A 70,293-nucleotide genomic window follows, 5' to 3' on the forward strand; every position below is an offset into this window, starting at 1 on the left:
TGTAGGGTATAGAGTGTAGGGTATAGAGTGTAGGGTATAGAGTATATAGTGTACGGTATAGAGTGTAGGGTATAGAGTGTAGAGTGTAGGGTATAGAGTGTAGGGTATAGAGTGTAGGGTATAGAGTGTAGGGTATAAAGTGTAGAGTGTAGGGTATAGAGTGTAGGGTATAGAGTGTAGGGTATAGAGTGTAGGGTATAGAGTGTAGAGTGTAGGGTGTAGAGTGTAGGGTATAGAGTGTAAGATATAGAGTGTAGGGTATAGAGTGTATGTTATAGAGTGTAGGGTATAGAGTGTAGAGTGTAGGGTATAGAGTGTAGGGTATAGAGTGTAGGGTATAAAGTGTAGAGTGTAGGGTATAGAGTGTAGGGTTTAGAGTGTATGTTATAGAGTGTAGGGTATAGAGTGTAGAGTGTAGGATATAGAGTGTAGAGTGTAGGGTATAAAGTGTAGGGTATATAGTGTAGGGTATAGAGTGTAGGGTATAGAGTGTAGGGTATAGAGTGTATGGTATAGAGTGTAGAGTGTAGGGTATAGAGTGTAGAAAGTAGGGTATAGTGTGTAGGGTATAGAGTGTAGAGTGTAGGGTATAGAGTGTAGGGTATAGAGTGTAGATTGTATGGTATAGAGTGTAGGGTATAGAGTGTATAGTGTAGGGTATAGAGTGTAGAGTGTAGGGTATAGAGTGTAGGGTATAGAGTGTTGGGATATAGAGTGTAGGGTATAGAGTGTAGGGTATAGAGTGTAGTGTATAGATTTTAGGGTATAGAGTGTAGGGTATAGAGTGTAGGGTATAGAGTATATAGTGTAGGGTATAGAGTGTAGGGTATAGAGCGTAGAGTTTAGGGTATAGAGTGTAGGGTATAGAGTGTAGGGTATAGAGTGTAGGGTATAAAGTGTAGAGGGTAGGGTATAGAGTGTAGGGTATAGAGTGTAGGGTGTAGAGTGGAGAGTGTAAGGTATAGAGTGTAAGGTATAGAGTGTAGGGTATAGAGTGTATGTTATAGAGTGTAGGGTATAGAGTGTAGGGTATAGAGTGTAGGGTATAGAGTGTAGGGTATAAAGTGTAGAGTGTAGGGTATAGAGTGTAGGGTATAGAGTGTAGAGTGTAGGATATAGAGTGTAGAGTGTAGGGTATAGAGTGTAGGGTATATAGTGTAGGGTATAGATTGTAGGGTATAGAGTGTAGGGTATAGAGTGTAGAGTGTAGGGTATAGAGTGTAGGGTATAGAGTGTAGAGTGTAGGGTATAGAGTGTATGGTATAGAGTGTAGGGTGTAGAGTGCATGGTATAGAGTGTAGGGTATAGAGTGTAGAGTGTAGGGTATAGAGTGTAGGGTGTAGAGTGTAGGGTATAGAGTGTAGGGTGTAGAGTGTAGGGTATAAAGTGTAGGGTATAGAGTGTAGGGTGTAGAGTGTAGGGTATAGAGTGTAGAGTGTAGGGTATAGAGTGTATGGTATGATGTGTAGGGTATAGAGTGTAGGGTGTACAGTGTAGGGTATAGAGTGTAGGGTATAGAGTGTAGGGTATAGAGTGTAGGGTATAGAGTGTAGAGTGTAGGTTATATAGTGTAGGGTATAGAGTATAGAGTGTAGGGTATAGAGTGTAGGGTATAGAGTGTAGAGTGTAGGGTATAGAGTGTAGAGTGTAGGGTATAGAGTGTAGGGTATAGAGTGTATGGTATAGAGTGTAGGGTATAGAGTGTAGAGTATAGAGTGTAGAGTGTAGGGATTAGAGTGTAGGGTATAGAGTGTATTGTATAGAGTGTAGAGTGTAGGGTATAGAGTGTAGGGTATAGAGTGTACGGTATAGAGTGTTGGGCTATAGAGTGTAGGGTATAGAGTATAGGGTATAGAGTGTAGGGTATAGAGTGTAGGGTATACAGTGTAGGGTATAAAGTGTAGAGTGTAGGGTATAGAGTGTAGGGTATAGAGTGTAGAGTGTAGGGTGTAGAGTTTAGGGTATAGAGTGTAGGGTATAGAGTGTAGGGTATAAAGTGTAGAGTGTAGGGTATAGAGTGTAGGGTATAGAGTGTAGAGTGTAGGATATAGAGTGTAGAGTGTAGGGTTTAGAGTGTATGGTATAGAGTGTAGGGTATAGAGTGTAGAGTGTAGGGTATAGAGTGTAGGATATAGCGTGTAGGGTATAGAGTGTATGGTATAGAGTGTACGGTATAGAGTGTACAGTGTAGGGTATAGAGTGTAGGGTATAGATTGTAGGGTATAGAGTGTATTGTATAGGGTATAGAGTGTATGGTGTAGAGTGTAGGGTATAGAGTGTATAGTGTAGGGTATAGAGTGTAGGGTATAGAGTGTATGGTATACAGTGTAGGGTATAGAGTGTATGGTATAGAGTGTAGGGTATAGAGTGTAGAGTGTAGGGTATAGAGTGTAGGGTATAGAGTGTAGAGTGTAGGGTATAGAGTTTAGGGTATAGAGTGTATGGTGTAGAGTGTAGGGTATAGAGTGTAGGGTATAGAGTGTAGGGTATAGAGTGTATGGTATAGAGTGTAGGGAATAGAGTGTGGAGTGTAGGGTATAGAGTATATGGTATAGAGTGTAGGGTATAGAGTGTAGGGTATAGAGTGTAGGGTATAGAGTGTAGGGTATAGAGTGTAGGGTATAGAGTGTATGGTATAGAGTGTAGGGAATAGAGTGTAGAGTGTAGGGTATAGAGTATATGGTATAGAGTGTAGGGAATAGAGTGTAGAGTGTAGGGTATAGAGTGTATGGTATAGAGTGTAGGGTATAGAGTGTAGAGGGTAGAGTGTAGGGTATAGAGTGTAGGGTATAGAGTGTAGGGTATAGAGTGTAGAGTGTAGGGTATAGAGTGTAGAAAGTAGGGTATAGTGTGTAGGGTATAGAGTGTAGAGTGTAGGGTATAGAGTGTATGGTATGATGTGTAGGGTATAGAGTGTAGGGTGTAGAGTGTAGTGTATAGAGTGTAGGGTATAGAGTGTAGGGTATAGATTGTAGGGTATAGAGTGTAGAGTGTAGGTTATATAGTGTAGGGTATATAGTATAGAGTGTAGGGTATAGAGTGTAGGGTATAGAGTGTAGAGTGTAGTGTATAGAGTGTAGAGTGTAGGGTATAGAGTGTAGGGTATAGAGTGTATGGTATAGAGTGTAGGGTATAGAGTGTAGGGTATAGAGTGTAGAGTGTAGGGATTAGAGTGTAGGGTATAGAGTGTATTGTATAGAGTGTAGAGTGTAGGGTATAGAGTGTAGGGTATAGAGTGTACGGTATAGAGTGTTGGGCTATAGAGTGTAGGGTATAGAGTATAGGGTATAGAGTGTAGGGTATAGAGTGTAGGGTATACAGTGTAGGGTATAAAGTGTAGAGTGTAGTGTATAGAGTGTAGGGTATAGAGTGTAGGGTATAGAGTGTAGGGTATAGAGTGTAGAGTGTAGGGTATAGAGTGTAGAGTTTAGGGTATATAGTGTAGGGTATAGAGTGTAGGGTTTAGAGTGTATGGTATAGAGTGTAGGGTATAGAGTGTAGAGTGTAGGGTATAGAGTGTAGGATATAGAGTGTAGGGTATAGAGTGTATGGTACAGAGTGTACGGTATAGAGTGTACAGTGTAGGGTATAGAGTGTAGGGTATAGATTGTAGGGTATAGAGTGTATTGTATAGGGTATAGAGTGTATGGTGTAGAGTGTAGAGTGTAGGGTATAGAGTGTAGAAAGTAGGGTATAGTGTGTAGGGTATAGAGTGTAGAGTGTAGGGTATAGAGTGTATGGTATGATGTGTAGGGTATAGAGTGTAGGGTGTAGAGTGTAGGGTATAGAGTGTAGGGTATAGAGTGTAGGGTATAGAGTGTAGGGTATAGAGTGTAGAGTGTAGGTTATATAGTGTAGGGTATAGAGTATAGAGTGTAGGGTATAGAGTGTAGGGTATAGAGTGTAGAGTGTAGGGTATAGAGTGTAGAGTGTAGGGTATAGAGTGTAGGGTATAGAGTGTATGGTATAGAGTGTAGGGTATAGAGTGTAGGGTATAGAGTGTAGAGTGTAGGGTATAGAGTGTAGAAAGTAGGGTATAGTGTGTAGGGTATAGAGTGTAGAGTGTAGGGTATAGAGTGTATGGTATGATGTGTAGGGTATAGAGTGTAGGGTGTAGAGTGTAGGGTATAGAGTGTAGGGTATAGAGTGTAGGGTATAGAGTGTAGGGTATAGAGTGTAGAGTGTAGGTTATATAGTGTAGGGTATAGAGTGTAGAGTGTAGGGTATAGAGTGTAGAGTGTAGGGTATAGAGTGTAGGGTATAGAGTGTTTGGTATAGAGTGTAGGGTATAGTGTGTAGGGTATAGAGTGTAGGGTATAGAGTGTATGGTATAGAGTGTAGAGTGTAGGGTATAGAGTGTAGAAAGTAGGGTATAGTGTGTAGGGTATAGAGTGTAGAGTGTAGGGTATAGAGTGTATGGTATGATGTGTAGGGTATAGAGTGTAGGGTGTAGAGTGTAGGGTATAGAGTGTAGGGTATAGAGTGTAGGGTATAGAGTATAGGGTATAGAGTGTAGAGTGTAGGTTATATAGTGTAGGGTATAGAGTGTAGGGTATAGAGTGTAGAGTGTAGGGTATAGAGTGTAGAGTGTAGGGTATAGAGTGTAGGGTATAGAGTGTATGGTATAGAGTGTAGGGTATAGAGTGTAGGGTATAGAGTGTAGAGTGTAGGGATTAGAGTGTAGGGTATAGAGTGTATTGTATAGAGTGTAGAGTGTAGGGTATAGAGTGTAGGGTATAGAGTGTACGGTATAGAGTGTTGGGCTATAGAGTGTAGGGTATATAGTATAGGGTATAGAGTGTAGGGTATAGAGTGTAGGGTATACAGTGTAGGGTATAAAGTGTAGAGTGTAGGGTATAGAGTGTAGGGTATAGAGTGTAGGGTATAGAGTGTAGGGTATAGAGTGTAGAGTGTAGGGTATAGAGTGTAGAGTTTAGGGTATATAGTGTAGGGTATAGAGTGTAGGGTTTAGAGTGTATGGTATAGAGTGTAGGGTATAGAGTGTAGAGTGTAGGGTATAGAGTGTAGGATATAGAGTGTAGGGTATAGAGTGTATGGTATAGAGTGTACGGTATAGAGTGAACAGTGTAGGGTATAGAGTGTAGGGTATAGATTGTAGGGTATAGAGTGTATTGTATAGGGTATAGAGTGTATGGTGTAGAGTGTAGGGTATAGAGTGTATAGTGTAGGGTATAGAGTGTAGGGTATAGAGTGTATGGTATAGAGTGTAGGGTATAGAGTGTATGGTATAGAGTGTAGGGTATAGAGTGTAGAGTGTAGGGTATAGAGTGTAGGGTATAGAGTGTAGAGTGTAGGGTATAGAGTTTAGGGTATAGAGTGTATGGTGTAGAGTGTAGGGTATAGAGTGTAGGGTATAGAGTGTAGGGTATAGAGTGTATGGTATAGAGTGTAGGGAATAGAGTGTAGAGTGTAGGGTATAGAGTATATGGTATAGAGTGTAGGGAATAGAGTGTAGAGTGTAGGGTATAGAGTATATGGTATAGAGTGTAGGGAATAGAGTGTAGGGTATAGAGTGTATGGTATAGAGTGTAGGGTATAGAGTGTAGAGGGTAGAGTGTAGGGTATAGAGTGTAGGGTATAGAGTGTAGGGTATAGAGTGTAGAGTGTAGGGTATAGAGTGTAGGGTATAGAGTGTAGGGTGTAGGGTATAGAGTGTATGGTATAATGTGTAGGGTATAGAGTGTAGAGTGTAGGGTATAAAGTGTAGGGTATAGAGTGTAGGGTGTAGAGTGTAGGGTATAGAGTGTAGAGTGTAGGGTATAGAGTGTATGGTATAATGTGTAGGGTATAGAGTGTAGAGTGTAGGGTATAGAGTGTAGGGTATAGAGTATAGAGTGTAGGGTATAGAGTGTAGGGTATAGAGTGTAGAGTGTAGGGTATAGAGTGTAGAGTGTAGGGTATAGAGTGTAGGGTATAGAGTGTATGGTATAGAGTGTAGGGTATAGAGTGTAGGGTATAGAGTGTAGAGTGTAGGGTATAGAGTGTAGGGTATAGAGTGTAGAGTGTAGGGTATAGAGTGTAGGGTATAGAGTGTACGGTATAGAGTGTTGGGCTATAGAGTGTAGGGTATAGAGTGTAGGGTATAGAGTGTAGGGTATACAGTGTAGGGTATAAAGTGTAGAGTGTAGGGTATAGAGTGTAGGGTATAGAGTGTAGGGTATAGAGTGTAGGGTTTAGAGTGTATGGTATAGAGTGTAGGGTATAGAGTGTAGAGTGTAGGGTATAGAGTGTAGGGTATAGAGTGTAGGGTATAGAGTGTATGGTATAGAGTGTACGGTATAGAGTGTAGAGTGTAGGGTATAAAGTGTAGGGTATAGATTGTAGGGTATAGAGTGTAGAATGTAGGGTATAGAGTGTAGGGTATAGAGTGTGTGATATAGAGTGTAGGGAATAGAGTGTATGGTATAGATTGCAGGGTATAGAGTGTCGGGTGTAGAGTGTAGGGTATAGAGTGTAGGGTATAGAGTGTATGGTATAGAGTGTATGGTATAGATTGTAGGGTATAGAGTGTAGGGTATAGAGTGTAGAGTGTAGGGTATAGAGTGTAGAGTGTAGGGTATAGAGTGTAGGGTATAGAGTGTATGGTATAGAGTAGGGTATAGAGTGTAGGGTATAGAGTGTAGAGTGTAGGGTATAGAGTGTAGAGTGTAGGGTATAGAGTGTAGGGTATAAAGAGTAGAGTGTAGGGTATAGAGTGTAGAGTATAGAGTGTTGGGTATAGAGTGTAGAGTGTAGGGTATAGAGTGTAGGGTATATAGTGTAGGGTATAGAGTGTATGGTATACAGTGTAGAGTGTAGGGATTAGAGTGCAGGGTATAGAGTGTAGGGTGTAGAGTGTAGGGTATAGAGTGTAGGGTATAGAGTGTATGGTATAGAGTGTAGGGTATAGAGTGTTGGGTATAGATTGTAGGGTATAGAATGTAGAGTGTAGTGTATAGAGTATAGGATATAGAGTGCATGGTGTAGAGTGTAGGGTATAGAGTGTATAGTGTAGGGTATAGAGTGCAGGGTATAGAGTGTATGGAATAGAGTGTATGGAATATAGTGTACGGTATAGAGTGTAGAGAGTAGGGTATAGAGTGTAGGGTATAGAGCGTAGGGTGTAGGGTATAGATTGTAGGGTATAGAGTGTAGGGTATAGAGTGTAGAGTGTAGGGTATAGAGTGCATGGTATAGAGTGTAGGGTGTAGAGTGTATGGTATAGAGTGTAGAGTGTAGGGTATAGAGTGTATGGTATAGAGTGTAGGGTGTAGAGTGTATAGTATAGAGTGTAGGGTACAGAGTGTAGAGTGTAGGGTATAGAGTGTAGGGTATAGAGTGTATGGTATAGAGTGTACGGTATAGAGTGTATGATATAGAGTGTATGGTATATAGTGTAGGGTATAGAGTGTTTGGTATAGAGTGTAAGGTATAGAGTGTAGAGAGTAGGGTATAGATTTTAGAGTGTAGAGTGTAGGGTATAGAGTGTAGGGTATAGAGTGTATGGAATAGAGTGTATAATATAGAGTGTAGGGTGTAGAGTGTAGGGTATAGAGTGTAGAGTGTGGGGTATAGAGTGTAGAGTGTAGGGTATAGAGTGTATGATATAGAGTGTAGGGTATAGAGTGTATGGTATAGATTGCAGGGTATAGAGTGTAGGGTGTAGAGTGTAGGGTATAGAGTGTAGGGTATAGAGTGTATGGTATAGAGTGTATGGTATAGATTGTAGGGTATAGAGTGTAGGGTATAGAGTGTAGAGTGTAGGGTATAGAGTGTAGAAAGTAGGGTATAGTGTGTAGGGTATGAAGTGTAGAGTGTAGGGTATAGAGTGTAGATTGTATGGTATAGAGTGTAGGGTATAGAGTGTAGAGTGTAGGGTGTAGAGTGTAGGGTATAGAGTGTTGGGATATAGAGTGTAGGGTATAGAGTGTAGGGTATAGATTGTAGGGTATAGAGTGTAGGGTATAGAGTATATAGTGTAGGGTATAGAGTGTAGGGTATAGAGTGTAGAGTGTAGGGTATAGAGTGTAGGGTATAGAGTGTAGGGTATAGCGTGTAGGGTATAAAGTGTAGAGTGTAGGGTATAGAGTGTAGGGTATAGAGTGTAGGGTATAGAGTGTAGAGTGTAGGGTGTAGAGTGTAGGGTATAGAGTGTAAGGTATAGAGTGTAGGGTATAGAGTGTATGTTATAGAGTGTAGGGTGTAGAGTGTAGGGTATAGAGTGTAGGGTATAGAGTGTAGGGTATAGAGTGTAGGGTATAAAGTGTAGAGTGTAGGGTATAGAGTGTAGGGTTTAGAGTGTATGTTATAGAGTGTAGGGTATAGAGTGTAGAGTGTAGGATATAGAGTGTAGAGTGTAGGGTATAAAGTGTAGGGTATATAGTGTAGGGTATAGAGTGTAGGGTATAGAGTGTAGGGTATAGAGTGTATGGTATAGAGTGTAGAGTGTAGGGTATAGAGTGTAGAAAGTAGGGTATAGTGTGTAGGGTATAGAGTGTAGAGTGTAGGGTATAGAGTGTAGGGTATAGAGTGTAGATTGTATGGTATAGAGTGGAGGGTATAGAGTGTATAGTGTAGGGTATAGAGTGTAGGGTATAGAGTGTAGGGTATAGAGTGTTGGGATATAGAGTGTAGGGTATAGAGTGTCGGGTATAGAGTGTAGGGTATAGATTGTAGGGTATAGAGTGTAGGGTATAGAGTATATAGTATAGGGTATAGAGTGTAGGGTATAGAGTGTAGGGTATAGAGTGTAGGGTATAGAGTGTAGGGTATAGAGTGTAGGGTATATAGTGTAGAGTGTAGGGTATAGAGTGTAGGGTATAGAGTGTAGAGTGTAGGGTGTAGAGTGGAGAGTGTAGGGTATAGAGTGTAAGGTATAGAGTGTAGGGTATAGAGTGTATGTTATAGAGTGTAGGGTGTAGAGTGTAGGGTATAGAGTGTAGAAAGTAGGGTATAGTGTGTAGGGTATAGAGTGTAGGGTATAGAGTGTATGGTATAGAGTGTAGAGTGTAGGGTATAGAGTGTAGAAAGTAGGGTATAGTGTGTAGGGTATAGAGTGTAGAGTGTAGGGTATAGAGTGTATGGTATGATGTGTAGGGTATAGAGTGTAGGGTGTATAGTGTAGGGTATAGAGTGTAGGGTATAGAATGTAGGGTATAGAGTGTAGAGTGTAGGTTATATAGTGTAGGGTATAGAGTATAGAGTGTAGGGTATAGAGTGTAGGGTATAGAGTGTAGAGTGTAGGGTATAGAGTGTAGAGTGTAGGGTATAGAGTGTAGGGTATAGAGTGTATGGTATAGAGTGTAGGGTATAGAGTGTAGGGTATAGAGTGTAGAGTGTAGGGTATAGAGTGTAGGGTATAGAGTGTACGGTATAGAGTGTTGGGCTATAGAGTGTAGGGTATAGAGTATAGGGTATAGAGTGTAGGGTATAGAGTGTAGGGTATACAGTGTAGGGTATAAAGTGTAGAGTGTAGGGTATAGAGTGTAGGGTATAGAGTGTAGGGTATAGAGTGTAGGGTATAGAGTGTAGAGTGTAGGGTATAGAGTGTAGAGTTTAGGGTATTTAGTGTAGGGTATAGAGTGTAGGGTTTAGAGTGTATGGTATAGAGTGTAGGGTATAGAGTGTAGAGTGTAGGGTATAGAGTGTAGGATATAGAGTGTAGGGTATAGAGTGTATGGTATAGAGTGTACGGTATAGAGTGTACAGTGTAGGGTATAGAGTGTAGGGTATAGATTGTAGGGTATAGAGTGTATTGTATAGGGTATAGAGTGTATGGTGTAGAGTGTAGGGTATAGAGTGTATAGTGTAGGGTATAGAGTGTAGGGTATAGAGTGTATGGTATAGAGTGTAGGGTATAGAGTGTATGGTATAGAGTGTAGGGTATAGAGTGTAGAGTGTAGGGTATAGAGTGTAAGGTATAGAGTGTAGGGTATAGAGTTTAGGGTATAGAGTGTATGGTGTAGAGTGTAGGGTATAGAGTGTAGGGTATAGAGTGTAGGGTATAGAGTGTATGGTATAGAGTGTAGGGAATAGAGTGTAGAGTGTAGGGTATAGAGTATATGGTATAGAGTGTAGGGTATAGAGTATAGAGTGTAGGGTATAGAGTGTAGGGTATAGAGTGTAGGGTATAGAGTGTATGGTATAGAGTGTAGGGAATAGAGTGTAGAGTGTAGGGTATAGAGTATATGGTATAGAGTGTAGGGAATAGAGTGTAGAGTGTAGGGTATAGAGTGTATGGTATAGAGTGTAGGGTATAGAGTGTAGAGGGTAGAGTGTAGGGTATAGAGTGTAGGGTATAGAGTGTAGGGTATAGAGTGTAGAGTGTAGGGTATAGAGTGTAGGGTATAGAGTGTAGGGTGTAGAGTGTAGGGTATAGAGTGTAGGGTATAGAGTGTAGAGTGTAGGGTATAAAGTGTAGGGTATAGAGTGTAGGGTGTAGAGTGTAGGGTATAGAGTGTAGAGTGTAGGGTGTAGAGTGTATGGTATAATGTGTAGGGTATGGAGTGTAGAGTGTAGGGTATAGAGTGTAGGGTATAGAGTATAGAGTGTAGGGTATAGAGTGTAGGGTATAGAGTGTAGAGTGTAGGGTATAGAGTGTAGAGTGTAGGGTATAGAGTGTAGGGTATAGAGTGTATGGTATAGAGTGTAGGGTATAGAGTGTAGGGTATAGAGTGTAGAGTGTAGGGTATAGAGTGTAGGGTATACAGTGTAGAGTGTAGGGTATAGAGTGTAGGGTATAGAGTGTACGGTATAGAGTGTTGGGCTATAGAGTGTAGGGTATAGAGTGTAGGGTATAGAGTGTAGGGTATAGAGTGTAGGGTATACAGTGTAGGGTTTAGAGTGTATGGTATAGAGTGTAGGGTATAGAGTGTATAGTGTAGGGTATAGAGTGTAGGGATAGAGTGTAGGGTATAGAGTGTATCGTATAGAGTGTACGGTATAGAGTGTAGAATGTAGGGTATAGAGTATAGGGTATAGAGTGTATGGTGTAGAGTGTAGGGTATAGAGTGTATAGTGTAGGGTATAGAGTGTAGGGTTTAGAGTGTAGGGTATAGAGTGTATAGTGTAGGGTATAGAGTGTAGGGTATAGAGTGTAGGGTATAGAGTGTAGGGTATACAGTGTAGGGTTTAGAGTGTAGGGTATAGATTGTAGGGTATAGAGTGTAGAATGTAGGGTATAGAGTATAGGGTATAGAGTGTATGGTGTAGAGTGTAGGGTATAGAGTGTATAGTGTAGGGTATAGAGTGTAGGGTTTAGAGTGTAGGGTATTGAGTGTAGGGTATAGAGTGTAGAGTGTAGGGTATAGAGTGTATGGTATAGAGTGTAGGGTATAGAGTGTATGGTATAGAGTGTAGGGTATAGAGTGTAGAGGGTAGAGTGTAGGGTATAGAGTGTAGGGTATAGAGTGTAGGGTATAGAGTGTAGAGTGTAGGGTATAGAGTGTAGGGTATAGAGTGTAGGGTGTAGAGTGTAGGGTATAGAGTGTAGGGTATAGAGTGTAGAGTGTAGGGTATAAAGTGTAGGGTATAGAGTGTAGGTTATAGAGTGTAGGGTATAGAGTGTAGGGTATAGAGTATATGATATAGAGTGTAGGGTATAGAGTGTAGAGTGTAGGATATAGAGTGTAGAGTGTAGGGTATAAAGTGTAGGGTATATAGTGTAGGGTATAGAGTGTATGGTATAGAGTGTAGAGTGTAGGGTATAGAGTGTAGAAAGTAGGGTATAGTGTGTAGGGTATAGAGTGTAGAGTGTAGGGTATAGAGTGTAGGGTATAGAGTGTAGATTGTATGGTATAGAGTGTAGGGTATAGAGTGTATAGTGTAGGGTATAGAGTGTAGAGTGTAGGGTATAGAGTGTAGGGTATAGAGTGTTGGGATATAGAGTGTAGGGTATAGAGTGTCGGGTATAGAGTGTAGGGTATAGATTGTAGGGTATAGAGTGTAGGGTATAGAGTGTAGGGTATAGAGTATATAGTGTAGGGTATAGAGTGTAGGGTATAGAGTGTAGAGTGTAGGGTATAGAGTGTAGGGTATAGAGTGTAGGGTATAGAGTGTAGGGTATAAAGTGTAGAGTGTAGGGTATAGAGTGTAGGGTATAGAGTGTAGAGTGTAGGGTGTAGAGTGGAGAGTGTAGGGTATAGAGTGTAAGGTATAGAGTGTAGGGTATAGAGTGTATGTTATAGAGTGTAGGGTATAGAGTGTAGAGTGTAGGGTATAGAGTGTAGAAAGTAGGGTATAGTGTGTAGGGTATAGAGTGTAGAGTATAGAGTGTATGGTATAGAGTGTATGGTATAGAGTGTAGAAAGTAGGGTATAGTGTGTAGGGTATAGAGTGTAGGGTATAGAGTGTAGGGTATAGAGTGTAGGGTATAGAGTGTAGGGTATAGAGTGTACGGTATAGAGTGTATGATATATTGTGTATGGTATATAGTGTTTGGTATAGAGTGTAAGGTATAGAGTGTAGAGAGTAGGATATAGATTGTAGAGTGTAGAGTGTAGGGTATAGAGTGTATGGTATAGAGTGTATGGAATAGATAGTATGGTATAGAGTGTAGGGTGTAGAGTGTAGGGTATAGAGTGTAGAGTGTGGGGTATAGAGTGTAGAGTGTAGGGTATATAGTGTATGATATAGAGTGTAGGGTATAGAGTGTAGATTGTATGGTATAGAGTGTAGGGTATAGAGTGTATAGTGTAGGGTGTAGAGTGTAGGGTATAGAGTGTAGGGTATAGAGTGTTGGGATATAGAGTGTAGGGTATAGAGTGTAGGGTATAGAGTGTAGGGTATAGATTGTAGGGTATAGAGTGTAGGGTATAGAGTATATAGTGTAGGGTATAGAGTGTAGGGTATAGAGTGTAGAGTTTAGGGTATAGAGTGTAGGGTATAGAGTGTAGGGTATAGAGTGTTGGGTATAAAGTGTAGAGTGTAGGGTATAGAGTGTAGGGTATAGAGTGTAGAGTGTAGGGTGTAGAGTGGAGAGTGTAAGGTATAGAGTGTAGGGTATAGAGTGTATGTTATAGAGTGTAGGGTATAGAGTGTAGAGTGTAGGGTATAGAGTGTAGGGTATAGAGTGTAGGGTATAAAGTATAGAGTGTAGGGTATAGAGTGTAGGGTTTAGAGTGTATGTTATAGAGTGTAGGGTATAGAGTGTAGAGTGTAGGATATAGAGTGTAGAGTGTAGGGTATAGAGTGTAGGGTATATAGTGTAGGGTATAGAGTGTAGAGTGTAGGGTATAGAGTGTAGGGTATAGAGTGTAGAGTGTAGGGTATAGAGTGTAAGGTATAGAGTGTAGGGTGTAGAGTGTATGGTATAGAGTGTAGGGTATAGAGTGTAGAGTGTAGGGTATAGAGTGTAGGGTGTAGAGTGTAGGGTATAGAGTGTAGGGTGTAGAGTGTAGAGTGTAGGGTATAAAGTGTAGGGTATAGAGTGTAGGGTGTAGAGTGTAGGGTATAGAGTGTAGAGTGTAGGGTATAGAGTGTATGGTATAATGTGTAGGGCATAGAGTGTAGGGTGTAGAGTTTAGGGTGCAGAGTGTAGGGTATAGAGTGTAGGGTATAGAGTGTAGAGTGTAGGGTATATAGTGTAGGGTATAGAGTATAGAGTGTAGGGTATAGAGTGTAGGGTATAGAGTGTAGAGTGTAGGGTATAGAGTGTAGAGTGTAGGGTATAGAGTGTAGGGTATAGAGTGTATGGTATAGAGTAGGGTATAGAGTGTAGGCTATAGAGTGTAGAGTGTAGGGTATAGAGTGTAGAGTGTAGGGTATAGAGTGTAGGGTATAAAGAGTAGAGTGTAGGGTATGGAGTGTATGGTATATAGTGTAGGGTATAGAGTGTAGAGTATAGAGTGTTGGGTATAGAGTGTAGAGTGTAGGGTATAGAGTGTAGGGTATATAGTGTAGGGTATAGAGTGTATGGTATACAGTGTAGAGTGTAGGGATTAGAGTGTAGGGTATAGAGTGTAGGGTGTAGAGTGTAGGGTATAGATTGTAGGGTATAGAGTGTATGGTATAGAGTGTAGGGTATAGAGTGTTGGGTATAGATTGTAGGGTATAGAATGTAGAGTGTAGTGTATAGAGTATAGGGTATAGAGTGTATGGTGTAGAGTGTAGGGTATAGAGTGTATAGTGTAGGGTATAGAGTGCAGGGTATAGAGTGTATGGAATAGAGTGTATGGAATATAGTGTACGGTGTAGAGAGTAGGGTATAGAGTGTTGGGTATAGAGCGTAGGGTGTAGGGTATAGATTGTAGGGTATAGAGTGTAGGGTATAGACTGTAGAGTGTAGGGTATAGAGTGCATGGTATAGAGTGTAGGGTGTAGAGTGTATAGTATAGAGTGTAGGGTACAGAGTGTAGAGTGTAGGGTATGGAGTGTAGGGTATAGAGTGTACGGTATAGAGTGTATGATATAGAGTGTATGGTATATAGTGTAGGGTATAGAGTGTTTGGTATAGAGTGTAAGGTATAGAGTGTAGAGAGTAGGGTATAGATTTTAGAGTGTAGAGTGTAGGGTATAGAGTGTAGGGTATAGAGTGTATGGAATAGAGTGTATAATATAGAGTGTAGGGTGTAGAGTGTAGGGTATAGAGTGTAGAGTGTAGGGTATAGAGTGTATGATATAGAGTGTAGGGTATAGAGTGTATGGTATAGATTGCAGGGTATAGAGTGTAGGGTGTAGAGTGTAGGGTATAGAGTGTAGGGTATAGAGTGTATGGTATAGAGTGTATGGTATAGAGTGTAGGGTATAGAGTGTAGGGTATAGAGTGTAGGGTGTAGAGTGTATGGTATAGAGTGTATGGTATAGATTGTAGGGTATAGAGTGTAGGGTATAGAGTGTAGAGTGTAGGGTATATAGTGTAGAGTGTAGGGTATAGAGTGTAGGGTGTAGAGTGTAGAGTGTAGGGTGTAGAGTGTAGGGTATAGAGTGTAGAGTGTATGGTATAGAGTGCAGGGGATAGAGTGTAGAGTGTGAGGTATAGAGTGTAGGGTATAGAGTGTATGGTATAGAGTGTAGGGTATAGAGTGTAGGGTATAGAGTGTAGGGTATAGAGTGTAGGGTGTAGAGTGTATGGTATAGAGTGTATGGTATAGATTGTAGGGTATAGAGTGTAGGGTATAGAGTGTAGAGTGTATGGTATATAGTGTAGAGTGTAGGGTATAGAGTGTAGGGTGTAGAGTGTAGAGTGTAGGGTGTAGAGTGTAGGGTATAGAGTGTAGAGTGTATGGTATAGAGTGCAGGGGATAGAGTGTAGAGTGTGAGGTATAGAGAGTAGGGTATAGAGTGTATGGTATAGAGTGTATGGTATAGATTGTAGGGCATAGAGTGTAGGGTATAGAGTGTAGAGTGTAGGGTATAGAGTGTAGGGTATAGAGTGTAGGGTATAGAGTGTATGGTATAGAGTGTATGGTATAGATTGTAGGGTATAGAGTGTAGGGTATAGAGTGTAGAGTGTAGGGTATAGAGTGTAGAAAGTAGGGTATAGTGTGTAGGGTATGAAGTGTAGAGTGTAGGGTATAGAGTGTAGGGTATAGAGTGTAGATTGTATGGTATAGAGTGTAGGGTATAGAGTGTATAGTGTAGGGTGTAGAGTGTAGGGTATAGAGTGTAGGGTATAGAGTGTTGGGATATAGAGTGTAGGGTATAGAGTGTAGGGTATAGATTGTAGGGTATAGAGTGTAGGGTATAGAGTGTAGGGTATAGAGTATATAGTGTACGGTATAGAGTGTAGGGTATATAGTGTAGAGTGTAGGGTATAGAGTGTAGGGCATAGAGTGTAGGGTATAGAGTGTAGGGTATAAAGTGTAGAGTGTAGGGTATAGAGTGTAGGGTATAGAGTGTAGGGTATAGAGTGTAAGATATAGAGTGTAGGGTATAGAGTGTATGTTATAGAGTGTAGGGTATAGAGTGTAGAGTGTAGGGTATAGAGTGTAGGGTGTAGAGTGTAGGGTATAAAGTGTAGAGTGTAGGGTATAGAGTGTAGGGTTTAGAGTGTATGTTATAGAGTGTAGGGTATAGAGTGTAGAGTGTAGGATATAGAGTGTAGAGTGTAGGGTATAAAGTGTAGGGTATATAGTGTAGGGTATAGAGTGTAGGGTATAGAGTGTAGGGTATAGAGTGTATGGTATAGAGTGTAGAGTGTAGGGTATAGAGTGTAGAAAGTAGGGTATAGTGTGTAGGGTATAGAGTGTAGAGTGTAGGGTATAGAGTGTAGGGTATAGAGTGTAGATTGTATGGTATAGAGTGTAGGGTATAGAGTGTATAGTGTAGGGTATAGAGTGTAGAGTGTAGGGTATAGAGTGTAGGGTATAGAGTGTTGGGATATAGAGTGTAGGGTATAGAGTGTAGGGTATAGAGTGTAGTGTATAGATTTTAGGGTATAGAGTGTAGGGTATAGAGTGTAGGGTATAGAGTATATAGTGTAGGGTATAGAGTGTAGGGTATAGAGCGTAGAGTTTAGGGTATAGAGTGTAGGGTATAGAGTGTAGGGTATAGAGTGTAGGGTATAAAGTGTAGAGGGTAGGGTATAGAGTGTAGGGTATAGAGTGTAGGGTGTAGAGTGGAGAGTGTAAGGTATAGAGTGTAAGGTATAGAGTGTAGGGTATAGAGTGTATGTTATAGAGTGTAGGGTATAGAGTGTAGGGTATAGAGTGTAGGGTATAGAGTGTAGGGTATAAAGTGTAGAGTGTAGGGTATAGAGTGTAGGGTATAGAGTGTAGAGTGTAGGATATAGAGTGTAGAGTGTAGGGTATAGAGTGTAGGGTATATAGTGTAGGGTATAGATTGTAGGGTATAGAGTGTAGGGTATAGAGTGTAGAGTGTAGGGTATAGAGTGTAGGGTATAGAGTGTAGAGTGTAGGGTATAGAGTGTATGGTATAGAGTGTAGGGTGTAGAGTGCATGGTATAGAGTGTAGGGTATAGAGTGTAGAGTGTAGGGTATAGAGTGTAGGGTGTAGAGTGTAGGGTATAGAGTGTAGGGTGTAGAGTGTAGGGTATAAAGTGTAGGGTATAGAGTGTAGGGTGTAGAGTGTAGGGTATAGAGTGTAGAGTGTAGGGTATAGAGTGTATGGTATGATGTGTAGGGTATAGAGTGTAGGGTGTACAGTGTAGGGTATAGAGTGTAGGGTATAGAGTGTAGGGTATAGAGTGTAGGGTATAGAGTGTAGAGTGTAGGTTATATAGTGTAGGGTATAGAGTATAGAGTGTAGGGTATAGAGTGTAGGGTATAGAGTGTAGAGTGTAGGGTATAGAGTGTAGAGTGTAGGGTATAGAGTGTAGGGTATAGAGTGTATGGTATAGAGTGTAGGGTATAGAGTGTAGAGTATAGAGTGTAGAGTGTAGGGATTAGAGTGTAGGGTATAGAGTGTATTGTATAGAGTGTAGAGTGTAGGGTATAGAGTGTAGGGTATAGAGTGTACGGTATAGAGTGTTGGGCTATAGAGTGTAGGGTATAGAGTATAGGGTATAGAGTGTAGGGTATAGAGTGTAGGGTATACAGTGTAGGGTATAAAGTGTAGAGTGTAGGGTATAGAGTGTAGGGTGTAGAGTGTAGGGTGTAGAGTTTAGGGTATAGAGTGTAGGGTATAGAGTGTAGGGTATAAAGTGTAGAGTGTAGGGTATAGAGTGTAGGGTATAGAGTGTAGAGTGTAGGATATAGAGTGTAGAGTGTAGGGTTTAGAGTGTATGGTATAGAGTGTAGGGTATAGAGTGTAGAGTGTAGGGTATAGAGTGTAGGATATAGCGTGTAGGGTATAGAGTGTATGGTGTATGGTATAGAGTGTACGGTATAGAGTGTACAGTGTAGGGTATAGAGTGTAGGGTATAGATTGTAGGGTATAGAGTGTATTGTATAGGGTATAGAGTGTATGGTGTAGAGTGTAGGGTATAGAGTGTATAGTGTAGGGTATAGAGTGTAGGGTATAGAGTGTATGGTATACAGTGTAGGGTATAGAGTGTATGGTATAGAGTGTACGGTATAGAGTGTAGAGTGTAGGGTATAGAGTGTAGGGTATAGAGTGTAGAGTGTAGGGTATAGAGTTTAGGGCATAGAGTGTATGGTGTAGAGTGTAGGGTATAGAGTGTAGGGTATAGAGTGTAGGGTATAGAGTGTATGGTATAGAGTGTAGGGAATAGAGTGTGGAGTGTAGGGTATAGAGTATATGGTATAGAGTGTAGGGTATAGAGTATAGAGTGTAGGGTATAGAGTGTAGGGTATAGAGTGTAGGGTATAGAGTGTAGGGTATAGAGTGTATGGTATAGAGTGTAGGGAATAGAGTGTAGAGTGTAGGGTATAGAGTATATGGTATAGAGTGTAGGGAATAGAGTGTAGAGTGTAGGGTATAGAGTGTATGGTATAGAGTGTAGGGTATAGAGTGTAGAGGGTAGAGTGTAGGGTATAGAGTGTAGGGTATAGAGTGTAGGGTATAGAGTGTAGAGTGTAGGGTATAGAGTGTAGGGTATAGAGTGTAGGGTATAGAGTGTAGAGTGTAGGGTATAGAGTGTAGGGTATAGAGTGTAGGGTGTAGAGTGTAGGGTATAGAGTGTAGGGTATAGAGTGTAGAGTGTAGGGTATAAAGTGTAGGGTATAGAGTGTAGGGTGTAGAGTGTAGGGTATAGAGTGTAGAGTGTAGGGTATAGAGTGTAAGGTATAATGTGTAGGGTATAGAGTGTAGAGTGTAGGGTATAGAGTGTAGGGTATAGAGTATAGAGTGTAGGGTATAGAGTGTAGGGTATAGAGTGTAGAGTGTAGGGTATAGAGTGTAGAGTGTAGGGTATAGAGTGTAGGGTATAGAGTGTATGGTATAGAGTGTAGGGTATAGAGTGTAGGGTATAGAGTGTAGAGTGTAGGGTATAGAGTGTAGGGTATAGAGTGTAGAGTGTAGGATATAGAGTGTAGGGTATAGAGTGTACGGTATAGAGTGTTGGGCTATAGAGTGTAGGGTATAGAGTGTAGGGTATAGAGTGTAGGGTATAGAGTGTAGGGTATAGAGTGTAGGGTATAGAGTGTAGGGTTTAGAGTGTATGGTATAGAGTGTAGGGTATAGAGTGTAGAGTGTAGGGTATAGAGTGTAGGGTATAGAGTGTAGGGTATAGAGTGTATGGTATAGAGTGTACGGTATAGAGTGTAGAGTGTAGGGTATAAAGTGTAGGGTATAGATTGTAGGTTATAGAGTGTAGAATGTAGGGTATAGAGTATAGGGTATAGAGTGTATGGTGTAGAGTGTAGGGTATAGAGTGTATAGTGTAGGGTATAGAGTGTAGGGTTTAGAGTGTAGGGTATTGAGTGTAGGGTATAGAGTGTAGAGTGTAGGGTATAGAGTGTATGGTATAGAGTGTAGGGTATAGAGTGTATGGTATAGAGTGTAGGGTATAGAGTGTTGAGGGTAGAGTGTAGGGTATAGAGTGTAGGGTATAGAGTGTAGGGTATAGAGTGTAGAGTGTAGGGTATAGAGTGTAGGGTATAGAGTGTAGGGTATAGAGTGTAGGGTATAGAGTGTAGGGTATAGAGTGTAGGGTTTAGAGTGTATGGTATAGAGTGTAGGGTATAGAGTGTAGAGTGTAGGGTATAGAGTGTAGGGTATAGAGTGTAGGGTATAGAGTGTATGGTATAGAGTGTACGGTATAGAGTGTAGAGTGTAGGGTATAAAGTGTAGGGTATAGATTGTAGGTTGTAGAGTGTAGAATGTAGGGTATAGAGTATAGGGTATAGAGTGTATGGTGTAGAGTGTAGGGTATAGAGTGTATAGTGTAGGGTATAGAGTGTAGGGTTTAGAGTGTAGGGTATTGAGTGTAGGGTATAGAGTGTAGAGTGTAGGGTATAGAGTGTATGGTATAGAGTGTAGGGTATAGAGTGTATGGTATAGAGTGTAGGGTATAGAGTGTTGAGGGTAGAGTGTAGGGTATAGAGTGTAGGGTATAGAGTGTAGGGTATAGAGTGTAGAGTGTAGGGTATAGAGTGTAGGGTATAGAGTGTAGGGTGTAGAGTGTAGGGTATAGAGTGTAGGGTATAGAGTGTAGAGTGTAGGGTATAAAGTGTAGGGTATAGAGTGTAGGGTATAGAGTGTAGGGTATAGAGTGTAGGGTATAGAGTGTAGGGTATAGAGTGTAGGGTTTAGAGTGTATGGTATAGAGTGTAGGGTATAGAGTGTAGAGTGTAGGGTATAGAGTGTAGGGTATAGAGTGTAGGGTGTAGAGTGTAGGGTATAGAGTGTAGGGTATAGAGTGTAGAGTGTAGGGTATAAAGTGTAGGGTATAGAGTGTAGGGTATAGAGTGTAGGGTGTAGAGTGTAGGGTATAGAGTGTAGAGTGTAGGGTATAGAGTGTATGGTATAATGTGTAGGGTATAGAGTGTAGAGTGTAGGGTATAGAGTGTAGGGTATAGAGTATAGAGTGTAGGGTATAGAGTGTAGGGTATAGAGTGTAGAGTGTAGGGTATAGAGTGAAGAGTGTAGGGTATAGAGTGTAGGGTATAGAGTGTATGGTATAGAGTGTAGGGTATAGAGTGTAGGGTATAGAGTGTAGAGTGTAGGGTATAGAGTGTAGGGTATAGAGTGTAGAGTGTAGGGTATAGAGTGTAGGGTATAGAGTGTACGGTATAGAGTGTTGGGCTATAGAGTGTAGGGTATAGAGTGTAGGGTATAGAGTGTAGGGTATAGAGTGTAGGGTATAGAGTGTAGGGTTTAGAGTGTATGGTATAGAGTGTAGGGTATAGAGTGTAGAGTGTAGGGTATAGAGTGTAGGGTATAGAGTGTAGGGTATAGAGTGTATGGTATAGAGTGTACGGTATAGAGTGTAGAGTGTAGGGTATAAAGTGTAGGGTATAGATTGTAGGGTAGATTCAAGATTCAAGATTCAAAGAAGCTTTATTGGCAGGACCAAATACACATCAGTTTTGCCAAAGCAAGTGTATAGAGGCAATAGGGATAGGGACTGAGGGGATGTTGGGTAGGAGCTGTGGGGGGAGGTGGATGGGGCAGATCCAGGTTGGGGGCTATAGTCCATGGCATAGGGGAGGTGGATGGGGCAGGTCCAGGTTGGGGGCTATAGTCCATGGCATAGGGGAGGTGGATGGGGCAGGTTCAGGTTGGGGGCTATAGTCCATGGCATAGGGGAGGTGGATGGGGCAGGTCCATTGTGGGGGCTATAGTCCATGGCATAGGGGAGGTGGATGGGGCAGATCCAGGTTGGGGGCTATAGTCCATGGCATCATAGTTCTCTTTCTCGCAGTCTATGGCATTCGCTCACATACCGCGCTGCTATCTCCACCGCTCTCCTTCTCCCAGCAAGATATATGTTTTCTCTTCCTCCTTCATGGTGATGAAGTCTGGGAAGAGATGTGAGAGTCTCCTGAAGTGAGTGTCCCTCACTGCTGAGTATTTGGAGCAGTGTAGCAGGAAGTGGGTTTCGTCCTCTATGGCCTCCTGGTCACAGTGTTGGCACAGTCTTTCCTCCCTGGGCTTGTAGCTCTGCCTGTGTCGGCCACACTCGATGGCCAGACTGTGGGCGCTGAGTCTATATCGGCTCAGGATCTGGCGGTCTCTGGGGTCCGGGAGTTTCTCCAGATATGGGGCCAGTCTGTAGTCTCTCTGTAGGCTCCGGTACATGGTCAGTTTCTGTGAGCTGATGATATCATTCTTCCAGTCACTGACATACCTCTCCTGGCCTTCATCTGCCATCTTCCTAATTCCGGCTTTTGTCAGGTTGTTGTGATTGGTGTTCTGCTCCGGTTGGGTTTGGCTGGGCTGTTCCGGGGGTTCTGGTTTTTCTGTTTCACCTTCATGTATCAGGGCTTTATGGTGATGGGAGCTTGGATTGCTCCTATGCAGGTGAGCCCGGAATGACAGCGCCCTCTTTAGAACTGTCAGGTGTAGAGGGAATCTGCCCAGCTCGGCCCGACAAGCACTGTTGGAGGTGCTCCGATGGACCTGGAGAAGGTGCTTGCAGAATTCCAGGTGGAATATTTCTGTTGGACTGGAGTCCCACTTTGACCAGTCTGGGTAGGTGTGAGGACCCCAGACTTCGCTGCCATACAGGAGGATTGGGGCGATGATGGAGTCGAAGATTTTTAGCCAGACCCTCACTGGTGGCTTCAGATGGTAGAGTGTCCTTCGGATGGCATAGAAGGTTTTGCAGGCCTTGTCTTTCAGGGTCTCTATGGCTTGTTTGAAGTTCCCTGACCGGTGAATCTCTAGGCCCAGGTAGGTATATTTGTCCGTTCCTGTGAGGTCGCAGTTGTTGAGGATAAATGATGGGTGTTGGTCTGATCTTCTCTTTCTCCTCTGGAACACCATGGTGTTGGTTTTCTTTAGGTTGACCGGTAGGGCCCAGGTGGAGCTGAATTTCTCTAGGATTTTCAGGTTGTCCTGGAGGCCTTTCTCGGTTGGTGACAGCAGCAGCAGGTCATCTGCATACAGCAGGAATTTCACCTGAGCGTCGTGGAGGGTGAGTCCTGGTGCTGAGGAGGATTCCAGGGCGGTAGCCAGCTCGTTGATGTAGATGTTGAAGAGCGTTGGGCTTAGGCTGCAGCCTTGTCTTACTCCGCGGCTCTGCTGGAAAAAAGCCGTTCTTTTGCCGCTCACACTCACGCTGCAGCTGCTCTCGGTGTAGGAGCTTTTGATGACATCGTAGGTCTTTCCTCCTATTCCACTCTCCAGCAGTTTCAGGAATAAGCCCGGGTGCCACACTGAATCAAAGGCCTTTTTAAAGTCCACAAAGCAGGCGTATATCTTCCCATTCTTTGTATTGTAGATGTGTCTCTGAATGAGGCTGTGCAGAGTATAGATGTGGTCAGTGGTGCGGTGGTTCGGCATGAACCCTGCTTGGCTCTTGTTGAGGACGTTGTGCTCGGTGAGGAAGGTGAGGATCCTCTTGTTCAGGATACTGTTGAACAGTTTTCCCAGGTTGCTGCTGACGCATATGCCTCTGTAGTTGGCTGGGTCATACCTGTCCCCACTCTTGTGGATGGGTGTGATGAGGCCTTGGTTCCAGGTACGAGGGAAGTAGCCGGCACTCAGTACAATATTGAAGAGTTTAACCATTGCAGCCTGTATTTCTGGTGGGCTGTACTTCAGCATTTCTGGTAGGATTCCATCTAGGCCACCGGCTTTTCTACTTCTTATGGAGGAGAGTCTCTCGGTTACTTCCTGTAGTGTTATAGGTGTATCCACCGGGTTTTGGGAGTTTTTGATTTTTTCCTCCATTGCTTTTAGTTTCGCCATTATGTTTTCCTGTTCTTGGCTTAGTCCTTCCTTTGGAATGTCTTTATAGAGGTCTCTGAAGTATTGGAGCCAGAGGTTGCCATTTTGGATATGGTTGTTGTTTTTCTTGTCTTTGGTGTCCATGTGGTTCCATAGTTCCCAGAAGGAGTGGTCTTGGAGGGCGTCTTGGAGTTGATTGAGCTTCGTAGAGATGTAACTCTGCTTCTTCCTCCTGAGGATGGTTTTGTACTGCTTTTGTATGGAGTCATAGGCTTCCCTCAGACCCAGGTGGTTGGGGTCTCTGTGTTTCTTGTTGGAGGCTGTTCTCAGGGTCTTCCGTACAGCTTTACATTCTCTGTCAAACCAGCCATTGACCTGTGTTTCTTTTGGTCTCTTGTAGTCGACTTTTTTAAGGTCGGACAGTCTGGCCATTGCGTAGAATATATTGTTGAGGTCCTTTGCTGCTTGGTTCACTCCCTCTGGGTTTGGCATGTATTCAAGGTTGTAGAAGTGGTGGAGCATCCGCTGTATTTCAGGTCTTCTGGAAGCTTCTTTATATCTTAGTGCCGATATTTTGGACCATTTATAGGATGGAGGCCGGGTGAAGAGGCCGCTCTGCTGTGGCTTCTGAGTGGATGGTTTCTCTGTAGATTTCATGTACAGAAGAAGTTGGCTGTGGTCTGACAGGTGCGTTTGTGGGGTGACTATGAAGGCGCTGACATCTGCCAGGTTCATGTCTGTAATGGCGTAATCAACTACACTCCTCCCTCCATGGGAGTTTAGTGTATACCTTCCTAAGGAGTCACCCTTGCTTCGTCCATTAAGGATATGAAGTCCTAAACTTTTACATACGTTCAGGAGCTTTCTGCCACTTTTGTTGACTGTACTGTCATAGCTGTTTCTCTCAGTGTGTACAGGGTCTTGGCCGTCATTCTCTGCTCCAAGTATGTAGATGTTTCCATCCGTGGTCAGGAAGTCTCTCTCTCTCCCTGTTCTTGCATTGAGGTCTCCAAAGATGAGAACTTTGCCCAGGGCCTGATAATGGGCGGCTTCTCTTTGTAAGATTTCGAAGCAGTCTGGATTGAAGTAGGGGGACTCTGGCGGTGGTATATAGGTGGCACAGAGGTGGACATCAGACTGACAGGTGAGGATGGAGCTGCTGATTCTGATCCATATGTGGCTGTCTCCTTTCTTCACCGGTTTGATGTACTGGTGGAGCTCCTCTTTATACCAGATCGCTACTCCTCCTGAGCCCCGGCCCTGTTTGATGTTTTTATTTTTCTGGGCATGGACCAAGAATTCCTTGTATCCAATAGGCACCAGGGATTCGTTTTCGGCTCTGGTCCATGTTTCCAGGAGGATCTGAATGTCTATATTTTTCATACTTTGTATAAAATCAGGGTCCTTTGTTTTAGATCCAAAGGTTGAGGCGTTGAGACCCTGGATATTCCAGCTGCTGATTGTAAGTGAAGACATTCTTCTGTGTGGTTTGTGTGTATATACCTTGTAATGAGTATGGCTGTGTGGGACAAACTGGATTTCTGACAGTTTTATAGTGGTGCTTGGTTCCATCCGGTCACATTATTATTCTGCGCAGTGCATTGAGCAGGTTCTTTATCTCATCCCTATCTCTGCTCTGCATGTATCTGTGTGGGCTTGGTGGTCTCCTCGGTGGAGGTCTCCACCTCCGATGGTCTGACACTGGGTGAAGAGCTTTGTTTCCAGCTCCAGGAGGTAGCCTTGGGGTTTTCTGCTTTATCGTTCTCGGGGGTCTTTCAGTGTGATTATGGCCACTGTTGAATCCAGGCCCGGGGTCTCTGTTTAGCACGATGTCCTTCAGCTCTTTGGCCAGGAGACTGACCCCTTGTTTGTTGAGGTGTTTATCATCGTGCAGGTGACTGTTGTTTATGGAGAGGTGTTGTGCAAGGGTCACGTTTGGCACAGTCTTGATCTTTTCAGTCAGTTCTGCATTGATGGCTTGGGTGGTTTGCCTGGGTATGTCCTTTCTTGGAAGCAGCGATGACAGAATGATTTTACTGTCCCGGAATTTTAGGTTTGCCATCTTTGCCAGGTTGATCAGTTGTTCTGCGATCTGCTGGTCTGGCCGATTGTTTGTACCCGTGTGTATAATAATGTGCTTTGGGTTGGTAAACCGTGGTCTACTGATGACCTCTGTCACCTGTTCAATACTTGCACAGCGGATTGTACGGACCTGTTTTCCTGGGAATAGCCGCTGTGTATTTAGGTACTTCCCATTTGAGTCCATTATTAGGACAATATCAGGACTTTGTGATGTCTTGGGTGGGCTACGGTGCTGCTGACGAGGGTCTGTGGTGCTGGCTTTGCTGGTGGCTGGTTCTGTTCTCTCTTCCATCTCTCTGGTTTCAGGATTTGAGTCCATTATTAGGACAGTATCAGGACTTTGCGATGTCTTGGGTGGGCTAGGTATAGAGTGTAGAATGTAGGGTATAGAGTATAGGGTATAGAGTGTATGGTGTAGAGTGTAGGGTATAGAGTGTATAGTGTAGGGTATAGAGTGTAGGGTTTAGAGTGTAGGGTATTGAGTGTAGGGTATAGAGTGTAGAGTGTAGGGTATAGAGTGTATGGTATAGAGTGTAGGGTAAAGAGTGTATGGTATAGAGTGTAGGGTATAGAGTGTTGAGGGTAGAGTGTAGGGTATAGAGTGTAGGGTATAGAGTGTAGGGTATAGAGTGTAGAGTGTAGGGTATAGAGTGTAGGGTATAGAGTGTAGGGTGTAGAGTGTAGGGTATAGAGTGTAGGGTATAGAGTGTAGGGTATAAAGTGTAGGGTATAGAGTGTAGGGTATAGAGTGTAGGGTATAGAGTGTAGGGTATAGAGTGTAGGGTATAGAGTATATGGTATAGAGTGTAGGGTATAGAGTGTAGGGTGTAGGATATAGAGTGTAGAGTGTAGGGTAAAGAGTGTATGGTATAGAGTGTAGGGTATAGAGTGTTGAGGGTAGAGTGTAGGGTATAGAGTGTAGGGTATAGAGTGTAGGGTATAGAGTGTAGAGTGTAGGGTATAGAGTGTATGGTATAGAGTGTAGGGTATAGAGTGTATGGTATAGAGTGTAGGGTATAGAGTGTTGAGGGTAGAGTGTAGGGTATAGAGTGTAGGGTATAGAGTGTAGGGTATAGAGTGTAGAGTGTAGGGTATAGAGTGTAGGGTATAGAGTGTAGGGTGTAGAGTGTAGGGTATAGAGTGTAGGGTATAGAGTGTAGAGTGTAGGGTATAAAGTGTAGGGTATAGAGTGTAGGGTATAGAGTGTAGGGTATAGAGTGTAGGGTATAGAGTGTAGGGTATAGAGTGTAGGGTTTAGAGTGTATGGTATAGAGTGTAGGGTATAGAGTGTAGAGTGTAGGGTATAGAGTGTAGGGTATAGAGTGTAGGGTGTAGAGTGTAGGGTATAGAGTGTAGGGTATAGAGTGTAGAGTGTAGGGTATAAAGTGTAGGGTATAGAGTGTAGGGTATAGAGTGTAGGGTGTAGAGTGTAGGGTATAGAGTGTAGAGTGTAGGGTATAGAGTGTATGGTATAATGTGTAGGGTATAGAGTGTAGAGTGTAGGGTATAGAGTGTAGGGTATAGAGTATAGAGTGTAGGGTATAGAGTGTAGGGTATAGAGTGTAGAGTGTAGGGTATAGAGTGTAGAGTGTAGGGTATAGAGTGTAGGGTATAGAGTGTATGGTATAGAGTGTAGGGTATAGAGTGTAGGGTATAGAGTGTAGAGTGTAGGGTATAGAGTGTAGGGTATAGAGTGTAGAGTGTAGGGTATAGAGTGTAGGGTATAGAGTGTACGGTATAGAGTGTTGGGCTATAGAGTGTAGGGTATAGAGTGTAGGGTATAGAGTGTAGGGTATAGAGTGTAGGGTATAGAGTGTAGGGTTTAGAGTGTATGGTATAGAGTGTAGGGTATAGAGTGTAGAGTGTAGGGTATAGAGTGTAGGGTATAGAGTGTAGGGTATAGAGTGTATGGTATAGAGTGTACGGTATAGAGTGTAGAGTGTAGGGTATAAAGTGTAGGGTATAGATTGTAGGGTATAGAGTGTAGAATGTAGGGTATAGAGTATAGGATATAGAGTGTATGGTGTAGAGTGTAGGGTATAGAGTGTATAGTGTAGGGTATAGAGTGTAGGGTTTAGAGTGTAGGGTATTGAGTGTAGGGTATAGAGTGTAGAGTGTAGGGTATAGAGTGTATGGTATAGAGTGTAGGGTAAAGAGTGTATGGTATAGAGTGTAGGGTATAGAGTGTTGAGGGTAGAGTGTAGGGTATAGAGTGTAGGGTATAGAGTGTAGGGTATAGAGTGTAGAGTGTAGGGTATAGAGTGTAGGGTATAGAGTGTAGGGTGTAGAGTGTAGGGTATAGAGTGTAGGGTATAGAGTGTAGGGTATAAAGTGTAGGGTATAGAGTGTAGGGTATAGAGTGTAGGGTATAGAGTGTAGGGTATAGAGTGTAGGGTATAGAGTATATGGTATAGAGTGTAGGGTATAGAGTGTAGGGTGTAGGATATAGAGTGTAGAGTGTAGGGTATAAAGTGTAGGGTATATAGTGTAGGGTATAGAGTGTATGGTATAGAGTGTAGAGTGTAGGGTATAGAGTGTAGAAAGTAGGGTATAGTGTGTAGGGTATAGAGTATAGAGTGTAGGGTATAGAGTGTAGGGTATAGAGTGTAGATTGTATGGTATAGAGTGTAGGGTATAGAGTGTATAGTGTAGGGTATAGAGTGTAGAGTGTAGGGTATAGAGTGTAGGGTATAGAGTGTTGGGATATAGAGTGTAGGGTATAGAGTGTCGGGTATAGAGTGTAGGGTATAGATTGTAGGGTATAGAGTGTAGGGTATAGAGTGTAGGGTATAGAGTATATAGTGTAGGGTATAGAGTGTAGGGTATAGAGTGTAGGGTGTAGAGTGTAGGGTATAGAGTGTAGAGTGTAGGGTATAGAGTGTATGGTATGATGTGTAGGGTATAGAGTGTAGGGTGTACAGTGTAGGGTATAGAGTGTAGGGTATAGAGTGTAGGGTATAGAGTGTAGGGTATAGAGTGTAGAGTGTAGGTTATATAGTGTAGTGTATAGAGTATAGAGTGTAGGGTATAGAGTGTAGGGTATAGAGTGTAGAGTGTAGGGTATAGAGTGTAGAGTGTAGGGTATAGAGTGTAGGGTATAGAGTGTATGGTATAGAGTGTAGGGTATAGAGTGTAGAGTATAGAGTGTAGAGTGTAGGGATTAGAGTGTAGGGTATAGAGTGTATTGTATAGAGTGTAGAGTGTAGGGTATAGAGTGTAGGGTATAGAGTGTACGGTATAGAGTGTTGGGCTATAGAGTGTAGGGTATAGAGTATAGGGTATAGAGTGTAGGGTATAGAGTGTAGGGTATACAGTGTAGGGTATAAAGTGTAGAGTGTAGGGTATAGAGTGTAGGGTATAGAGTGTAGGGTATAGAGTGTAGGGTATAGAGTGTAGAGTGTAGGGTGTAGAGTTTAGGGTATAGAGTGTAGGGTATAGAGTGTAGGGTATAAAGTGTAGAGTGTAGGGTATAGAGTGTAGGGTATAGAGTGTAGAGTGTAGGATATAGAGTGTAGAGTGTAGGGTTTAGAGTGTATGGTATAGAGTGTAGGGTATAGAGTGTAGAGTGTAGGGTATAGAGTGTAGGATATAGCGTGTAGGGTATAGAGTGTATGGTATAGAGTGTACGGTATAGAGTGTACAGTGTAGGGTATAGAGTGTAGGGTATAGATTGTAGGGTATAGAGTGTATTGTATAGGGTATAGAGTGTATGGTGTAGAGTGTAGGGTATAGAGTGTATAGTGTAGGGTATAGAGTGTAGGGTATAGAGTGTATGGTATACAGTGTAGGGTATAGAGTGTATGGTATAGAGTGTAGGGTATAGAGTGTAGAGTGTAGGGTATAGAGTGTAGGGTATAGAGTGTAGAGTGTAGGGTATAGAGTTTAGGGTATAGAGTGTATGGTGTAGAGTGTAGGGTATAGAGTGTAGGGTATAGAGTGTAGGGTATAGAGTGTATGGTATAGAGTGTAGGGAATAGAGTGTGGAGTGTAGGGTATAGATTATATGGTATAGAGTGTAGGGTATAGAGTATAGAGTGTAGGGTATAGAGTGTAGGGTATAGAGTGTAGGGTATAGAGTGTATGGTATAGAGTGTAGGGAATAGAGTGTAGAGTGTAGGGTATAGAGTATATGGTATAGAGTGTAGGGAATAGAGTGTAGAGTGTAGGGTATAGAGTGTATGGTATAGAGTGTAGGGTATAGAGTGTAGAGGGTAGAGTGTAGGGTATAGAGTGTAGGGTATAGAGTGTAGAGTGTAGGGTATAGAGTGTAGGGTATAGAGTGTAGGGTGTAGAGTGTAGGGTATAGAGTGTAGGGTATAGAGTGTAGAGTGTAGGGTATAAAGTGTAGGGTATAGAGTGTAGGGTGTAGAGTGTAGGGTATAGAGTGTAGAGTGTAGGGTATAGAGTGTATGGTATAATGTGTAGGGTATAGAGTGTAGAGTGTAGGGTATAGAGTGTAGGGTATAGAGTATAGAGTGTAGGGTATAGAGTGTAGGGTATAGAGTGTAGAGTGTAGGGTATAGAGTGTAGAGTGTAGGGTATAGAGTGTAGGGTATAGAGTGTATGGTATAGAGTGTAGGGTATAGAGTGTAGGGTATAGAGTGTAGAGTGTAGGGTATAGAGTGTAGGGTATAGAGTGTAGAGTGTAGGGTATAGAGTGTAGGGTATAGAGTGTACGGTATAGAGTGTTGGGCTATAGAGTGTGGGGTATAGAGTGTAGGGTATAGAGTGTAGGGTATAGAGTGTAGGGTATAGAGTGTAGGGTTTAGAGTGTATGGTATAGAGTGTAGGGTATAGAGTGTAGAGTGTAGGGTATAGAGTGTATGGTATAGAGTGTACGGTATAGAGTGTAGAGTGTAGGGTATAAAGTGTAGGGTATAGATTGTAGGGTATAGAGTGTAGAATGTAGGGTATAGAGTATAGGGTATAGAGTGTATGGTGTAGAGTGTAGGGTATAGAGTGTATAGTATAGGGTATAGAGTGTAGGGTTTAGAGTGTAGGGTATTGAGTGTAGGGTATAGAGTGTAGAGTGTAGGGTATAGAGTGTATGGTATAGAGTGTAGGGTATAGAGTGTATGGTATAGAGTGTAGGGTATAGAGTGTTGAGGGTAGAGTGTAGGGTATAGAGTGTAGGGTATAGAGTGTAGGGTATAGAGTGTAGAGTGTAGGGTATAGAGTGTAGGGTATAGAGTGTAGGGTGTAGAGTGTAGGGTATAGAGTGTAGGGTATAGAGTGTAGAGTGTAGGGTATAAAGTGTAGGGTATAGAGTGTAGGGTATAGAGTGTAGGGTATAGAGTGTAGGGTATAGAGTGTAGGGTATAGAGTGTAGGGTTTAGAGTGTATGGTATAGAGTGTAGGGTATAGAGTGTAGAGTGTAGGGTATAGAGTGTAGGGTAAAGAGTGTAGGGTGTAGAGTGTAGGGTATAGAGTGTAGGGTATAGAGTGTAGAGTGTAGGGTATAAAGTGTAGGGTATAGAGTGTAGGGTATAGAGTGTAGGGTGTAGAGTGTAGGGTATAGAGTGTAGAGTGTAGGGTATAGAGTGTATGGTATAATGTGTAGGGTATAGAGTGTAGAGTGTAGGGTATAGAGTGTAGGGTATAGAGTATAGAGTGTAGGGTATAGAGTGTAGGGTATAGAGTGTAGAGTGTAGGGTATAGAGTGTAGAGTGTAGGGTATAGAGTGTAGGGTATAGAGTGTATGGTATAGAGTGTAGGGTATAGAGTGTAGGGTATAGAGTGTAGAGTGTAGGGTATAGAGTGTAGGGTATAGAGTGTAGGGTATAGAGTGTAGGGTATAGAGTGTACGGTATAGAGTGTTGGGCTATAGAGTGTAGGGTATAGAGTGTAGGGTATAGAGTGTAGGGTATAGAGTGTAGGGTTTAGAGTGTATGGTATAGAGTGTAGGGTATAGAGTGTAGAGTGTAGGGTATAGAGTGTAGGGTATAGAGTGTAGGGTATAGAGTGTATGGTATAGAGTGTACGGTATAGAGTGTAGAGTGTAGGGTATAAAGTGTAGGGTATAGATTGTAGGGTATAGAGTGTAGAATGTAGGGTATAGAGTATAGGGTATAGAGTGTATGGTGTAGAGTGTAGGGTATAGAGTGTATAGTGTAGGGTATAGAGTGTAGGGTTTAGAGTGTAGGGTATTGAGTGTAGGGTATAGAGTGTAGAGTGTAGGGTATAGAGTGTATGGTATAGAGTGTAGGGTAAAGAGTGTATGGTATAGAGTGTAGGGTATAGAGTGTTGAGGGTAGAGTGTAGGGTATAGAGTGTAGGGTATAGAGTGTAGGGTATAGAGTGTAGAGTGTAGGGTATAGAGTGTAGGGTATAGAGTGTAGGGTGTAGAGTGTAGGGTATAGAGTGTAGGGTATAGAGTGTAGAGTGTAGGGTATAAAGTGTAGGGTATAGAGTGTAGGGTATAGAGTGTAGGGTATAGAGTGTAGGGTATAGAGTGTAGGGTATAGAGTATATGGTATAGAGTGTAGGGTATAGAGTGTAGGGTGTAGGATATAGAGTGTAGAGTGTAGGGTATAAAGTGTAGGGTATATAGTGTAGGGTATAGAGTGTATGGTATAGAGTGTAGAGTGTAGGGTATAGAGTGTAGAAAGTAGGGTATAGTGTGTAGGGTATAGAGTGTAGAGTGTAGGGTATAGAGTGTAGGGTATAGAGTGTAGATTGTATGGTATAGAGTGTAGGGTATAGAGTGTATAGTGTAGGGTATAGAGTGTAGAGTGTAGGGTATAGAGTGTAGGGTATAGAGTGTTGGAATATAGAGTGTAGGGTATAGAGTGTCGGGTATAGAGTGTAGGGTATAGATTGTAGGGTATAGAGTGTAGGGTATAGAGTGTAGGGTATAGAGTATATAGTGTAGGGTATAGAGTGTAGGGTATAGAGTGTAGAGTGTAGGGTATAGAGTGTAGGGTATAGAGTGTAGGGTATAGAGTGTAGGGTATAAAGTGTAGAGTGTAGGGTATAGAGTGTAGGGTATAGAGTGTAGAGTGTAGGGTGTAGAGTGGAGAGTGTAGGGTATAGAGTGTAAGGTATAGAGTGTAGGGTATAGAGTGTATGTTATAGAGTGTAGGGTATAGAGTGTAGAGTGTAGGGTATAGAGTGTAGAAAGTAGGGTATAGTGTGTAGGGTATAGAGTGTAGTGTATAGAGTGTATGGTATAGAGTGTATGGTATAGAGTGTAGAAAGTAGGGTATAGTGTGTAGGGTATAGAGTGTAGGGTATAGAGTGTAGGGTATAGAGTGTACGGTATAGAGTGTATGATATATTGTGTATGGTATATAGTGTTTGGTATAGAGTGTAAGGTATAGAGTGTAGAGAGTAGGATATAGATTGTAGAGTGTAGAGTGTAGGGTATAGAGTGTATGGTATAGAGTGTATGGAATAGAGAGTATGGTATAGAGTGTAGGGTGTAGAGTGTAGGGTATAGAGTGTAGAGTGTGGGGTATAGAGTGTAGAGTGTAGGGTATATAATGTATGATATAGAGTGTAGGGTATAGAGTGTAGATTGTATGGTATATAGTGTAGGGTATAGAGTGTATAGTGTAGGGTATAGAGTGTAGAGTGTAGGGTATAGAGTGTAGGGTATAGAGTGTTGGGATATAGAGTGTAGGGTATAGAGTGTAGGGTATAGAGTGTAGGGTATAGAGTGTAGGGTATAGAGTGTAGGGTATAGAGTATATATTGTAGGGTATAGAGTGTAGGGTATAGACTGTAGAGTTTAGGGTATAGAGTGTAGGGTATAGAGTGTAGGGTATAGAGTGTAGGGTATAAAGTGTAGAGTGTAGGGTATAGAGTGTAGGGTATAGAGTGTAGAGTGTAGGGTGTAGAGTGGAGAGTGTAAGGTATAGAGTGTAGGGTATAGAGTGTATGTTATAGAGTGTAGGGTATAGAGTGTAGAGTGTAGGGTATAGAGTGTAGGGTATAGAGTGTAGGGTATAAAGTGTAGAGTGTAGGGTATAGAGTGTATGGTATAGAGTGTAGGGTATAGTGTGTAGGGTATAGAGTGTAGGGTATAGAGTGTATGGTATAGAGTGTAGAGTGTAGGGTATAGAGTGTAGAAAGTAGGGTATAGTGTGTAGGGTATAGAGTGTAGAGTGTAGGGTATAGAGTGTATGGTATGATGTGTAGGGTATAGAGTGTAGGGTGTAGAGTGTAGGGTATAGAGTGTAGGGTATAGAGTGTAGGGTATAGAGTGTAGGGTATAGAGTTTAGAGTGTAGGTTATATAGTGTAGGGTATAGAGTATAGAGTGTAGGGTATAGAGTGTAGGGTATAGAGTGTAGAGTGTAGGGTATAGAGTGTAGAGTGTAGGGTATAGAGTGTAGGGTATAGAGTGTATGGTATAGAGTGTAGGGTATAGAGTGTAGGGTATAGAGTGTAGAGTGTATGGATTAGAGTGTAGGGTATAGAGTGTATTGTATAGAGTGTAGAGTGTAGGGTATAGAGTGTAGGGTATAGAGTGTACGGTATAGAGTGTTGGGCTATAGAGTGTAGGGTATAGAGTATAGGGTATAGAGTGTAGGGTATAGAGTGTAGGGTATACAGTGTAGGGTATAAAGTGTAGAGTGTAGGGTATAGAGTGTAGGGTATAGAGTGTAGGGTATAGAGTGTAGGGTATAGAGTGTAGAGTGTAGAGTGTAGGGTATAGAGTGTAGAGTTTAGGGTATAGCGTGTAGGGTATAGAGTGTAGGGTTTAGAGTGTATGGTATAGAGTGTAGGGTATAGAGTGTAGAGTGTAGGGTATAGAGTGTAGGATATAGAGTGTAGGGTATAGAGTGTATGGTATAGAGTGTACGGTATAGAGTGTACAGTGTAGGGTATAGAGTGTAGGGTATAGATTGTAGGGTATAGAGTGTATTGTATAGGGTATAGAGTGTATGGTGTAGAGTGTAGGGTATAGAGTGTATAGTGTAGGGTATAGAGTGTAGGGTATAGAGTGTATGGTATAGAGTGTAGGGTATAGAGTGTATGGTATAGAGTGTAGGGTATAGAGTGTAGAGTGTAGGGTATAGAGTGTAGGGTATAGAGTGTAGAGTGTAGGGTATAGAGTTTAGGGTATAGAGTGTATGGTGTGGAGTGTAGGGTATAGAGTGTAGGGTATAGAGTGTAGGGTATAGAGTGTAGAGTGTAGGGTATAGAGTGTATGGTATAATGTGTAGGGTATAGAGTGTAGAGTGTAGGGTATAGAGTGTAGGGTATAGAGTATAGAGTGTAGGGTATAGAGTGTAGGGTATAGAGTGTAGAGTGTAGGGTATAGAGTGTAGAGTGTAGGGTATAGAGTGTAGGGTATAGAGTGTATGGTATAGAGTGTAGGGTATAGAGTGTAGGGTATAGAGTGTAGAGTGTAGGGTATAGAGTGTAGGGTATAGAGTGTAGGGTATAGAGTGTAGGGTATAGAGTGTACGGTATAGAGTGTTGGGCTATAGAGTGTAGGGTATAGAGTGTAGGGTATAGAGTGTAGGGTATAGAGTGTAGGGTTTAGAGTGTATGGTATAGAGTGTAGGGTATAGAGTGTAGAGTGTAGGGTATAGAGTGTAGGGTATAGAGTGTAGGGTATAGAGTGTATGGTATAGAGTGTACGGTATAGAGTGTAGAGTGTAGGGTATAAAGTGTAGGGTATAGATTGTAGGGTATAGAGTGTAGAATGTAGGGTATAGAGTATAGGGTATAGAGTGTATGGTGTAGAGTGTAGGGTATAGAGTGTATAGTGTAGGGTATAGAGTGTAGGGTTTAGAGTGTAGGGTATTGAGTGTAGGGTATAGAGTGTAGAGTGTAGGGTATAGAGTGTATGGTATAGAGTGTAGGGTAAAGAGTGTATGGTATAGAGTGTAGGGTATAGAGTGTTGAGGGTAGAGTGTAGGGTATAGAGTGTAGGGTATAGAGTGTAGGGTATAGAGTGTAGAGTGTAGGGTATAGAGTGTAGGGTATAGAGTGTAGGGTGTAGAGTGTAGGGTATAGAGTGTAGGGTATAGAGTGTAGAGTGTAGGGTATAAAGTGTAGGGTATAGAGTGTAGGGTATAGAGTGTAGGGTATAGAGTGTAGGGTATAGAGTGTAGGGTATAGAGTATATGGTATAGAGTGTAGGGTATAGAGTGTAGGGTGTAGGATATAGAGTGTAGAGTGTAGGGTATAAAGTGTAGGGTATATAGTGTAGGGTATAGAGTGTATGGTATAGAGTGTAGAGTGTAGGGTATAGAGTGTAGAAAGTAGGGTATAGTGTGTAGGGTATAGAGTGTAGAGTGTAGGGTATAGAGTGTAGGGTATTGAGTGTAGATTGTATGGTATAGAGTGTAGGGTATAGAGTGTATAGTGTAGGGTATAGAGTGTAGAGTGTAGGGTATAGAGTGTAGGGTATAGAGTGTTGGAATATAGAGTGTAGGGTATAGAGTGTCGGGTATAGAGTGTAGGGTATAGATTGTAGGGTATAGAGTGTAGGGTATAGAGTGTAGGGTATAGAGTATATAGTGTAGGGTATAGAGTGTAGGGTATAGAGTGTAGAGTGTAGGGTATAGAGTGTAGGGTATAGAGTGTAGGGTATAGAGTGTAGGGTATAAAGTGTAGAGTGTAGGGTATAGAGTGTAGGGTATAGAGTGTAGAGTGTAGGGTGTAGAGTGGAGAGTGTAGGGTATAGAGTGTAAGGTATAGAGTGTAGGGTATAGAGTGTATGTTATAGAGTGTAGGGTATAGAGTGTAGAGTGTAGGGTATAGAGTGTAGAAAGTAGGGTATAGTGTGTAGGGTATAGAGTGTAGTGTATAGAGTGTATGGTATAGAGTGTATGGTATAGAGTGTAGAAAGTAGGGTATAGTGTGTAGGGTATAGAGTGTAGGGTATAGAGTGTAGGGTATAGAGTGTACGGTATAGAGTGTATGATATATTGTGTATGGTATATAGTGTTTGGTATAGAGTGTAAGGTATAGAGTGTAGAGAGTAGGATATAGATTGTAGAGTGTAGAGTGTAGGGTATAGAGTGTATGGTATAGAGTGTATGGAATAGAGAGTATGGTATAGAGTGTAGGGTGTAGAGTGTAGGGTATAGAGTGTAGAGTGTGGGGTATAGAGTGTAGAGTGTAGGGTATATAATGTATGATATAGAGTGTAGGGTATAGAGTGTAGATTGTATGGTATATAGTGTAGGGTATAGAGTGTATAGTGTAGGGTATAGAGTGTAGAGTGTAGGGTATAGAGTGTAGGGTATAGAGTGTTGGGATATAGAGTGTAGGGTATAGAGTGTAGGGTATAGAGTGTAGGGTATAGAGTGTAGGGTATAGAGTGTAGGGTATAGAGTATATATTGTAGGGTATAGAGTGTAGGGTATAGACTGTAGAGTTTAGGGTATAGAGTGTAGGGTATAGAGTGTAGGGTATAGAGTGTAGGGTATAAAGTGTAGAGTGTAGGGTATAGAGTGTAGGGTATAGAGTGTAGAGTGTAGGGTGTAGAGTGGAGAGTGTAAGGTATAGAGTGTAGGGTATAGAGTGTATGTTATAGAGTGTAGGGTATAGAGTGTAGAGTGTAGGGTATAGAGTGTAGGGTATAGAGTGTAGGGTATAAAGTGTAGAGTGTAGGGTATAGAGTGTATGGTATAGAGTGTAGGGTATAGTGTGTAGGGTATAGAGTGTAGGGTATAGAGTGTATGGTATAGAGTGTAGAGTGTAGGGTATAGAGTGTAGAAAGTAGGGTATAGTGTGTAGGGTATAGAGTGTAGAGTGTAGGGTATAGAGTGTATGGTATGATGTGTAGGGTATAGAGTGTAGGGTGTAGAGTGTAGGGTATAGAGTGTAGGGTATAGAGTGTAGGGTATAGAGTGTAGGGTATAGAGTTTAGAGTGTAGGTTATATAGTGTAGGGTATAGAGTATAGAGTGTAGGGTATAGAGTGTAGGGTATAGAGTGTAGAGTGTAGGGTATAGAGTGTAGAGTGTAGGGTATAGAGTGTAGGGTATAGAGTGTATGGTATAGAGTGTAGGGTATAGAGTGTAGGGTATAGAGTGTAGAGTGTAGGGATTAGAGTGTAGGGTATAGAGTGTATTGTATAGAGTGTAGAGTGTAGGGTATAGAGTGTAGGGTATAGAGTGTACGGTATAGAGTGTTGGGCTATAGAGTGTAGGGTATAGAGTATAGGGTATAGAGTGTAGGGTATAGAGTGTAGGGTATACAGTGTAGGGTATAAAGTGTAGAGTGTAGGGTATAGAGTGTAGGGTATAGAGTGTAGGGTATAGAGTGTAGGGTATAGAGTGTAGAGTGTAGGGTATAGAGTGTAGAGTTTAGGGTATATAGTGTAGGGTATAGAGTGTAGGGTTTAGAGTGTATGGTATAGAGTGTAGGGTATAGAGTGTAGAGTGTAGGGTATAGAGTGTAGGATATAGAGTGTAGGGTATAGAGTGAATGGTATAGAGTGTACGGTATAGAGTGTACAGTGTAGGGTATAGAGTGTAGGGTATAGATTGTAGGGTATAGAGTGTATTGTATAGGGTATAGAGTGTATGGTGTAGAGTGTAGGGTATAGAGTGTATAGTGTAGGGTATAGAGTGTAGGGTATAGAGTGTATGGTATAGAGTGTAGGGTATAGAGTGTATGGTATAGAGTGTAGGGTATAGAGTGTAGAGTGTAGGGTATAGAGTGTAGGGTATAGAGTGTAGAGTGTAGGGTATAGAGTTTAGGGTATAGAGTGTATGGTGTAGAGTGTAGGGTATAGAGTGTAGGGTATAGAGTGTAGGGTATAGAGTGTATGGTGTAGAGTGTAGGGAATAGAGTGTAGAGTGTAGGGTATAGAGTATATGGTATAGAGTGTAGGGTATAGAGTATAGAGTGTAGGGTATAGAGTGTAGGGTATAGAGTGTAGGGTATAGAGTGTAGGGTATAGAGTGTATGGTATAGAGTGTAGGGAATAGAGTGTAGAGTGTAGGGTATAGAGTATATGGTATAGAGTGTAGGGAATAGAGTGTAGAGTGTAGGGTATAGAGTGTATGGTATAGAGTGTAGGGTATAGAGTGTAGAGGGTAGAGTGTAGGGTATAGAGTGTAGGGTATAGAGTGTAGGGTAGAGAGTGTAGAGTGTAGGGTATAGAGTGTAGGGTATAGAGTGTAGGGTGTAGAGTGTAGGGTATAGAGTGTAGGGTATAGAGTGTAGAGTGTAGGGTATAAAGTGTAGGGTATAGAGTGTAGGGTGTAGAGTGTAGGGTATAGAGTGTAGAGTGTAGGGTATAGAGTGTATGGTATAATGTGTAGGGTATAGAGTGTAGAGTGTAGGGTATAGAGTGTAGGGTATAGAGTATAGAGTGTAGGGTATAGAGTGTAGGGTATAGAGTGTAGAGTGTAGGGTATAGAGTGTAGAGTGTAGGGTATAGAGTGTAGGGTATAGAGTGTATGGTATAGAGTGTAGGGTATAGAGTGTAGGGTATAGAGTGTAGAGTGTAGGGTATAGAGTGTAGGGTATAGAGTGTAGGGTATAGCGTGTAGGGTATAAAGTGTAGAGTGTAGGGTATAGAGTGTAGGGTATAGAGTGTAGGGTATAGAGTGTAGAGTGTAGGGTATAGAGTGTAGAGTGTAGGGTATAGAGTGTAGGGTATAGAGTGTATGGTATAGAGTGTAGGGTATAGAGTGTAGGGTATAGAGTGTAGAGTGTAGGGTATAGAGTGTAGGGTATAGAGTGTAGGGTATAGCGTGTAGGGTATAAAGTGTAGAGTGTAGGGTATAGAGTGTAGGGTATAGAGTGTAGGGTATAGAGTGTAGAGTGTAGGGTGTAGAGTGTAGGGTATAGAGTGTAAGGTATAGAGTGTAGGGTATAGAGTGTATATTATAGAGTGTAGGGTGTAGAGTGTAGGGTATAGAGTGTAGGGTATAGAGTGTAGGGTATAGAGTGTAGGGTATAAAGTGTAGAGTGTAGGGTATAGAGTGTAGGGTTTAGAGTGTATGTTATAGAGTGTAGGGTATAGAGTGTAGAGTGTAGGATATAGAGTGTAGAGTGTAGGGTATAAAGTGTAGGGTATATAGTGTAGGGTATAGAGTGTAGGGTATAGAGTGTAGGGTATAGAGTGTATGGTATAGAGTGTAGAGTGTAGGGTATAGAGTGTAGAAAGTAGGGTATAGTGTGTAGGGTATAGAGTGTAGAGTGTAGGGTATAGAGTGTAGGGTATAGAGTGTAGATTGTATGGTATAGAGTGTAGGGTATAGAGTGTATAGTGTAGGGTATAGAGTGTAGAGTGTAGGGTATAGAGTGTAGGGTATAGAGTGTTGGGATATAGAGTGTAGGGTATAGAGTGTCGGGTATAGAGTGTAGGGTATAGATTGTAGGGTATAGAGTGTAGGGTATAGAGTATATAGTATAGGGTATAGAGTGTAGAGTGTAGGGTATAGAGTGTAGGGTATAGAGTGTAGAGTGTAGGGTATAGAGTGTAGAGTGTAGGGTATAGAGTGTAGGGTATAGAGTGTATGGTATAGAGTGTAGGGTATAGAGTGTAGGGTATAGAGTGTAGAGTGTAGGGTATAGAGTGTAGGGTATAGAGTGTAGGGTATGGAGTGTAGGGTATAGAGTGTACGGTATAGAGTGTTGGGCTATAGAGTGTAGGGTATAGAGTGTAGGGTATAGAGTGTAGGGTATAGAGTGTAGGGTTTAGAGTGTATGGTATAGAGTGTAGGGTATAGAGTGTAGAGTGTAGGGTATAGAGTGTAGGGTATAGAGTGTAGGGTATAGAGTGTATGGTATAGAGTGTACGGTATAGAGTGTAGAGTGTAGGGTATAAAGTGTAGGGTATAGATTGTAGGGTATAGAGTGTAGAATGTAGGGTATAGAGTATAGGGTATAGAGTGTATGGTGTAGAGTGTAGGGTATAGAGTGTATAGTGTAGGGTATAGAGTGTAGGGTTTAGAGTGTAGGGTATTGAGTGTAGGGTATAGAGTGTAGAGTGTAGGGTATAGAGTGTATGGTATAGAGTGTAGGGTAAAGAGTGTATGGTATAGAGTGTAGGGTATAGAGTGTTGAGGGTAGAGTGTAGGGTATAGAGTGTAGGGTATAGAGTGTAGGGTATAGAGTGTAGAGTGTAGGGTATAGAGTGTAGGGTATAGAGTGTAGGGTGTAGAGTGTAGGGTATAGAGTGTAGGGTATAGAGTGTAGAGTGTAGGGTATAAAGTGTAGGGTATAGAGTGTAGGGTATAGAGTGTAGGGTATAGAGTGTAGGGTATAGAGTGTAGGGTATAGAGTATATGGTATAGAGTGTAGGGTATAGAGTGTAGGGTGTAGGATATAGAGTGTAGAGTGTAGGGTATAAAGTGTAGGGTATATAGTGTAGGGTATAGAGTGTATGGTATAGAGTGTAGAGTGTAGGGTATAGAGTGTAGAAAGTAGGGTATAGTGTGTAGGGTATAGAGTGTAGAGTGTAGGGTATAGAGTGTAGGGTATAGAGTGTAGATTGTATGGTATAGAGTGTAGGGTATAGAGTGTATAGTGTAGGGTATAGAGTGTAGAGTGTAGGGTATAGAGTGTAGGGTATAGAGTGTTGGAATATAGAGTGTAGGGTATAGAGTGTCGGGTATAGAGTGTAGGGTATAGATTGTAGGGTATAGAGTGTAGGGTATAGAGTGTAGGGTATAGAGTATATAGTGTAGGGTATAGAGTGTAGGGTATAGAGTGTAGAGTGTAGGGTATAGAGTGTAGGGTATAGAGTGTAGGGTATAGAGTGTAGGGTATAAAGTGTAGAGTGTAGGGTATAGAGTGTAGGGTATAGAGTGTAGAGTGTAGGGTGTAGAGTGGAGAGTGTAGGGTATAGAGTGTAAGGTATAGAGTGTAGGGTATAGAGTGTATGTTATAGAGTGTAGGGTATAGAGTGTAGAGTGTAGGGTATAGAGTGTAGAAAGTAGGGTATAGTGTGTAGGGTATAGAGTGTAGTGTATAGAGTGTATGGTATAGAGTGTATGGTATAGAGTGTAGAAAGTAGGGTATAGTGTGTAGGGTATAGAGTGTAGGGTATAGAGTGTAGGGTATAGAGTGTACGGTATAGAGTGTATGATATATTGTGTATGGTATATAGTGTTTGGTATAGAGTGTAAGGTATAGAGTGTAGAGAGTAGGATATAGATTGTAGAGTGTAGAGTGTAGGGTATAGAGTGTATGGTATAGAGTGTATGGAATAGAGAGTATGGTATAGAGTGTAGGGTGTAGAGTGTAGGGTATAGAGTGTAGAGTGTGGGGTATAGAGTGTAGAGTGTAGGGTATATAATGTATGATATAGAGTGTAGGGTATAGAGTGTAGATTGTATGGTATATAGTGTAGGGTATAGAGTGTATAGTGTAGGGTATAGAGTGTAGAGTGTAGGGTATAGAGTGTAGGGTATAGAGTGTTGGGATATAGAGTGTAGGGTATAGAGTGTAGGGTATAGAGTGTAGGGTATAGAGTGTAGGGTATAGAGTGTAGGGTATAGAGTATATATTGTAGGGTATAGAGTGTAGGGTATAGACTGTAGAGTTTAGGGTATAGAGTGTAGGGTATAGAGTGTAGGGTATAGAGTGTAGGGTATAAAGTGTAGAGTGTAGGGTATAGAGTGTAGGGTATAGAGTGTAGAGTGTAGGGTGTAGAGTGGAGAGTGTAAGGTATAGAGTGTAGGGTATAGAGTGTATGTTATAGAGTGTAGGGTATAGAGTGTAGAGTGTAGGGTATAGAGTGTAGGGTATAGAGTGTAGGGTATAAAGTGTAGAGTGTAGGGTATAGAGTGTATGGTATAGAGTGTAGGGTATAGTGTGTAGGGTATAGAGTGTAGGGTATAGAGTGTATGGTATAGAGTGTAGAGTGTAGGGTATAGAGTGTAGAAAGTAGGGTATAGTGTGTAGGGTATAGAGTGTAGAGTGTAGGGTATAGAGTGTATGGTATGATGTGTAGGGTATAGAGTGTAGGGTGTAGAGTGTAGGGTATAGAGTGTAGGGTATAGAGTGTAGGGTATAGAGTGTAGGGTATAGAGTTTAGAGTGTAGGTTATATAGTGTAGGGTATAGAGTATAGAGTGTAGGGTATAGAGTGTAGGGTATAGAGTGTAGAGTGTAGGGTATAGAGTGTAGAGTGTAGGGTATAGAGTGTAGGGTATAGAGTGTATGGTATAGAGTGTAGGGTATAGAGTGTAGGGTATAGAGTGTAGAGTGTAGGGATTAGAGTGTAGGGTATAGAGTGTATTGTATAGAGTGTAGAGTGTAGGGTATAGAGTGTAGGGTATAGAGTGTACGGTATAGAGTGTTGGGCTATAGAGTGTAGGGTATAGAGTATAGGGTATAGAGTGTAGGGTATAGAGTGTAGGGTATACAGTGTAGGGTATAAAGTGTAGAGTGTAGGGTATAGAGTGTAGGGTATAGAGTGTAGGGTATAGAGTGTAGGGTATAGAGTGTAGAGTGTAGGGTATAGAGTGTAGAGTTTAGGGTATATAGTGTAGGGTATAGAGTGTAGGGTTTAGAGTGTATGGTATAGAGTGTAGGGTATAGAGTGTAGAGTGTAGGGTATAGAGTGTAGGATATAGAGTGTAGGGTATAGAGTGAATGGTATAGAGTGTACGGTATAGAGTGTACAGTGTAGGGTATAGAGTGTAGGGTATAGATTGTAGGGTATAGAGTGTATTGTATAGGGTATAGAGTGTATGGTGTAGAGTGTAGGGTATAGAGTGTATAGTGTAGGGTATAGAGTGTAGGGTATAGAGTGTATGGTATAGAGTGTAGGGTATAGAGTGTATGGTATAGAGTGTAGGGTATAGAGTGTAGAGTGTAGGGTATAGAGTGTAGGGTATAGAGTGTAGAGTGTAGGGTATAGAGTTTAGGGTATAGAGTGTATGGTGTAGAGTGTAGGGTATAGAGTGTAGGGTATAGAGTGTAGGGTATAGAGTGTATGGTGTAGAGTGTAGGGAATAGAGTGTAGAGTGTAGGGTATAGAGTATATGGTATAGAGTGTAGGGTATAGAGTATAGAGTGTAGGGTATAGAGTGTAGGGTATAGAGTGTAGGGTATAGAGTGTATGGTATAGAGTGTAGGGAATAGAGTGTAGAGTGTAGGGTATAGAGTATATGGTATAGAGTGTAGGGAATAGAGTGTAGAGTGTAGGGTATAGAGTGTATGGTATAGAGTGTAGGGTATAGAGTGTAGAGGGTAGAGTGTAGGGTATAGAGTGTAGGGTATAGAGTGTAGGGTAGAGAGTGTAGAGTGTAGGGTATAGAGTGTAGGGTATAGAGTGTAGGGTGTAGAGTGTAGGGTATAGAGTGTAGGGTATAGAGTGTAGAGTGTAGGGTATAAAGTGTAGGGTATAGAGTGTAGGGTGTAGAGTGTAGGGTATAGAGTGTAGAGTGTAGGGTATAGAGTGTATGGTATAATGTGTAGGGTATAGAGTGTAGAGTGTAGGGTATAGAGTGTAGGGTATAGAGTATAGAGTGTAGGGTATAGAGTGTAGGGTATAGAGTGTAGAGTGTAGGGTATAGAGTGTAGAGTGTAGGGTATAGAGTGTAGGGTATAGAGTGTATGGTATAGAGTGTAGGGTATAGAGTGTAGGGTATAGAGTGTAGAGTGTAGGGTATAGAGTGTAGGGTATAGAGTGTAGGGTATAGCGTGTAGGGTATAAAGTGTAGAGTGTAGGGTATAGAGTGTAGGGTATAGAGTGTAGGGTATAGAGTGTAGGGTATAGAGTGTAGAGTGTAGGGTATAGAGTGTAGAGTGTAGGGTATAGAGTGTAGGGTATAGAGTGTATGGTATAGAGTGTAGGGTATAGAGTGTAGGGTATAGAGTGTAGAGTGTAGGGTATAGAGTGTAGGGTATAGAGTGTAGGGTATAGCGTGTAGGGTATAAAGTGTAGAGTGTAGGGTATAGAGTGTAGGGTATAGAGTGTAGGGTATAGAGTGTAGAGTGTAGGGTGTAGAGTGTAGGGTATAGAGTGTAAGGTATAGAGTGTAGGGTATAGAGTGTATATTATAGAGTGTAGGGTGTAGAGTGTAGGGTATAGAGTGTAGGGTATAGAGTGTAGGGTATAGAGTGTAGGGTATAAAGTGTAGAGTGTAGGGTATAGAGTGTAGGGTTTAGAGTGTATGTTATAGAGTGTAGGGTATAGAGTGTAGAGTGTAGGATATAGAGTGTAGAGTGTAGGGTATAAAGTGTAGGGTATATAGTGTAGGGTATAGAGTGTAGGGTATAGAGTGTAGGGTATAGAGTGTATGGTATAGAGTGTAGAGTGTAGGGTATAGAGTGTAGAAAGTAGGGTATAGTGTGTAGGGTATAGAGTGTAGAGTGTAGGGTATAGAGTGTAGGGTATAGAGTGTAGATTGTATGGTATAGAGTGTAGGGTATAGAGTGTATAGTGTAGGGTATAGAGTGTAGAGTGTAGGGTATAGAGTGTAGGGTATAGAGTGTTGGGATATAGAGTGTAGGGTATAGAGTGTCGGGTATAGAGTGTAGGGTATAGATTGTAGGGTATAGAGTGTAGGGTATAGAGTATATAGTATAGGGTATAGAGTGTAGGGTATAGAGTGTAGAGTGTAGGGTATAGAGCGTAGGGTATAGAGTGTAGGGTATAGAGTGTAGGGTATATAGTGTAGAGTGTAGGGTATAGAGTGTAGGGTATAGAGTGTAGAGTGTAGGGTGTAGAGTGGAGAGTGTAGGGTATAGAGTGTAAGGTATAGAGTGTAGGGTATAGAGTGTATGTTATAGAGTGTAGGGTGTAGAGTGTAGGGTATAGAGTGTAGAAAGTAGGGTATAGTGTGTAGGGTATAGAGTGTAGGGTATAGAGTGTATGGTATAGAGTGTAGAGTGTAGGGTATAGAGTGTAGAAAGTAGGGTATAGTGTGTAGGGTATAGAGTGTAGAGTGTAGGGTATAGAGTGTATGGTATGATGTGTAGGGTATAGAGTGTAGGGTGTATAGTGTAGGGTATAGAGTGTAGGGTATAGAGTGTAGGGTATAGAGTGTAGGGTATAGAGTGTAGAGTGTAGGTTATATAGTGTAGGGTATAGAGTATAGAGTGTAGGGTATAGAGTGTAGGGTATAGAGTGTAGAGTGTAGGGTATAGAGTGTAGAGTGTAGGGTATAGAGTGTAGGGTATAGAGTGTATGGTATAGAGTGTAGGGTATAGAGTGTAGGGTATAGAGTGTAGAGTGTAGGGTATAGAGTGTAGGGTATAGAGTGTACGGTATAGAGTGTTGGGCTATAGAGTGTAGGGTATAGAGTATAGGGTATAGAGTGTAGGGTATAGAGTGTAGGGTATACAGTGTAGGGTATAAAGTGTAGAGTGTAGGGTATAGAGTGTAGGGTATAGAGTGTAGGGTATAGAGTGTAGGGTATAGAGTGTAGAGTGTAGGGTATAGAGTGTAGAGTTTAGGGTATTTAGTGTAGGGTATAGAGTGTAGGGTTTAGAGTGTATGGTATAGAGTGTAGAGTGTAGGGTATAGAGTGTAGGGTATAGAGTGTATGGTATAGAGTGTACGGTATAGAGTGTACAGTGTAGGGTATAGAGTGTAGGGTATAGATTGTAGGGTATAGAGTGTATTGTATAGGGTATAGAGTGTATGGTGTAGAGTGTAGGGTATAGAGTGTATAGTGTAGGGTATAGAGTGTAGGGTATAGAGTGTATGGTATAGAGTGTAGGGTATAGAGTGTATGGTATAGAGTGTAGGGTATAGAGTGTAGAGTGTAGGGTATAGAGTGTAAGGTATAGAGTGTAGAGTGTAGGGTATAGAGTTTAGGGTATAGAGTGTATGGTGTAGAGTGTAGGGTATAGAGTGTAGGGTATAGAGTGTAGGGTATAGAGTGTAGGGTATAGAGTGTATGGTATAGAGTGTAGGGAATAGAGTGTAGAGTGTAGGGTATAGAGTATATGGTATAGAGTGTAGGGTATAGAGTATAGAGTGTAGGGTATAGAGTGTAGGGTATAGAGTGTAGGGTATAGAGTGTATGGTATAGAGTGTAGGGAATAGAGTGTAGAGTGTAGGGTATAGAGTATATGGTATAGAGTGTAGGGAATAGAGTGTAGAGTGTAGGGTATAGAGTGTATGGTATAGAGTGTAGGGTATAGAGTGTAGAGGGTAGAGTGTAGGGTATAGAGTGTAGGGTATAGAGTGTAGGGTATAGAGTGTAGAGTGTAGGGTATAGAGTGTAGGGTATAGAGTGTAGGGTGTAGAGTGTAGGGTATAGAGTGTAGGGTATAGAGTGTAGAGTGTAGGGTATAAAGTGTAGGGTATAGAGTGTAGGGTGTAGAGTGTAGGGTATAGAGTGTAGAGTGTAGGGTATAGAGTGTATGGTATAATGTGTAGGGTATGGAGTGTAGAGTGTAGGGTATAGAGTGTAGGGTATAGAGTATAGAGTGTAGGGTATAGAGTGTAGGGTATAGAGTGTAGAGTGTAGGGTATAGAGTGTAGAGTGTAGGGTATAGAGTGTAGGGTATAGAGTGTATGGTATAGAGTGTAGGGTATAGAGTGTAGGGTATAGAGTGTAGAGTGTAGGGTATAGAGTGTAGGGTATAGAGTGTAGAGTGTAGGGTATAGAGTGTAGGGTATAGAGTGTACGGTATAGAGTGTTGGGCTATAGAGTGTAGGGTATAGAGTGTAGGGTATAGAGTGTAGGGTATAGAGTGTAGGGTATACAGTGTAGGGTATAAAGTGTAGAGTGTAGGGTATAGAGTGTAGGGTATAGAGTGTAGGGTATAGAGTGTAGGGTATAGAGTGTAGGGTTTAGAGTGTATGGTATAGAGTGTAGGGTATAGAGTGTATAGTGTAGGGTATAGAGTGTAGGGTATAGAGTGTAGGGTATAGAGTGTATGGTATAGAGTGTACGGTATAGAGTGTAGAGTGTAGGGTATAAAGTGTAGGGTATAGATTGTAGGGTATAGAGTGTAGAATGTAGGGTATAGAGTATAGGGTATAAAGTGTATGGTGTAGAGTGTAGGGTATAGAGTGTATAGTGTAGGGTATAGAGTGTAGGGTTTAGAGTGTAGGGTATTGAGTGTAGGGTATAGAGTGTAGAGTGTAGGGTATAGAGTGTATGGTATAGAGTGTAGGGTATAGAGTGTATGGTATAGAGTGTAGGGTATAGAGTGTAGAGGGTAGAGTGTAGGGTATAGAGTGTAGGGTATAGAGTGTAGGGTATAGAGTGTAGAGTGTAGGGTATAGAGTGTAGGGTATAGAGTGTAGGGTGTAGAGTGTAGGGTATAGAGTGTAGGGTATAGAGTGTAGAGTGTAGGGTATAAAGTGTAGGGTATAGAGTGTAGGTTATAGAGTGTAGGGTATAGAGTGTAGGGTATAGAGTGTAGGGTATAGAGTGTAGAGTGTAGGATATAGAGTGTAGAGTGTAGGGTATAAAGTGTAGGGTATATAGTGTAGGGTATAGAGTGTATGGTATAGAGTGTAGAGTGTAGGGTATAGAGTGTAGAAAGTAGGGTATAGTGTGTAGGGTATAGAGTGTAGAGTGTAGGGTATAGAGTGTAGGGTATAGAGTGTAGATTGTATGGTATAGAAGCAAGAAGACCATGGAGAAATCACCAACCACACAACTGAAGAACCGATATCAAATCTTTGTAGAGGATGAAGATGGCACACCTTAGAATGAAGCAATACCAGCAAGCAAAAAAGAAAAGGGCACACAGCAACAAGTGACAGCAAAAAGTACAGCCAAGAAGCAACGAAGAGTGGTGGTGGTGGGAGACTCACTACTGAGAGGCACAGAAGCAGCCATCTGCAGACCGGACATAACTGCAAGAGAAGTATGCTGCCTTCCAGGTGCGATGATCAAGGATGTGACCGATAGGATACCAAAGCTCTTCAGCTCCAAGGACGTCCACCCATTTTTTCTGATACATGTTGGCACCAATGACACGGCAAGGAAGGACCTACCGACAATCTGCAAGGACTTTGAAGAGTTGGGGAAGAAAGTAAAGGAACTGGATGCACAGGTAGTTTTTTCTTCTATCCTTCCAGTAGACGGGCATGGCACCAGGAGATGGAACATGATCCTTGATGCAAACAACTGGCTAAGACGATGGTGCAGACAACAAGGATTCGGATTCCTGGACCACGGTGTGAATTACTGGTATGATGGACTCCTCGCCAGAGACGGACTACACCTCAACAAACCTGGGAAACACACATTCGCCAGAAGACTCGCTACACTCATCAGGAGGGCGTTAAACTAGAAGAAGAGGGTACGGGAAGAAAAACATTAGACTTGAACAAAGACGACCCAGGAAAACATACTCAGAAGGGAGGTAAGAACATTTCTAAAACAATCCACAGTGAGGAGATTGGAACAAAACAAAATCCTCTAAACTGCATGCTCGCAAACGCCAGAAGCCTGACAAACAAGATGGAAGAACTAGAAGCAGAAATATCTACAGGTAACTTTGACATAGTGGGAATAACCGAGACATGGTTAGATGAAAGCTATGACTGGGCAGTTAACTTACAGGGTTACAGTCTGTTTAGAAAGGATCGTAAAAATCGGAGAGGAGGAGGGGTTTGTCTCTATGTAAAGTCTTGTCTAAAGTCCACTTTAAGGGAGGATATTAGCGAAGGGAATGAGGATGTCGAGTCCATATGGGTTGAAATTCATGGAGGGAAAAATGGTAACAAAATTCTCATTGGGGTCTGTTACAAACCCCCAAATATAACAGAAAGCATGGAAAGTCTACTTCTAAAGCAGATAGATGAAGCTGCAACCCATAATGAGGTCCTGGTTATGGGGGACTTTAACTACCCGGATATTAACTGGGAAACAGAAACCTGTGAAACCCATAAAGGCAACAGGTTTCTGCTAATAACCAAGAAAAATTATCTTTCACAATTGGTGCAGAATCCAACCAGAGGAGCAGCACTTTTAGACCTAATACTATCTAATAGACCTGACAGAATAACAAATCTGCAGGTGGTTGGGCATTTAGGAAATAGCGACCACAATATTGTGCAGTTTCACCTGTCTTTCACTAGGGGGACTTGTCAGGGAGTCACAAAAACATTGAACTTTAGGAAGGCAAAGTTTGAACAGCTTAGAGATGCCCTTAATCTGGTAGACTGGGACAATATCCTCAGAAATGAGAATACAGATAATAAATGGGAAATGTTTAAGAACATCCTAAATAGGCAGTGTAAGCGGTTTATACCTTGTGGGAATAAAAGGACTAGAAATAGGAAAAACCCAATGTGGCTAAACAAAGAAGTAAGACAGGCAATTAACAGTAAAAAGAAAGCATTTGCACTACTAAAGCAGGATGGCACCATTGAAGCTCTAAAAAACTATAGGGAGAAAAATACTTTATCTAAAAAACTAATTAAAGCTGCCAAAAAGGAAACAGAGAAGCACATTGCTAAGGAGAGTAAAACTAATCCCAAACTGTTCTTCAACTATATCAATAGTAAAAGAATAAAAACTGAAAATGTAGGCCCCTTAAAAAATAGTGAGGAAAGAATGGTTGTAGATGACGAGGAAAAAGCTAACATATTAAACACCTTCTTCTCCACGGTATTCACGGTGGAAAATGAAATGCTAGGTGAAATCCCAAGAAACAATGAAAACCCTATATTAAGGGTCACCAACCTAACCCAAGAAGAGGTGCAAAACCGGCTAAATAAGATTAAAATAGATAAATCTCCGGGTCCGGATGGCATACACCCACGAGTACTAAGAGAACTAAGTAATGTAATAGATAAACCATTATTTCTTATTTTTAGTGACTCTATAGCGACAGGGTCTGTTCCGCAGGACTGGCGCATAGCAAATGTGGTGCCAATATTCAAAAAGGGCTCTAAAAGTGAACCTGGAAATTATAGGCCAGTAAGTCTAACCTCTATTGTTGGTAAAATATTTGAAGGGTTTCTGAGGGATGTTATTCTGGATTATCTCAATGAGAATAACTGTTTAACTCCATATCAGCATGGGTTTATGAGAAATCGCTCCTGTCAAACCAATCTAATCAGTTTTTATGAAGAGGTAAGCTATAGGCTGGACCACGGTGAGTCATTGGACGTGGTATATCTCGATTTTTCCAAAGCGTTTGATACCGTGCCGCACAAGAGGTTGGTACACAAAATGAGAATGCTTGGTCTGGGGGAAAATGTGTGTAAATGGGTTAGTAACTGGCTTAGTGATAGAAAGCAGAGGGTGGTTATAAATGGTATAGTCTCTAACTGGGTCGCTGTGACCAGTGGGGTACCGCAGGGGTCAGTATTGGGACCTGTTCTCTTCAACATATTCATTAATGATCTGGTAGAAGGTTTACACAGTAAAATATCGATATTTGCAGATGATACAAAACTATGTAAAGCAGTTAATACAAGAGAAGATAGTATTCTGCTACAGATGGATCTGGATAAGTTGGAAACTTGGGCTGAAAGGTGGCAGATGAGGTTTAACAATGATAAATGTAAGGTTATACACATGGGAAGAGGGAATCAATATCACCATTACACACTGAACGGGAAACCACTGGGTAAATCTGACAGGGAGAAGGACTTGGGGATCCTAGTTAATGATAAACTTACCTGGAGCAGCCAGTGCCAGGCAGCAGCTGCCAAGGCAAACAGGATCATGGGGTGCATTAAAAGAGGTCTGGATACACATGATGAGAGCATTATACTGCCTCTGTACAAATCCCTAGTTAGACCGCACATGGAGTACTGTGTCCAGTTTTGGGCACCGGTGCTCAGGAAGGATATAATGGAACTAGAGAGAGTACAAAGGAGGGCAACAAAATTAATAAAGGGGATGGGAGAACTACAATACCCAGATAGATTAGCGAAATTAGGATTATTTAGTCTAGAAAAAAGACGACTGAGGGGCGATCTAATAACCATGTATAAGTATATAAGGGGACAATACAAATATCTCGCTGAGGATCTGTTTATACCAAGGAAGGTGACGGGCACAAGGGGGCATTCTTTGCGTCTGGAGGAGAGAAGGTTTTTCCATCAACATAGAAGAGGATTCTTTACTGTTAGGGCAGTGAGAATCTGGAATTGCTTGCCTGAGGAGGTGGTGATGGCGAACTCAGTCGAGGGGTTCAAGAGAGGCCTGGATGTCTTCCTGGAGCAGAACAATATTGTATCATACAATTATTAGGTTCTGTAGAAGGACGTAGATCTGGGTATTTATTTATTATGATGGAATATAGGCTGAACTGGATGGACAAATGTCTTTTTTCGGCCTTACTAACTATGTTACTATGTTACTATGTATAGAGTGTAGGGTATAGAGTGTATAGTGTAGGGTATAGAGTGTAGAGTGTAGGGTATAGAGTGTAGGGTATAGAGTGTTGGGATATAGAGTGTAGGGTATAGAGTGTCGGGTATAGAGTGTAGGGTATAGATTGTAGGGTATAGAGTGTAGGGTATAGAGTGTAGGGTATAGAGTATATAGTGTAGGGTATAGAGTGTAGGGTATAGAGTGTAGAGTGTAGGGTATAGAGTGTAGGGTATAGAGTGTAGGGTATAGAGTGTAGGGTATAAAGTGTAGAGTGTAGGGTATAGAGTGTATGGTATAGAGTGTACGGTATAGAGTGTAGAGTGTAGGGTATAAAGTGTAGGGTATAGATTGTAGGGTATAGAGTGTAGAATGTAGGGTATAGAGTATAGGGTATAGAGTGTATGGTGTAGAGTGTAGGGTATAGAGTGTATAGTGTAGGGTATAGAGTGTAGGGTTTAGAGTGTAGGGTATTGAGTGTAGGGTATAGAGTGTAGAGTGTAGGGTATAGAGTGTATGGTATAGAGTGTAGGGTATAGAGTGTATGGTATAGAGTGTAGGGTATAGAGTGTAGAGGGTAGAGTGTAGGGTATAGAGTGTAGGGTATAGAGTGTAGAGTGTAGGGTATAGAGTGTAGGGTATAGAGTGTAGGGTGTAGAGTGTAGGGTATAGAGTGTAGGGTATAGAGTGTAGAGTGTAGGGTATAAAGTGTAGGGTATAGAGTGTAGGTTATAGAGTGTAGGGTATAGAGTGTAGGGTATAGAGTGTAGGGTATAGAGTGTAGAGTGTAGGATATAGAGTGTAGGGTATAAAGTGTAGGGTATATAGTGTAGGGTATAGAGTGTATGGTATAGAGTGTAGAGTGTAGGGTATAGAGTGTAGAAAGTAGGGTATAGTGTGTAGGGTATAGAGTGTAGAGTGTAGGGTATAGAGTGTAGGGTATAGAGTGTAGATTGTATGGTATATAGTGTAGGGTATAGAGTGTATAGTGTAGGGTATAGAGTGTAGAGTGTAGGGTATAGAGTGTAGGGTATAGAGTGTTGGGATATAGAGTGTAGGGTATAGAGTGTCGGGTATAGAGTGTAGGGTATAGATTGTAGGGTATAGAGTGTAGGGTATAGAGTGTAGGGTATAGAGTATATAGTGTAGGGTATAGAGTGTAGGGTATAAAGTGTAGAGTGTAGGGTATAGAGTGTAGGGTATAGAGTGTAGGGTATAGAGTGTAGGGTATAAAGTGTAGAGTGTAGGGTATAGAGTGTAGGGTATAGAGGGTAGAGTGTAGGGTGTAGAGTGGAGAGTGTAGGGTATAGAGTGTAAGGTATAGAGTGTAGGGTATAGAGTGTATGTTATAGAGTGTAGGGTATAGAGTGTAGAGTGTAGGGTATAGAGTGTAGAAAGTAGGGTATAGTGTGTAGGGTATAGAGTGTAGGGTATAGAGTGTATGGTATAGAGTGTATGGTATAGAGTGTAGAAAGTAGGGTATAGTGTGTAGGGTATAGAGTGTAGGGTATAGAGTGTAGGGTATAGAGTGTAGGGTATAGAGTGTAGGGTATAGAGTGTACGGTATAGAGTGTATGATATATTGTGTATGGTATATAGTGTTTGGTATAGAGTGTAAGGTATAGAGTGTAGAGAGTAGGATATAGATTGTAGAGTGTAGAGTGTAGGGTATAGAGTGTATGGTATAGAGTGTATGGAATAGATAGTATGGTATAGAGTGTAGAGTGTAGAGTGTAGGGTATAGAGTGTAGAGTGTGGGGTATAGAGTGTAGAGTGTAGGGTATATAGTGTATGATATAGAGTGTAGGGTATAGAGTGTAGATTGTATGGTATAGAGTGTAGGGTATAGAGTGTATAGTGTAGGGTGTAGAGTGTAGGGTATAGAGTGTAGGGTATAGAGTGTTGGGATATAGAGTGTAGGGTATAGAGTGTAGGGTATAGAGTGTAGGGTATAGATTGTAGGGTATAGAGTGTAGGGTATAGAGTATATAGTGTAGGGTATAGAGTGTAGGGTATAGAGTGTAGAGTTTAGGGTATAGAGTGTAGGGTATAGAGTGTAGGGTATAGAGTGTTGGGTATAAAGTGTAGAATGTAGGGTATAGAGTGTAGGGTATAGAGTGTAGAGTGTAGGGTGTAGAGTGGAGAGTGTAAGGTATAGAGTGTAGGGTATAGAGTGTATGTTATAGAGTGTAGGGTATAGAGTGTAGAGTGTAGGGTATAGAGTGTAGGGTATAGAGTGTAGGGTATAAAGTGTAGAGTGTAGGGTATAGAGTGTAGGGTTTAGAGTGTATGTTATAGAGTGTAGGGTATAGAGTGTAGAGTGTAGGATATAGAGTGTAGAGTGTAGGGTATAGAGTGTAGGGTATATAGTGTAGGGTATAGAGTGTAGAGTGTAGGGTATAGAGTGTAGGGTATAGAGTGTAGGGTATAGAGTGTATGGTATAGAGTGTAGGGTGTAGAGTGTATGGTATAGAGTGTAGGGTATAGAGTGTAGAGTGTAGGGTATAGAGTGTAGGGTGTAGAGTGTAGGGTATAGAGTGTAGGGTATAGAGTGTAGAGTGTAGGGTATAAAGTGTAGGGTATAGAGTGTAGGGTGTAGAGTGTAGGGTATAGAGTGTAGAGTGTAGGGTATAGAGTGTATGGTATAATGTGTAGGGCATAGAGTGTAGGGTGTAGAGTGTAGGGTGCAGAGTGTAGGGTATAGAGTGTAGGGTATAGAGTGTAGAGTGTAGGGTATATAGTGTAGGGTATAGAGTATAGAGTGTAGGGTATAGAGTGTAGGGTATAGAGTGTAGAGTGTAGGGTATAGAGTGTAGAGTGTAGGGTATAGAGTGTATGGTATAGAGTAGGGTATAGAGTGTAGGCTATAGAGTGTAGAGTGTAGGGTATAGAGTGTAGAGTGTAGGGTATAGAGTGTAGGGTATAAAGAGTAGAGTGTAGGGTATAGAGTGTAGAGTGTAGGGTATGGAGTGTATGGTATATAGTGTAGGGTATAGAGTGTAGAGTATAGAGTGTTGGGTATAGAGTGTAGAGTGTAGGGTATAGAGTGTAGGGTATATAGTGTAGGGTATAGAGTGTATGGTATACAGTGTAGAGTGTAGGGATTAGAGTGTAGGGTATAGAGTGTAGGGTGTAGAGTGTAGGGTATAGAGTGTAGGGTATAGAGTGTATGGTATAGAGTGTAGGGTATAGAGTGTTGGGTATAGATTGTAGGGTATAGAATGTAGAGTGTAGTGTATAGAGTATAGGGTATAGAGTGTATGGTGTAGAGTGTAGGGTATAGAGTGTATAGTGTAGGGTATAGAGTGCAGGGTATAGAGTGTATGGAATAGAGTGTATGGAATATAGTGTACGGTGTAGAGAGTAGGGTATAGAGTGTAGGGTATAGAGCGTAGGGTGTAGGGTATAGATTGTAGGGTATAGAGTGTAGGGTATAGAGTGTAGAGTGTAGGGTATAGAGTGCATGGTATAGAGTGTAGGGTGTAGAGTGTATAGTATAGAGTGTAGGGTACAGAGTGTAGAGTGTAGGGTATGGAGTGTAGGGTATAGAGTGTACGGTATAGAGTGTATGATATAGAGTGTATGGTATATAGTGTAGGGTATAGAGTGTTTGGTATAGAGTGTAAGGTATAGAGTGTAGAGAGTAGGGTATAGATTTTAGAGTGTAGAGTGTAGGGTATAGAGTGTAGGGTATAGAGTGTATGGAATAGAGTGTATAATATAGAGTGTAGGGTGTAGAGTGTAGGGTATAGAGTGTAGAGTGTGGGGTATAGAGTGTAGAGTGTAGGGTATAGAGTGTATGATATAGAGTGTAGGGTATAGAGTGTATGGTATAGATTGCAGGGTATAGAGTGTAGGGTGTAGAGTGTAGGGTATAGAGTGTAGGGTATAGAGTGTATGGTATAGAGTGTATGGTATAGATTGTAGGGTATAGAGTGTAGGGTATAGAGTGTAGAGTGTAGGGTATAGAGTGTAGAAAGTAGGGTATAGTGTGTAGGGTATGAAGTGTAGAGTGTAGGGTATAGAGTGTAGGGTTTAGAGTGTAGATTGTATGGTATAGATTGTAGGGTATAGAGTGTATAGTGTAGGGTGTAGAGTGTAGGGTATAGAGTGTAGGGTATAGAGTGTTGGGATATAGAGTGTAGGGTATAGAGTGTAGGGTATAGATTGTAGGGTATAGAGTGTAGGGTATAGAGTGTAGGGTATAGAGTATATAGTGTGCGGTATAGAGTGTAGGGTATAGAGTGTAGAGTGTAGGGTATAGAGTGTAGGGTATAGAGTGTAGGGTATAGAGTGTAGGGTATAAAGTGTAGAGTGTAGGGTATAGAGTGTAGGGTATAGAGTGTAGGGTATAGAGTGTAGAGTGTAGGGTGTAGAGTGTAGGGTATAGAGTGTAAGATATAGAGTGTAGGGTATAGAGTGTATGTTATAGAGTGTAGGGTATAGAGTGTAGGGTATAGAGTGTAGGGTATAGAGTGTAGGGTATAAAGTGTAGAGTGTAGGGTATAGAGTGTAGGGTTTAGAGTGTATGTTATAGAGTGTAGGGTATAGAGTGTAGAGTGTAGGATATAGAGTGTAGAGTGTAGGGTATAAAGTGTAGGGTATATAGTGTAGGGTATAGAGTGTAGGGTATAGAGTGTATGGTATAGAGTGTAGAGTGTAGGGTATAGAGTGTAGAAAGTAGGGTATAGTGTGTAGGGTATAGAGTGTAGAGTGTAGGGTATAGAGTGTAGGGTATAGAGTGTAGATTGTATGGTATAGAGTGTAGGGTATAGAGTGTATAGTGTAGGGTATAGAGTGTAGAGTGTAGGGTATAGAGTGTAGGGTATAGAGTGTTGGGATATAGAGTGTAGGGTATAGAGTGTAGGGTATAGAGTGTAGTGTATAGATTTTAGGGTATAGAGTGTAGGGTATAGAGTGTAGGGTATAGAGTATATAGTGTAGGGTATAGAGTGTAGGGTATAGAGCGTAGAGTTTAGGGTATAGAGTGTAGGGTATAGAGTGTAGGGTATAGAGTGTAGGGTATAAAGTGTAGAGGGTAGGGTATAGAGTGTATGGTATAGAGTGTAGGGTATAGAGTGTAGAGGGTAGAGTGTAGGGTATAGAGTGTAGGGTGTAGAGTGGAGAGTGTAAGGTATAGAGTGTAAGGTATAGAGTGTAGGGTATAGAGTGTATGTTATAGAGTGTAGGGTATAGAGTGTAGGGTATAGAGTGTAGGGTATAGAGTGTAGGGTATAGAGTGTAGGGTATAAAGTGTAGAGTGTAGGGTATAGAGTGTAGGGTATAGAGTGTAGAGTGTAGGATATAGAGTGTAGAGTGTAGGGTATAGAGTGTAGGGTATATAGTGTAGGGTATAGATTGTAGGGTATAGAGTGTAGGGTATAGAGTGTAGAGTGTAGGGTATAGAGTGTAGGGTATAGAGTGTAGAGTGTAGGGTATAGAGTGTATGGTATAGAGTGTAGGGTGTAGAGTGCATGGTATAGAGTGTAGGGTATAGAGTGTAGAGTGTAGGGTATAGAGTGTAGGGTGTAGAGTGTAGGGTATAGAGTGTAGGGTGTAGAGTGTAGGGTATAAAGTGTAGGGTATAGAGTGTAGAGTGTAGAGTGTAGGGTATAGAGTGTATGGTATGATGTGTAGGGTATAGAGTGTAGGGTGTACAGTGTAGGGTATAGAGTGTAGGGTATAGAGTGTAGGGTATAGAGTGTAGGGTATAGAGTGTAGAGTGTAGGTTATATAGTGTAGGGTATAGAGTATAGAGTGTAGGGTATAGAGTGTAGGGTATAGAGTGTAGAGTGTAGGGTATAGAGTGTAGAGTGTAGGGTATAGAGTGTAGGGTATAGAGTGTATGGTATAGAGTGTAGGGTATAGAGTGTAGAGTATAGAGTGTAGAGTGTAGGGATTAGAGTGTAGGGTATAGAGTGTATTGTATAGAGTGTAGAGTGTAGGGTATAGAGTGTAGGGTATAGAGTGTACGGTATAGAGTGTTGGGCTATAGAGTGTAGGGTATAGAGTATAGGGTATAGAGTGTAGGGTATAGAGTGTAGGGTATACAGTGTAGGGTATAAAGTGTAGAGTGTAGGGTATAAAGTGTAGGGTATAGAGTGTAGGGTATAGAGTGTAGGGTATAGAGTGTAGAGTGTAGGGTGTAGAGTTTAGGGTATAGAGTGTAGGGTATAGAGTGTAGGGTATAAAGTGTAGAGTGTAGGGTATAGAGTGTAGGGTATAGAGTGTAGAGTGTAGGATATAGAGTGTAGAGTGTAGGGTTTAGAGTGTATGGTATAGAGTGTAGGATATAGCGTGTAGGGTATAGAGTGTATGGTATAGAGTGTACGGTATAGAGTGTACAGTGTAGGGTATAGAGTGTAGGGTATAGATTGTAGGGTATAGAGTGTATTGTATAGGGTATAGAGTGTATGGTGTAGAGTGTAGGGTATAGAGTGTATAGTGTAGGGTATAGAGTGTAGGGTATAGAGTGTATGGTATACAGTGTAGGTTATAGAGTGTATGGTATAGAGTGTAGGGTATAGAGTGTAGAGTGTAGGGTATAGAGTGTAGGGTATAGAGTGTAGAGTGTAGGGTATAGAGTTTAGGGTATAGAGTGTATGGTGTAGAGTTTAGGGTATAGAGTGTAGGGTATAGAGTGTAGGGTATAGAGTGTATGGTATAGAGTGTAGGGAATAGAGTGTGGAGTGTAGGGTATAGAGTATATGGTATAGAGTGTAGGGAATAGAGTGTGGAGTGTAGGGTATAGAGTGTAGGGTATAGAGTGTAGGGTATAGAGTGTATGGTATAGAGTGTAGGGAATAGAGTGTAGAGTGTAGGGTATAGAGTATATGGTATAGAGTGTAGGGAATAGAGTGTAGAGTGTAGGGTATAGAGTGTATGGTATAGAGTGTAGGGTATAGAGTGTAGAGGGTAGAGTGTAGGGTATAGAGTGTAGGGTATAGAGTGTAGGGTATAGAGTGTAGAGTGTAGGGTATAGAGTGTAGGGTATAGAGTGTAGGGTGTAGAGTGTAGGGTAAAGAGTGTAGGGTATAGAGTGTAGAGTGTAGGGTATAAAGTGTAGGGTATAGAGTGTAGGGTGTAGAGTGTAGGGTATAGAGTGTAGAGTGTAGGGTATAGAGTGTATGGTATAATGTGTAGGGTATAGAGTGTAGAGTGTAGGGTATAGAGTGTAGGGTATAGAGTATAGAGTGTAGGGTATAGAGTGTAGGGTATAGAGTGTAGAGTGTAGGGTATAGAGTGTAGAGTGTAGGGTATAGAGTGTAGGGTATAGAGTGTATGGTATAGAGTGTAGGGTATAGAGTGTAGGGTATAGAGTGTAGAGTGTAGGGTATAGAGTGTAGGGTATAGAGTGTAGAGTGTAGGGTATAGAGTGTAGGGTATAGAGTGTACGGTATAGAGTGTTGGGCTATAGAGTGTAGGGTATAGAGTGTAGGGTATAGAGTGTAGGGTATAGAGTGTAGGGTATAGAGTGTAGGGTATAGAGTGTAGGGTTTAGAGTGTATGGTATAGAGTGTAGGGTATAGAGTGTAGAGTGTAGGGTATAGAGTGTAGGGTATAGAGTGTAGGGTATAGAGTGTATGGTATAGAGTGTACGGTATAGAGTGTAGAGTGTAGGGTATAAAGTGTAGGGTATAGATTGTAGGGTATAGAGTGTAGAATGTAGGGTATAGAGTATAGGGTATAGAGTGTATGGTGTAGAGTGTAGGGTATAGAGTGTATAGTGTAGGGTATAGAGTGTAGGGTTTAGAGTGTAGGGTATTGAGTGTAGGGTATAGAGTGTAGAGTGTAGGGTATAGAGTGTATGGTATAGAGTGTAGGGTATAGAGTGTATGGTATAGAGTGTAGGTTATAGAGTGTTGAGGGTAGAGTGTAGGGTATAGAGTGTAGGGTATAGAGTGTAGGGTATAGAGTGTAGAGTGTAGGGTATAGAGTGTAGGGTATAGAGTGTAGGGTGTAGAGTGTAGGGTATAGAGTGTAGGGTATAGAGTGTAGAGTGTAGGGTATAAAGTGTAGGGTATAGAGTGTAGGGTATAGAGTGTAGGGTATAGAGTGTAGGGTATAGAGTGTAGGGTTTAGAGTGTATGGTATAGAGTGTAGGGTATAGAGTGTAGAGTGTAGGGTATAGAGTGTAGGGTATAGAGTGTAGGGTGTAGAGTGTAGGGTATAGAGTGTAGGGTATAGAGTGTAGAGTGTAGGGTATAAAGTGTAGGGTATAGAGTGTAGGGTATAGAGTGTAGGGTGTAGAGTGTAGGGTATAGAGTGTAGAGTGTAGGGTATAGAGTGTATGGTATAATGTGTAGGGTATAGAGTGTAGAGTGTAGGGTATAGAGTGTAGGGTATAGAGTATAGAGTGTAGGGTATAGAGTGTAGGGTATAGAGTGTAGAGTGTAGGGTATAGAGTGTAGAGTGTAGGGTATAGAGTGTAGGGTATAGAGTGTATGGTATAGAGTGTAGGGTATAGAGTGTAGGGTATAGAGTGTAGAGTGTAGGGTATAGAGTGTAGGGTATAGAGCGTAGAGTTTAGGGTATAGAGTGTAGGGTATAGAGTGTAGGGTATAGAGTGTAGGGTATAAAGTGTAGAGGGTAGGGTATAGAGTGTAGGGTATAGAGTGTAGGGTGTAGAGTGGAGAGTGTAAGGTATAGAGTGTAAGGTATAGAGTGTAGGGTATAGAGTGTATGTTATAGAGTGTAGGGTATAGAGTGTAGGGTATAGAGTGTAGGGTATAGAGTGTAGGCTATAGAGTGTAGGGTATAAAGTGTAGAGTGTAGGGTATAGAGTGTAGGGTATAGAGTGTAGAGTGTAGGATATAGAGTGTAGAGTGTAGGGTATAGAGTGTAGGGTATATAGTGTAGGGTATAGATTGTAGGGTATAGAGTGTAGGGTATAGAGTGTAGAGTGTAGGGTATAGAGTGTAGGGTATAGAGTGTATGGTATAATGTGTAGGGTATAGAGTGTAGAGTGTAGGGTATAGAGTGTAGGGTATAGAGTATAGAGTGTAGGGTATAGAGTGTAGGGTATAGAGTGTAGAGTGTAGGGTATAGAGTGTAGAGTGTAGGGTATAGAGTGTAGGGTATAGAGTGTATGGTATAGAGTGTAGGGTATAGAGTGTAGGGTATAGAGTGTAGAGTGTAGGGTATAGAGTGTAGGGTATAGAGTGTAGAGTGTAGGGTATAGAGTGTAGGGTATAGAGTGTACGGTATAGAGTGTTGGGCTATAGAGTGTAGGGTATAGAGTGTAGGGTATAGAGTGTAGGGTATAGAGTGTAGGGTATAGAGTGTAGGGTATAGAGTGTAGGGTTTAGAGTGTATGGTATAGAGTGTAGGGTATAGAGTGTAGAGTGTAGGGTATAGAGTGTAGGGTATAGAGTGTAGGGTATAGAGTGTATGGTATAGAGTGTACGGTATAGAGTGTAGAGTGTAGGGTATAAAGTGTAGGGTATAGATTGTAGGGTATAGAGTGTAGAATGTAGGGTATAGAGTATAGGGTATAGAGTGTATGGTGTAGAGTGTAGGGTATAGAGTGTATAGTGTAGGGTATAGAGTGTAGGGTTTAGAGTGTAGGGTATTGAGTGTAGGGTATAGAGTGTAGAGTGTAGGGTATAGAGTGTATGGTATAGAGTGTAGGGTATAGAGTGTATGGTATAGAGTGTAGGTTATAGAGTGTTGAGGGTAGAGTGTAGGGTATAGAGTGTAGGGTATAGAGTGTAGGGTATAGAGTGTAGAGTGTAGGGTATAGAGTGTAGGGTATAGAGTGTAGGGTGTAGAGTGTAGGGTATAGAGTGTAGGGTATAGAGTGTAGAGTGTAGGGTATAAAGTGTAGGGTATAGAGTGTAGGGTATAGAGTGTAGGGTATAGAGTGTAGGGTATAGAGTGTAGGGTTTAGAGTGTATGGTATAGAGTGTAGGGTATAGAGTGTAGAGTGTAGGGTATAGAGTGTAGGGTATAGAGTGTAGGGTGTAGAGTGTAGGGTATAGAGTGTAGGGTATAGAGTGTAGAGTGTAGGGTATAAAGTGTAGGGTATAGAGTGTAGGGTATAGAGTGTAGGGTGTAGAGTGTAGGGTATAGAGTGTAGAGTGTAGGGTATAGAGTGTATGGTATAATGTGTAGGGTATAGAGTGTAGAGTGTAGGGTATAGAGTGTAGGGTATAGAGTATAGAGTGTAGGGTATAGAGTGTAGGGTATAGAGTGTAGAGTGTAGGGTATAGAGTGTAGAGTGTAGGGTATAGAGTGTAGGGTATAGAGTGTATGGTATAGAGTGTAGGGTATAGAGTGTAGGGTATAGAGTGTAGAGTGTAGGGTATAGAGTGTAGGGTATAGAGCGTAGAGTTTAGGGTATAGAGTGTAGGGTATAGAGTGTAGGGTATAGAGTGTAGGGTATAAAGTGTAGAGGGTAGGGTATAGAGTGTAGGGTATAGAGTGTAGGGTGTAGAGTGGAGAGTGTAAGGTATAGAGTGTAAGGTATAGAGTGTAGGGTATAGAGTGTATGTTATAGAGTGTAGGGTATAGAGTGTAGGGTATAGAGTGTAGGGTATAGAGTGTAGGGTATAGAGTGTAGGGTATAAAGTGTAGAGTGTAGGGTATAGAGTGTAGGGTATAGAGTGTAGAGTGTAGGATATAGAGTGTAGAGTGTAGGGTATAGAGTGTAGGGTATATAGTGTAGGGTATAGATTGTAGGGTATAGAGTGTAGGGTATAGAGTGTAGAGTGTAGGGTATAGAGTGTAGGGTATAGAGTGTAGAGTGTAGGGTATAGAGTGTATGGTATAGAGTGTAGGGTGTAGAGTGCATGGTATAGAGTGTAGGGTATAGAGTGTAGAGTGTAGGGTATAGAGTGTAGGGTGTAGAGTGTAGGGTATAGAGTGTAGGGTGTAGAGTGTAGGGTATGAAGTGTAGGGTATAGAGTGTAGAGTGTAGAGTGTAGGGTATAGAGTGTATGGTATGATGTGTAGGGTATAGAGTGTAGGGTGTACAGTGTAGGGTATAGAGTGTAGGGTATAGAGTGTAGGGTATAGAGTGTAGGGTATAGAGTGTAGAGTGTAGGTTATATAGTGTAGGGTATAGAGTATAGAGTGTAGGGTATAGAGTGTAGGGTATAGAGTGTAGAGTGTAGGGTATAGAGTGTAGAGTGTAGGGTATAGAGTGTAGGGTATAGAGTGTATGGTATAGAGTGTAGGGTATAGAGTGTAGAGTATAGAGTGTAGAGTGTAGGGATTAGAGTGTAGGGTATAGAGTGTATTGTATAGAGTGTAGAGTGTAGGGTATAGAGTGTAGGGTATAGAGTGTACGGTATAGAGTGTTGGGCTATAGAGTGTAGGGTATAGAGTATAGGGTATAGAGTGTAGGGTATAGAGTGTAGGGTATACAGTGTAGGGTATAAAGTGTAGAGTGTAGGGTATAAAGTGTAGGGTATAGAGTGTAGGGTATAGAGTGTAGGGTATAGAGTGTAGAGTGTAGGGTGTAGAGTTTAGGGTATAGAGTGTAGGGTATAGAGTGTAGGGTATAAAGTGTAGAGTGTAGGGTATAGAGTGTAGGGTATAGAGTGTAGAGTGTAGGATATAGAGTGTAGAGTGTAGGGTTTAGAGTGTATGGTATAGAGTGTAGGATATAGCGTGTAGGGTATAGAGTGTATGGTATAGAGTGTACGGTATAGAGTGTACAGTGTAGGGTATAGAGTGTAGGGTATAGATTGTAGGGTATAGAGTGTATTGTATAGGGTATAGAGTGTATGGTGTAGAGTGTAGGGTATAGAGTGTATAGTGTAGGGTATAGAGTGTAGGGTATAGAGTGTATGGTATACAGTGTAGGGTATAGAGTGTATGGTATAGAGTGTAGGGTATAGAGTGTAGAGTGTAGGGTATAGAGTGTAGGGTATAGAGTGTAGAGTGTAGGGTATAGAGTTTAGGGTATAGAGTGTATGGTGTAGAGTTTAGGGTATAGAGTGTAGGGTATAGAGTGTAGGGTATAGAGTGTATGGTATAGAGTGTAGGGAATAGAGTGTGGAGTGTAGGGTATAGAGTATATGGTATAGAGTGTAGGGAATAGAGTGTGGAGTGTAGGGTATAGAGTGTAGGGTATAGAGTGTAGGGTATAGAGTGTATGGTATAGAGTGTAGGGAATAGAGTGTAGAGTGTAGGGTATAGAGTATATGGTATAGAGTGTAGGGAATAGAGTGTAGAGTGTAGGGTATAGAGTGTATGGTATAGAGTGTAGGGTATAGAGTGTAGAGGGTAGAGTGTAGGGTATAGAGTGTAGGGTATAGAGTGTAGGGTATAGAGTGTAGAGTGTAGGGTATAGAGTGTAGGGTATAGAGTGTAGGGTGTAGAGTGTAGGGTATAGAGTGTAGGGTATAGAGTGTAGAGTGTAGGGTATAAAGTGTAGGGTATAGAGTGTAGGGTGTAGAGTGTAGGGTATAGAGTGTAGAGTGTAGGGTATAGAGTGTATGGTATAATGTGTAGGGTATAGAGTGTAGAGTGTAGGGTATAGAGTGTAGGGTATAGAGTATAGAGTGTAGGGTATAGAGTGTAGGGTATAGAGTGTAGAGTGTAGGGTATAGAGTGTAGAGTGTAGGGTATAGAGTGTAGGGTATAGAGTGTATGGTATAGAGTGTAGGGTATAGAGTGTAGGGTATAGAGTGTAGAGTGTAGGGTATAGAGTGTAGGGTATAGAGTGTAGAGTGTAGGGTATAGAGTGTAGGGTATAGAGTGTACGGTATAGAGTGTTGGGCTATAGAGTGTAGGGTATAGAGTGTAGGGTATAGAGTGTAGGGTATAGAGTGTAGGGTATAGAGTGTAGGGTATAGAGTGTAGGGTTTAGAGTGTATGGTATAGAGTGTAGGGTATAGAGTGTAGAGTGTAGGGTATAGAGTGTAGGGTATAGAGTGTAGGGTATAGAGTGTATGGTATAGAGTGTACGGTATAGAGTGTAGAGTGTAGGGTATAAAGTGTAGGGTATAGATTGTAGGGTATAGAGTGTAGAATGTAGGGTATAGAGTATAGGGTATAGAGTGTATGGTGTAGAGTGTAGGGTATAGAGTGTATAGTGTAGGGTATAGAGTGTAGGGTTTAGAGTGTAGGGTATTGAGTGTAGGGTATAGAGTGTAGGGTATAGAGTGTATGGTATAGAGTGTAGGGTAAAGAGTGTATGGTATAGAGTGTAGGGTATAGAGTGTTGAGGGTAGAGTGTAGGGTATAGAGTGTAGGGTATAGAGTGTAGGGTATAGAGTGTAGAGTGTAGGGTATAGAGTGTAGGGTATAGAGTGTAGGGTGTAGAGTGTAGGGTATAGAGTGTAGGGTATAGAGTGTAGAGTGTAGGGTATAAAGTGTAGGGTATAGAGTGTAGGGTATAGAGTGTAGGGTATAGAGTGTAGGGTATAGAGTGTAGGGTATAGAGTATATGGTATAGAGTGTAGGGTATAGAGTGTAGGGTGTAGGATATAGAGTGTAGAGTGTAGGGTATAAAGTGTAGGGTATATAGTGTAGGGTATAGAGTGTATGGTATAGAGTGTAGAGTGTAGGGTATAGAGTGTAGAAAGTAGGGTATAGTGTGTAGGGTATAGAGTGTAGAGTGTAGGGTATAGAGTGTAGGGTATAGAGTGTAGATTGTATGGTATAGAGTGTAGGGTATAGAGTGTATAGTGTAGGGTATAGAGTGTAGAGTGTAGGGTATTGAGTGTAGGGTATAGAGTGTTGGGATATAGAGTGTAGGGTATAGAGTGTCGGGTATAGAGTGTAGGGTATAGATTGTAGGGTATAGAGTGTAGGGTATAGAGTGTAGGGTATAGAGTATATAGTGTAGGGTATAGAGTGTAGGGTATAGAGTGTAGAGTGTAGGGTATAGAGTGTAGGGTATAGAGTGTAGGGTATAGAGTGTAGGGTATAAAGTGTAGAGTGTAGGGTATAGAGTGTAGGGTATAGAGTGTAGAGTGTAGGGTGTAGAGTGGAGAGTGTAGGGTATAGAGTGTAAGGTATAGAGTGTAGGGTATAGAGTGTATGTTATAGAGTGTAGGGTATAGAGTGTAGAGTGTAGGGTATAGAGAGTAGAAAGTAGGGTATAGTGTGTAGGGTATAGAGTGTAGTGTATAGAGTGTATGGTATAGAGTGTATGGTATAGAGTGTAGAAAGTAGGGTATAGTGTGTAGGGTATAGAGTGTAGGGTATAGAGTGTAGGGTATAGAGTGTAGGGTATAGAGTGTACGGTATAGAGTGTATGATATATTGTGTATGGTATATAGTGTTTGGTATAGAGTGTAAGGTATAGAGTGTAGAGAGTAGGATATAGATTGTAGAGTGTAGAGTGTAGGGTATAGAGTGTATGGTATAGAGTGTATGGAATAGAGAGTATGGTATAGAGTGTAGGGTGTAGAGTGTAGGGTATAGAGTGTAGAGTGTGGGGTATAGAGTGTAGAGTGTAGGGTATATAGTGTATGATATAGAGTGTAGGGTATAGAGTGTAGATTGTATGGTATAGAGTGTAGGGTATAGAGTGTATAGTGTAGGGTATAGAGTGTAGAGTGTAGGGTATAGAGTGTAGGGTATAGAGTGTTGGGATGTAGAGTGTAGGGTATAGAGTGTAGGGTATAGAGTGTAGGGTATAGAGTATATAGTGTAGGGTATAGAGTGTAGGGTATAGACTGTAGAGTTTAAGGTATTGAGTGTAGGGTATAGAGTGTAGGGTATAGAGTGTAGGGTATAAAGTGTAGAGTGTAGGGTATAGAGTGTAGGGTATAGAGTGTAGAGTGTAGGGTGTAGAGTGGAGAGTGTAAGGTATAGAGTGTAGGGTATAGAGTGTATGTTATAGAGTGTAGGGTATAGAGTGTAGAGTGTAGGGTATAGAGTGTAGGGTATAGAGTGTAGGGTATAAAGTGTAGAGTGTAGGGTATAGAGTGTAGGGTTTAGAGTGTATGTTATAGAGTGTAGGGTATATTGTGTAGAGTGTAGGATATAGAGTGTAGAGTGTAGGGTATAGAGTGTAGGGTATATAGTGTAGGGTATAGAGTGTAGAGTGTAGGGTATAGAGTGTAGGGTATAGAGTGTAGAGTGTAGGGTATAGAGTGTATGGTATAGAGTGTAGGGTGTAGAGTGTATGGTATAGAGTGTAGGGTATAGAGTGTAGAGTGTAGGGTATAGAGTGTAGGGTGTAGAGTGTAGGGTATAGAGTGTAGGGTATAGAGTGTAGAGTGTAGGGTATAAAGTGTAGGGTATAGAGTGTAGGGTGTAGAGTGTAGGGTATAGAGTGTAGAGTGTAGGGTATAGAGTGTATGGTATAATGTGTAGGGCATAGAGTGTAGGGTGTAGAGTGTAGGGTACAGAGTGTAGGGTATAGAGTGTAGGGTATAGAGTGTAGAGTGTAGGGTATATAGTGTAGGGTATAGAGTATAGAGTGTAGGGTATAGAGTGTAGGGTATAGAGTGTAGAGTGTAGGGTATAGAGTGTAGAGTGTATGGTATAGAGTGTAGGGTATAGAGTGTATGGTATAGAGTAGGGTATAGAGTGTAGGGTATAGAGTGTAGAGTGTAGGGTATAGAGTGTAGAGTGTAGGGTATAGAGTGTAGGGTATAAAGAGTAGAGTGTAGGGTATAGAGTGTAGAGTGTAGGGTATGGAGTGTATGGTATAGAGTGTAGGGTATAGAGTGTAGAGTATAGAGTGTTGGGTATAGAGTGTAGAGTGTAGGGTATAGAGTGTAGGGTATATAGTGTAGGGTATAGAGTGTATGGTATACAGTGTAGAGTGTAGGGATTAGAGTGTAGGGTATAGAGTGTAGGGTGTAGAGTGTAGGGTATAGAGTGTAGGGTATAGAGTGTATGGTATAGAGTGTAGGGTATAGAGTGTTGGGTATAGATTGTAGGGTATAGAATGTAGAGTGTAGTGTATAGAGTATAGGGTATAGAGTGTATGGTGTAGAGTGTAGGGTATAGAGTGTATAGTGTAGGGTATAGAGTGCAGGGTATAGAGTGTATGGAATAGAGTGTATGGAATATAGTGTACGGTGTAGAGAGTAGGGTATAGAGTGTAGGGTATAAAGCGTAGGGTGTAGGGTATAGATTGTAGGGTATAGAGTGTAGGGTATAGAGTGTAGAGTGTAGGGTATAGAGTGCATGGTATAGAGTGTACAGTATAGAGTGTATGGTATAGAGTGTAGAGTGTAGGGTATAGAGTGTATGGTATAGAGTGTAGGGTGTAGAGTGTATAGTATAGAGTGTAGGGTACAGAGTGTAGAGTGTAGGGTATAGAGTGTAGGGTATAGAGTGTAGGGTATAGAGTGTATGGTATAGAGTGTACGGTATAGAGTGTATGATATAGAGTGTATGGTATATAGTGTAGGGTATAGAGTGTTTGGTATAGAGTGTAAGGTATAGAGTGTAGAGAGTAGGGTATAGATTTTAGAGTGTAGAATGTAGGGTATAGAGTGTAGGGTATAGAGTGTATGGAATAGAGTGTATAATATAGAGTGTAGGGTGTAGATTGTAGGGTATAGAGTGTAGAGTGTGGGATATAGAGTGTAGAGTGTAGGGTATAGAGTGTATGATATAGAGTGTAGGGTATAGAGTGTATGGTATAGATTGCAGGGTATAGAGTGTAGGGTGTAGAGTGTAGGGTATAGAGTGTAGGGTATAGAGTGTATGGTATAGAGTGTATGGTATAGATTGTAGGGTATAGAGTGTAGGGTATAGAGTGTAGAGTGTAGGGTATAGAGTGTAGAAAGTAGGGTATAGTGTGTAGGGTATGAAGTGTAGAGTGTAGGGTATAGAGTGTAGGGTATAGAGTGTAGATTGTATGGTATAGAGTGTAGGGTATAGAGTGTATAGTGTAGGGTGTAGAATGTAGGGTATAGAGTGTAGGGTATAGAGTGTTGGGATATAGAGTGTAGTGTATAGAGTGTAGGGTATAGATTGTAGGGTATAGAGTGTAGGGTATAGAGTGTAGGGTATAGAGTATATAGTGTAGGGTATAGAGTGTAGGGTATAGAGTGTAGAGTGTAGGGTATAGAGTGTAGGGTATAGAGTGTAGGGTATAGAGTGTAGGGTATAGAGTGTAGAGTGTAGGGTGTAGAGTGTAGGGTATAGAGTGTAAGATATAGAGTGTAGGGTATAGAGTGTATGTTATAGAGTGTAGGGTATAGAGTGTAGAGTGTAGGGTATAGAGTGTAGGGTATAGAGTGTAGGGTATAGAGTGTAGGGTATAAAGTGTAGAGTGTAGGGTATAGAGTGTAGGGTTTAGAGTGTATGTTATAGAGTGTAGGGTATAGAGTGTAGAGTGTAGGATATAGAGTGTAGAGTGTAGGGTATAAAGTGTAGGGTATATAGTGTAGGGTATAGAGTGTAGGGTATAGAGTGTAGGGTATAGAGTGTATGGTATAGAGTGTAGAGTGTAGGGTATAGAGTGTAGAAAGTAGGGTATAGTGTGTAGGGTATAGAGTGTAGAGTGTAGGGTATAGAGTGTAGGGTATAGAGTGTAGATTGTATGGTATAGAGTGTAGGGTATAGAGTGTATAGTGTAGGGTATAGAGTGTAGAGTGTAGGGTATAGAGTGTAGGGTACAGAGTGTTGGGATATAGAGTGTAGGGTATAGAGTGTCGGGTATAGAGTGTAGGGTATAGATTGTAGGGTATAGAGTGTAGGGTATAGAGTATATAGTATAGGGTATAGAGTGTAGGGTATAGAGCGTAGAGTGTAGGGTATAGAGTGTAGGGTATAGAGTGTAGGGTATAGAGTGTAGGGTATATAGTGTAGAGTGTAGGGTATAGATTGTAGGGTATAGAGTGTAGAGTGTAGGGTGTAGAGTGGAGAGTGTAGGGTATAGAGTGTAAGGTATAGAGTGTAGGGTATAGAGTGTATGTTATAGAGTGTAGGGTGTAGAGTGTAGGGTATAGAGTGTAGAAAGTAGGGTATAGTGTGTAGGGTTTGAAGTGTAGGGTATAGAGTGTATGGTATAGAGTGTAGAGTGTAGGGTATAGAGTGTAGAAAGTAGGGTATAGTGTGTAGGGTATAGAGTGTAGAGTGTAGGGTATAGAGTGTAGGGTATAGAGTGTAGATTGTATGGTATAGAGTGTAGGGTATAGAGTGTATAGTGTAGGGTATAGAGTGTAGAGTGTAGGGTATAGAGTGTAGGGTATAGAGTGTTGGGATATAGAGTGTAGGGTATAGAGTGTAGGGTATAGAGTGTAGTGTATAGATTTTAGGGTATAGAGTGTAGGGTATAGAGTGTAGGGTATAGAGTATATAGTGTAGGGTATAGAGTGTAGGGTATAGAGTGTAGAGTTTAGGGTATAGAGTGTAGGGTATAGAGTGTAGGGTATAGAGTGTAGGGTATAAAGTGTAGAGTGTAGGGTATAGAGTGTAGGGTATAGAGTGTAGGGTGTAGAGTGGAGAGTGTAAGGTATAGAGTGTAAGGTATAGAGTGTAGGGTATAGAGTGTATGTTATAGAGTGTAGGGTATAGAGTGTAGAGTGTAGGGTATAGAGTGTAGGGTATAGAGTGTAGGGTATAAAGTGTAGAGTGTAGGGTATAGAGTGTAGGGTATAGAGTGTAGAGTGTAGGATATAGAGTGTAGAGTGTAGGGTATAGAGTGTAGGGTATATAGTGTAGGGTATAGATTGTAGGGTATAGAGTGTAGAGTGTAGGGATTAGAGTGTAGGGTATAGAGTGTAGGGTGTAGAGTGTAGGGTATAGAGTGTAGGGTATAGAGTGTATGGTATAGAGTGTAGGGTATAGAGTGTTGGGTATAGATTGTAGGGTATAGAATGTAGAGTGTAGTGTATAGAGTATAGGGTATAGAGTGTATGGTGTAGAGTGTAGGGTATAGAGTGTATAGTGTAGGGTATAGAGTGCAGGGTATAGAGTG

The sequence above is a fragment of the Ranitomeya imitator genome, unplaced genomic scaffold (assembly GCF_032444005.1).
Source record: "Ranitomeya imitator isolate aRanImi1 unplaced genomic scaffold, aRanImi1.pri SCAFFOLD_182, whole genome shotgun sequence".
NCBI lineage: Eukaryota > Metazoa > Chordata > Amphibia > Anura > Dendrobatidae > Ranitomeya > Ranitomeya imitator.